The sequence below is a fragment of the Staurois parvus genome, unplaced genomic scaffold, assembly GCF_062004578.1.
Source record: "Staurois parvus isolate SC_StPar_1 unplaced genomic scaffold, SC_StPar_1.0 ptg000997l, whole genome shotgun sequence".
In the NCBI taxonomy this organism is placed as follows: domain Eukaryota; kingdom Metazoa; phylum Chordata; class Amphibia; order Anura; family Ranidae; genus Staurois; species Staurois parvus.
Genome location: NW_028318793.1, coordinates 224,024 through 296,112, shown reverse-complemented (window position 1 = coordinate 296,112; position 72,089 = coordinate 224,024).

Sequence of the window (72,089 nt, the reverse complement as noted above, 5' to 3'; positions counted from 1 at the left end):
CGCAAGCCATTCCTGAACTGAGAAATCAGATAATGGAGATTAGGCAAGAACAGAAAAAGTTGGGATACAAGTTGGAGATACAAGGAAACATGCATAGGAAAAATAACCTCAGCATAAAAGGGAGTTACGGAGCTTACACAAGAAGAAGATTTAAGAGAGACAATACAAAAAATTCTAAACTCCATAATGGGTAGACCTAGAACTGAGACATTTGTATTGGACAATATATATAGGCTAGGAAGGTTTCAACAAAAAAAAACAAAATCGGGTGGAAGAGAGACCAAGAGATGTAGTGGTACACTTTAATAAAAATGCAGAGAGAGAAGAAGTATGGAAGAAGATAAAAGGAAGAGCTAGTATTGAGTATGAAGGAAAACATTTACAAATTTTTGCAGACTTGACACCTGAAACATTATGTAGAAAAAGATCATTGAGACCATTAATAAAACAGATGAAAAAACAAAATGTACAATATAGATGGAGTAGCTCGATGTGTCTAATCGGATGGAAGAATGGAGTTACTGCATATCTGAGATTTCCTGAGGAATTAAGAGACTTTTTTGATAAACTTAATATTCAAAGAATAGAGATTCCAGGTTGGGAGGAAGAGGAAGAAGGAGGGATATATGCTGAGGGAAAAGAGGAATGGCAGCAAGTTAGAAGAAGGAATAAAGAATGAATAGTTAGGGGAACACTGGGGGAAAAATGAGGGTGGGTGAACCGTACAGGGTTAGAGTTCTACCTCAAGGTCAAGATCCAAAAGTGACACTAGGCTCACAAAAGGATTAGATGGCAAAGAATAGGCCTAATGGGGGAAGGGGGAGGGAAAGTGGAGAGGAGGTTGTGAGGGAGGGTGAGGGGGGGGTGGAGGTGGGGGATACTGGAGGGGGGGGGGAGGGAGGGGAGGGGAACGGTGGGGGAGGGGGAGGAGGATGGTATAGGGGGAACGAAACAGAGGATGTGTCAATAGCCACAGTTTGGGAGTCCCACAAGGCATATATTAGAGGTATACTGATTGCATTAGGGGCAAAAAAGAAAAGGGAAAGGAGTAAGAAACTAACGGAGCTCTTAAAAGAAATATATGACTTGGAACAGATCCATAAAAATAGAACAACAAGTGAAATAAGACAGAAGGTAATAAAAAAGAAGAAAGAACTGGAGTTATTAATGGAAGAAGAGAGGAGGAGAGTACTTAATAAAGTAGCAGGAGAGAGATATAGATGGGGAGACCGACCAGGAATATATTTAATGAAAGCCCTAAGGAAAAAGACAAATAGAAATTATATAGAAAAAATAAGAAACCCCAAGGGAGAAATGGCCCACTCTACTAAAGAGATTGTAAAGGTGTTCAAGGAATATTATAGTAAGTTGTATAATATTAACCCCCAAGATGGTGTGAATGAAGGTGAAAATGAAAGTAGAGATAAGAGAAGATTATACTTAAAAAATGCAGGACTACCAAGGGTAGATGAAGACCTATTGAAATCCCTGGAAGTAGAAATCACGCAGGAGGAAATAAAAATAGCATTAAAAAATACTAAGGTAGGGAAAAGTCCTGGTCCAGACGGATATACCGTGAGAGATTATAAAAAATATAGTGACTTACTAATACCTAAATTGAAAGAATATATGAACGCCTTGGGTGGAGAAATGGAGATTAGACAGGAATCCCTACAAGCCCATGTAACACTTATACATAAGAAAGGGAAGGACGCTACTCAATGTTCCAGCTATAGACCAATTGCACTGCTAAATATAGATACGAAGCTATATGCAAAGGTCCTAGCAAATAGAATGAAAGATCTAATGCCAGAATGGATCCACGGAGATCAAGTGGGCTTTGTATCGGGGAGAGAGGGTAGAGATAACGGAATTAGAACTATGCTTTTGATACAGAAATCTAAGAAGGGAAAAACCCCAGTAGCGGTGCTCTCGATTGATGCTGAAAAGGCCTTCGATAGAGTAAACTGGAGCTTCATGATGGATACCCTAGAGATCATGGGAGTAGGTGGTAGAATGAGGGAGTGGATAGGAAAGCTATATAGAGCACCCTCTGCGGTTATCTTGGTTAATGGTGAAAAATCTGACCCCATAGAGATGTCGAATGGGACAAGACAGGGATGTCCATTGTCCCCACTGTTATATGTGTTATCATTGGAACCCTTGCTGGAAACAATTAGGAAGAACGTAGATATAAAGGGAATACAGATAGGGGGAAACTGAACATAAAGTGGCAGCCTTTGCAGACGACTTGTTGTTTTATGTGGGAAATCCTAGGATGACATTACCGAACTTAATAAAAAGCCTAAAGGAATACGGGAAATTATCAAATCTAAAAATCAACCCAACAAAAACTGAGATCTTAAATGTAAACCTTCCGAATAGTGAGAAAGCTAAGATACAAAAAGAATTCCCTTTTATATGGAGAAATAAAGAGATAAAGTATTTAGGGATTAAACTTACTGCTTCATATACAAAACTATATAAATTAAACTATATTCCTCTTCTAAATGAGATCAAAGAAGAACTGAAGAAATTGGGAGGAGGAAATCCCTCTTGGTTAGGACGTATAAATCTGATAAAAATGATAATTGTACCCAAAGTCCTGTATAAATTTCAGATGATCCCAATTAGACTCCCAGAGGACTTCTTTAAAGTAATTAAAAAGATGATAACAAGATTTATATGGAAAAATAAAAAATCCAGAATATTGTATGACCTGATGACTAGGGGTAAAGAGAGAGGGGGATTGAGAGTGCCAGACCTCAAGAGATATTATAATGCAGTAGTTCTAACAAGAATTTATGATTGGACTCACAATGTAGAGGGGAAAAGATGGGTTAATATAGAGGAAGATTTGAGTGGAGTGGACTTGAGTAGAAGTATATGGGCACCTACACAATATAGAGGTTTAAGAGACACCACGAGTGTATATACACTGATTGTTTTAAAGGTTTGGGATAATTTACATAAATATATGAAATGGGATTTCAATTCACAATTAATGTCACTAAGGAATATGGAGTATTTTCCACCAGGTATAGAAGGGAGTGTGGGAAAATGGTTTAAAAAGGAAGATATACAACTGAGGGATATTATGGATGGACAGAAATTGAAAACACTGAAGGATTTAAAGAAAGGTGGAGGGGAACTTTTTATTAAGATTGATGAGTGGAAATATCACCAATTAAAACACTTTGTAGAAGGGCTCCCGAAACCTATGAGAGGAAAAAAGGAGTGGAATATGTTTGAGAGGTTGTTGGAATCACGGGGAGATGGGAAACAGGGTACGGCAAAAATTTATAAGATTCTCACTGAGTTAGGCACGGAAGTAAAACCAAATTATATAGATAAATGGGAAAAAGATTTGGGGATAGAAATAGATGAGGATAAACAGAGGAAAATATATAGACTTACACATGAAAATGTCAGTATGAGAGAGGTGGAGGTGAATTATAAATCTTTAGTAAGATGGCACATTACACCGAGTGTTGAACATAAAATAGATGTAGAAAGAACACAAGAGTGCTGGCGGGGGTGTGGAGGGATTGGTACGTGGTTTCACATATGGTGGGAGTGTCCAAAGATCCAAAGGTACTGGGAGACAATGGTCAACTTAATAAGGAAAATCTCAGGGATAAAGATAGGACTAGATCCAGAAGTGTGCCTATTACACAGTACAGAGATACCAGTGAGTAAATACAAAGACTTGGGTATATGGTACTATGTGAATGCTGCAAAGGGATTAATACCTAAAGTCTGGCATAATTTAGAGGTGCCGACAGAAAGGGATTGGGTTGAGAGAGTAAATCAGATTAGTAAAATGGAGAAATTGTATTATATCCAAGAAGACAAGATGGAGATTTATAATAGGAGATGGAGGCAATGGGAAGATTTTGTAGATAAAATGAATATATGTGAAGCAGTGGGATGTGATAAGTGAAGTTTCTTTTTGAATTTTTAGGAAAGGACTTAAGAGAGAAAGGCAGAGTGAAAGGGGGGCGGGAAGAAGGAGGGAATTGAGGTAGAGGGAAGGGAAACAAAAGGGGGGAAAAAGAAGGAGATAAGAATTTTATATGATATATGAGATTGTTGAAGAAATGTTATGTTCTTCTTTTCTTTCTCTCTTTTTTTATATGTATTTATAAATATGAAAAATCAATAAATATTTGAATTATAAAAAAAGAAAAAGGTCAGAAAAGCAGCCACCCATGCGACCCACCTCACAGAACCTCAACAGAGCATCCATCAACATTAAGTCTAGGTTCACATCTGTGCGGGTGGTGCCACTGCGGATCGGCACGAAAATCCATGCAGCCGCACCGACCACACAGAGAAATGCGGACCCACAGGTGCGTGCCATTAGTTCTAATGGCATGCAGTCCGCACTGGAAAACGCAACCGTACTGGGAACCGAGGTTCCCGCGTGGGCTGCGTTTTCGGAAGAAGTGCAGGGACTTCTTCCCTGCGTGTCACGGGGCATGAGAGTCCATTCAAATGAATGGGCTCTCGTGCCCGCGCAAAACGCGGCCAGCACGGCTGCATATATGTGAACCGGGGCTAAAACCCAGTTTGCAGGTAATCAATCCATGTGCTCCAGACCAGTTCAAACCTAGCAGAAGTATCCCGCAGGATGCTGACCAATTTCTCATTGACCATAATCCAAGAATGTTTACGTTTCATCAACGCCAAATCTACCACCGGACCCTTCCATGCTGTAGCAATCGCAATTTTAGCTGCTAAAAACATAAAATATAGTAAGCTCTGAACAGACCTGGAGACACCTAGAATAGGTTCATTAAGCAGAACAACTAATCATGGTAGCCAATCAGCTTCTAACATTAGCTTCTTTAATTAAGCTTTGATAACAAAATCTGGAAGCCGATTGGTTTCTTTACAGAGCTGCGCTAGATTTCGCACTCTCCGGTTTGAAGCAAAAAGCACTAAAAAACACTTTGGTGTGAACCAGCCCCAATGCGTCTAGTGCGCTTTGCAGAAACACACTACAGTCCATTTGGTTTCATTCGGCGGTGGTGGCGAGTTGTGCCGCTGTGGGTTCCTGCTGCGACCGGAGATTTGCCCATTCAGTTTATATGTGTGTGAGTACATGAGATGATCACCGCTGCTTGAATGAGACAGTCTAAGATGTAACTTTTGATATTGGGGGAGGCTGGGTTGTCATTGTTGGACAATTCTTATACCTTGTTTATTAAATGCTACTGATGGATAGGTTTTTCGAGCTCTACTTTTTTTTTCTTTTCCAGCTAGCTATTTGAACAGTCCCATGAAGTCCCTGATGAAGCAGCTGTGAACTGCGAAACACATCGGCATTCATTAACCACTGGCCTACCGGGCACTTTTACCCTCTTCCTGACCAGGCCAATTTTCAGCTTTCAGTTTCGTCGCACTTTGAATGACAATTGCGCAGTCATGCAACATTGTACCCATATGACATTTTTGGCAGTTTTTTCACACACATAGAGCTTTCTTTTGGTGGAGTTTAATCAACACTGGGGGTTTTATTTTTTGCACTATAAACAAACAAAAAAAAGAGCAAAAAATTTGAAAAACAAACTTTTTCTATGATTTGAATAAAAAAGTTATGCAAACAGGTAATTTTTCTCCTTCACTGATGTGCTGTCACGTACCTGATTGGAGACTGAAATGACGAGGTCGGCCTCACTTGTGTCACTAGCCCTGACCCCACTGGAAGTGGAACAGAGTGTGTCCAGGGACCAGGGGGCCAAGAGGGCCAGTAGATGTTTGCAGCTCTCGCAGTAGGAGACTTTGGAAGACTGATGAACCTCCGATTCAGGCACCGTAGTAATATGCAGAGCTGGTATGGTAGATCGCCAGGTGTGCACCAGAGCAAGGCAGGAAGCAGGGATGGGAGACAGGAGCAGTGTCAAAGGAATAGCCAGGGTCATCAATGGGCGGACAGCGAGGTACAAAATCATAAACAAGCCAAAGTCAGGAGCAGAGCCGAAGTCAGGAACCAGTATCAAGCAGGAGAGGAATCAGAGGCAGGTCAGGAACAAGCTGGGTCAGCAAAAGGAAATCACACAGAAACGAGCAGGAAACAGGGATCAGCTGAAGACCAGTCAGCACTCAGCACAGGTAGAAGCACCTTTTAAATAGTCCGTCTGGCGCCAATCTTCACCGTGCGTGTGCATGTGCGTGATCGTGCATTTCTGTGCACATGCGCACATCTATTCACCAGCCGTCTCATGGGAATTCCCTTACATGTGCGTTGATGAGGCTGCACTGATGGGCAGCACTGATGGGCACTGACAGGCAGCACTGATGGGAACTGAGGAGGTGGCATGGATAGGCAGCACTGATGGGCACCGATAGGCTGCACTGATGAGGCAGCACTGGTGGGCATTGATAAGGAGGCACTGATGATGTGGCACTGAAATACAGCAATGATGGGCTGCACTGATGGGCACTGGTGGGTGGCACTTCTGGGCACAGATCATCAGGGCACTGATCGTCAGTGCCCTGATGATCAGTGCACATATCCTCTGTTTCATTTGCCGGTTATCGGCAGTACTTTCCTTATGCTGTGATAGCGTGAGGAAAGTGCTGCCGATAACGGTCAATTGTATTTACATTGTGATCTGCTCATTGGACACAGCTGATCATGTGGTAAAAGGCCGCTGCGATTGGCCTTTTACCTCATCATGAGATCAGCTGTGTCCGTAGGACACAGCGATCACGGAGAGCGCTGGGTGTGTGCCACTGGGGAGGGGGGGGGGGGTGCACGGGGCCACGTTCTGGGAGGATGTCATATGATGCCCTCCCAGAAGTGGACAACCACGCTGTAGCTGTCATTCGGCTATAGCGCAGATGGCAAGTGGTTAAAAGGGATATAGCATCAGTCATTATTTTGCATGGTTTTATGATGGTTTATGTCCAAATTAAAATGTAGGCGTTTTATATGGTGGTTATGGAGTTTTTCATCATTTTTATGTGAACCAAGAAACATTACTGTTTTATCTAGTTATGATGTGTATTAGTACGATGCCTTTCACATTGAGGGTATTCCCTCTGTTGTTCTTCTTTGGTCTCATAATACAGGGATCTGGCAACATACGTTCACTTCCTGAGACGAGGGAATTTTGAATGGTATCCCCCGCTAGGTTTTAAAATGGGGGATTTGGCCGATGCATCTGTGACATGTTACACCCTGAATATGGGTGTAACACGTAACATGACAAAGGTGAACATATCCTTTATAAGCTGAAAAAATTCTGAAGTAATTTATCTTGGTCTTCTTTACATCTCAGAAACCTGGCATTTTTCCAGGAGTGTGTAGACTTGTTATATCCACTGTAGGTCTACTGAGAAAAGCTGAAAAATTAGCTTTTTATATCAAATAACTGTCATGAGAGGTTTTTACAGCAAATAACTGTCATGGGAGGTTTTAAGGCATGATAAAATAAAACTTGAATAATAATTTAAGACAAAATATTGCCTTCACCAGTTCAATATGCCCATGACATGCTGAATATTAATTACAATATTTATGTTTGCCAGTTGATAATTTAAGTGAAAATTAATCATGGGATAAAAACTCACCCATCAATGAATTGAGTATCTAGTTATGAATATAATGAAAAGTTCTTTTAATTATCTAATGTCTGAGTTTTAGTTACAACAGTCCTCTATGTTTCTATATCCATCACATAACATTATTGGACCTATCCAATGAATATTACAAAAATCAAAGTGATTCATACAAAATACAGTAAACCGTAGCAACTAATAAGAATTCTCTTTCCCAAGTCAGACCAGTAATCAATACATTTCAGTTGTTTCCCTTAACTAATACAATTTTGGTGCTTTACAAGGTTTTCTTAAATAAACCAGTATATATCATTTTAAATTAACAGCCATCAGCAGCAATATTACAAGACTTAATACAATACCCAATTGGTAGGTAACCTAGTATTTCCCTTGTGTCCAGCAAAAGATATAAGAATACAAATTTCTTGAAAGTATCAAGAAGCCAGCACCGAGTCTCTTGATAACACATTACACATATTTACGGTTCTCACTTTCAAATAAACTTTTCTTGGGCTGCTAATGGAACAGCATTTCTTCCAGTCCCCGAGGAAGCTCAGGTGCAATCACAGTTCACATCGAAAATGGACACAGGCACAGCGTGCAGAAATTGTGAACACTTTGTTTTTTTACCAGTTCATGGGCTAAAGGAGGACAGTATAATATAAGAAGTCGGATGGCACAATGAACTTTGCCATGACAATAACATTCAGAAGAGTGGGTTTATCCTATACGGGGTGGTGATGTGTCGGTAGGTTGAGGCTACCATCTGGTATCTTTAGGAGGAGAAATTTCCTTGGTATACCAGAGTGCTATGTACATAGGCTTAGGAGAATTTTTTCAGACTAGAGGAGGCTCCCCAGTTAAGGGGAATGGAAGGCACATCCACACGTGTGTCAGTTGACATAAAAAGAAAAGGAGAAAAATTGAGAAAGAGAGAGGAGAAAGAGAGAGAGAACAAAAAGGAGAAAAAAGAGAAAAAGAGAGAGAAAGAAAAAAGAAAGATCGCGAGAGAGAGAGAGAGAGAGAGAGAGAGAGAAGAAAGATCGCGCGAGAGAGAGACAGACAGGCAGGCAGACAGACAGACAAAGTGAGTGAGAGAGAGAGAAAGGGAGTGAGAGAGAGAGAAAGGGAGTGAGAGAGAGAGAAAGGGAGTGAGAGAGAGAGAGAAAGGGAGTGAGAGAGGAAAAAGAGAGGATAAAAAAGGAGGTAAAAAGGAGAGAGGAGAAAGAAAGAGAACAAAGAGGAGAAAAAAAAGAAAAAAAAAAAGAGGAAAAAAGAAAAAAAAAAAAGAGAAATTGAAAGAGAAAACGAAAGAAAAAAGAGAGACAGAGGAAAAAAAGGAGGAGAGAGAAAGAAAAAAGAGCGCTTGAGAGAGAGAGAGCGAAAGAGAGGGAGAGAGAGAGAGAAAGAGAGAGAGAAAGAGAGTAAGAGAGAGAAGGAAAAAAAAGGGAGAAAAAAAAATAGAGAGAAAGAGAAAAAGAGAGAAATAAATACTCCTATGGTAAGATTTGTTTCCTGAGGACGGTCAGTTAGGCCCCATTCAAATCTGTTTAGCGTGTCAGCGCAAGTACATTAATACGCATCATGCTTTGCGTTTATGTGCGTTAGATGAGGTTCCCCAGAATACGTTTGTTTCCTTCTACAATACAAAAAAAACAAAAACACATCAAACATACTAGTAGGTTCAATGACATGCACCTAAAATTAGCCCTATTGTATGGATTAATGCGGTATTGTAAACCTCTATAGGGACAGGGACTAATGTAAATAGTTTAAGGTTCTCTGTGGAGCACCACACAGAGAGTGATTTAAAAATAATACAAATGAATCCATTTAAAACCTAGGTGGTTGCGAAGAAATATTTTTCAATACCAATATAGAAGTCCCATAAAAGACATCTACCACCTATCACAGTTGTAACATGTATGTGGATTGAGTCTAACTGTGCCCGTGCACGTGGGGTACATTTGCTCGAGAGCACATCCACCAAAAGCCTGGGAACGGCAAAGACTCTGGTCATATGAAAAGTCTAAAGCAGGGACCTAATGCATGCTCACTGTTTACTCCTTTTCTCCCCATACCTTGAGGCCAGGTCATGGGTTTATAGAACGTTGGCCGGCTCCTGGGAGATGCTATGGAAGACAGACCACTCGGGAAGGAGCCAAGTAGCAACCCCCTCCCTACCGGAGGACCTGCCACCTTACCAAGTGCCATGCCTGACGACTGGTTGCTTTGTGTCTGAAACTTGTACTGGTTAGTCGTAGAAACAGCCCAACACTTCCTTGACTTGCTAAGTTAAACCCTTTCTTACTATGATGTAACTTCATACCCCATTGTGCTTCATAGACCCTGGTTCTTTGGATACACCAGAACCAACATGCACCCTAAGATCAGACCAGGAACAGTTATTGTAACTTTACTAAAGGAATTTCAGCATTACAGTTCAATATGAACAAATTCACTTCCCTGACACTATATTTTTCTGGCTCCCCAGGCATACCTCTGAAAGGTGATAGTCCAGGAAAAGTCCATAGCTGGTGTTCCTCTGGAACTCTCAGTGACTGTAGCAGACTGCAAGATGCAGCAGTCCCTCCTCCAATTCGAGTCTAGGTGGGAAGAAGCTCTCTGGACCTCAGCTCTCCCCCTTTTTATATCACAGGTGGGCTGGCTGAAACCCAAGAGCCCTGGAACAAACAGCTTAACCACCTTCCCCACCCAGCCTGGGCCAGCCAATAACTTCACTAAAGCAGTGCTTCAACCTGCTTACATGTAACAGTATGCACAAAGTGGAGTTAGCCTTTAAAGGGGATGTATTGCTTATGAAGAGTATGTATTTGCTAGCCCATATCCTGGTCATAGGTTCACTTTAAGGTACAGTCTGTTAATTGCTACAGGTGAGTTTAATCACAAATTACAGGAGCATCACAAACTTGGAACGCAATTATTTCTTACAATTTTGAGGTGCCAATAATTTTGTCCACTCCACGTTGGGGGTTTTGCGTGGAATGTGTCAGATTTGGGTTTTTGTTTCTCCACCTTTTTGTGTCATGCCAATACAAACAAATAAAATAAACACAAGGATGCCTAAATATTTGTAATTGCAACAATTTTCTGGGCTAAGTGGTGCATTTATCTGACAAAAATGCAGGGGTGCCAATATTTTTGGCCATGACTGTATCTGTTGCAATAATAACTGAAAATACACTGATCAGCCATGACATGACTACTGGCTGATAAATTGAATAACATTGATTATGTTACAATGGCATCCGAAAGTGGGTGGAATTTATTAGGCAGCAAGTGAACATGTTGCCCCTGAAGTTTTGTTTAAAGCAGAAAAAAATGAGCAAGTATAACGATTTGAATGACCTTGACAAGGGCCAAATTGCAATGTCTAGATGTCTGGGTCAGAGAAACTCCAAAACTGCAGCCCTTGTGAGATGTTCTCATTCTGCAGTGGTCAGGAACTACCAAAAGTAAACCAAGGAAGGAAAACCAGCAAACTGGTGACAAGCGCATGGGCTGCCAAAGCTCATGTAGTCCAATCCAATAGAAGAGCTACTGTAGCTGAAATTTCTGAAAGAGTTAATGCTGGTTCCAGTGTCAGAACACACAGTGCATGGCAGTTTGTATGGGGCTGCGTGTGAAGATAGAGGAAGACAAATAACTGCACATCGCTTGACAATTAAAAATTCAACTTCTTCATTAAAGCAATTAAAACCACCATTATTACAGATCATCAAGGAGACCCGTTGATGCATTTCATGACATAGGGCACCTTATGGTGCCTTTAGATGACAATTGGTGTGCGGTTATGCCTGCACCCATCTATGGATTTAGGACCGTACAAAGTTGGACTAACCTGGAGAAGTGTTTTTTCTTGGTTGTATGGGGCTGTGTAGCCACGGACAGTTTAGGGAGCCCATGCTGACCCATGTCCATAGCCAAAATGATGGACATGTGAGCATCAGAACTGGACCATAAAACAATGGAAGAAGGTGGCTTGGTCTGATTAATCAGGTTTTCTTTTACAGCATGTGGATGGCCAGGTGTGTGTGCATTGTTTACCTGGGAAAGAGATGGCACCAGGCTGCACTATGGGAAGAAGGCAAGCCAGAGGAGGCAGTGTGATGCGTTGAGCAATGTTCTGCTGGGAAACTTTGGGTCCCGCCTCTCATGTGGATGTTACTTTGGAGTCCATGCCTTGATGGGTCAGGGCTGTTTTGGCAGCAAAAAAAGGGGGACCTATTCAATATTAGGCAGATGTCATAATGTTATGTTGGGTGGTCATAATGTTATGGCTGATCAGTGTATATGCTCACCAAAAAACACTGGGGGGGGGGGAATTCAATAAAGTCCCAACGACACTTTTCTGGTGGTAAGTCCCTTTAAAATGGTATGGCCCAGATTCAAAAATCTCTGCCACCCACTTCTGTAGAGATAACAAAACTGGAGGTAATTAAAGGCAAAGTTTACCGTTAAGTAAAAAATTATAAATGCACAGATTTTTGCACATAATAAAATGTGCATTTTTTTTTTTTTTTTTTTTTTTTTTTTTTTTTACACAGGAGCCTGCAAAGTTTTGCAGCCATGATCAGTGCAATTTCTGGCTCATCACACACTCCCTCCAGCTTTCTGCCCACATCTCCATATGGGCTTTCACTTAGAATGCTGGAGGAAAATTCACTAATCAACGCACTTGTATTCTGATGCAGCTGTGCAGGCAGACACATGGCCATGCTGATTTTAGATGTGAAAGTGGCTGTGAGGCAGAGGGACCTAAGTACAAGTGTAACATGTTGCTAAAAGTGAACCTATCCTTTAAAACCAACTGTATACAGAGACAGGCAGAGTGCCTATCTCTGTATGCTGTGTAGCAAAGCGGCATGTTTTCCACCTCTGCTCCCTCCTTTCCCCACCTGCCCCTGGTTGTTAAGAATTGTCAGGGATCCCGGTCTTCGCCACGGTGCGTGAATTCACGCATGCGCGGATCGCCCAGGTACATCAGCGGGCGGGCAGTAGGACCTGGTCGTCCGCGGCAGCAATTGCGGCCACGCACGTGCACTCGCGAACATGGGCGCGCACCTGGCACCAATAATGGTGCAGGGCGCGCTATTTAAACCGGCCAGGCAATGTTCTCATTGCCGCAAGGTCTTGTTCCTGTTCCTCTGTTCCTGTAAAGTACGTTTCCTTGTTGCCAAACTCTGCCTGTCCTGACTTATGCTGACCCTCTCCTGCTCTGACCCCCGGCTCGTCCCTGACCATTCCTCTGCCTGTAGTTACTGCTACAGTTGTGTCCAAAATTATTCAACCCCCAATGCTGTAAAGGGGTTTAGGGACTATAGTGTACATTTGGAATTGTATTCAGAATCAAATCCTACAAGGACGTTGTAACTACCCAAATGCAACTAAAATGACATCAATTGTTTATGTAATACAGTAGTAAATGGTTCTTATGTGGTTTCTTCATTGCCACAATTATTCAACCCCTTAAAGACTACCACTCTGAAGAACAGAGGTTCATACAGGTGCTTTCCATCAGGTATTGAAAACACCTGTGGATGTCACCGAGCAGCAATCAAGCATAATAAGCACCAATTAGGCAGCTTTAAAATGACTGTGATACTCAGCTCCTTCTAGACATTTACTGGTGTGGTTACAAACATGGTGAAGGCAAGAGAATGGTCCAGGAAGACAAGAGAAGAGGTGATTTCTCTTCACAGGAAGGGCAATGGCTATAAGAAGATTGCAAAGATGTTAAACATACCAAGAGACACCTTAGGAAGCATCATTCGCAAATTCAAGGCAAAGGGCACTGTTGAAACGCTACCTGGTCGTGGCAGAAAGAAGATGCTGACTTCGACTGCTGTGCGCTACCTGAAGCGTAGAGTGGAGAGAAGTCCCCGTGTGACTGCTGAGGAACTGAGAAAAGATTTGTCAGATGTGGGTACAGAAGTTTCAGCCCAGACAATAAGACGCACACTGCGTAATGAAGGCCTCCGTGCCAGAACTCCCAGGCGTACCCCCTTGCTGTCTCCAAAGAATAAGAAGAGTCGACTGCAGTATGCCAAAAGCCATGTGGACAAACCACAAAAGTTGTGGGATAGTGTTCTGTGGACTGATGAAACAAAATTAGAACTGTTTGGGCCCATGGATCAACGCTATGTTTGGAGGAGGAAGAACAAGGCCTATGATGAAAAGAACACCTTGCCTACTGTGAAGCATGGTGGAGGGTCAATCATGCTTTGGGGCTGTTTTGCTTCTGCAGGTACAGGGAAGCTTCAGCGTGTGCAAGGTACCATGAATTCTCTTCAGTACCAGGAGATATTGGATGGAAACGTGATGCAGTCCGTCACACACCTGAGGCTTGGGAGACGTTGGACCTTTCAACAGGACAATGATCCCAAGCATACCTCCAAGTCCACTAGAGCATGGTTGCAGAGGAAAGGCTGGAACATTTTGGAGTGGCCATCGCAGTCACCAGACTTAAATCCGATTGAGAACCTCTGGTGGGACTTAAAGAAAGCAGTTGCAGTGCGCAAGCCTAAGAATGTGACTGAACTGGAGGCCTTTGCCCATGAAGAATGGGCGAAGATACCCGTAGATCGCTGCAAGACACTTGTGTCAAGCTATGCTTCACGTTTAAAAGCTGTTATAACTGTAAAAGGATGCTGTACTAAGTACTAAGATTGAATGTCACTTGGGGGTTGAATAAAACTGATAATGCTGTGAGCACAGAAAAGACATTTGTGGTTATTTCATTATAACTGTTATGTTATATTTGTCTGACCTACAAGTGCCTCTTTAATGTAAATGTAAGCAAGATGACTGAATGATCAAAAGCAATGTCAAACTGGCCAAAACACTCAATTTCAGTGGGGGTTGAATAATTTTGGACACAACTGTATTTGGACCCTCTGTTACTGAACCTGGCGTGTGACCTGACTACTCTTTGCCTACTGCTTGGTACCGCACCTGTTCCCACTGTTACCGACCTGGCTAGTCTGACCACGCTCACACCCAGCGGTCATCCATCCATCCCGCTCGGACCTGGACCCGTCAGCCCCTTCACAGCAGGCTCATCCCGGGCACATACTCTCAGCGGGACCCCTCTACCATAGCTGGGTGTGCCCAGGGGCACGACCTGGTTCCAGTCTTGCACCAAGTCCATCCCCACCATCAGGGGCTCTGGTGAAAAGGCAGACTGGGACTTAGACTCCGCTTCCTGGGGAATCCCGTGCTGTGCACTAGAGATCCCGTTGGGCGGGGCCTGACAAGAATGCTGTCAGCGTCATATCTGAAAAGCTTCTAGCAACTATTTATGCTGACAGAGGGTGAATGTTCTATGGGAAGTTGAGACACTAGCCATCTTCCTATCATGAATGCTGCTGCCAGACTCATCCACCTTACTAACCGTTCTGTATCAGCCACCCCTCTCTGCCAATCCCTTCACTGGCTTCCCATTGCCCAACGGATAAAATTCAAAACATTAACAATAACGTATAAAGCCATTTATAACTCCGCCCCAAATTACATCACCGATCTGTCTCTAAATATCACCCAAACTGTCCTCTCCGCTCCTCGCACGACCTCCTGCTCTCTAGCTCCCTTGTCTCCTCCTCCCATGCTCGTCTCCAGGACTTTTCCAGAGCTTCCCCCATCCTCTGGAATTCTCTATCCCAATTTATCAGACTATCGCCTACTCTGCTCCCTTTTAAGCGATCTCTGAAAACCTCTCTCTTCAGGGAAGCCTATCCTGCCCTCAGCTAATAATGGAATCTTCTACTCTTCCTACCAGTCCATCCCCTACAGTTACTACCTTTTGTACCACTAGCCCCTCCCTCTTAGATTGTAAGCTCCGAGGAGCAGGGCCCTCCTATCTCTCTTGTATTGAACTGTATTGTCTCCCGTTATATTGTAAAGCGCTGAACAAACTGTTAGCGCTATATAAATTCTGTATTATAATAATAATAATCTTCCCATCAGGTTCATTCTCTCCTTATGAATGATCGCAGGCAATGGGCAGATTCTTTAGCTAATATTCAGTGGATCTGTCCACTGCCTGCTGTTAATCCGAGTGTCAGGAATGGACTCAGCACTGGTGGTGGGACTCACCTGCCGTGTGGGCTGCAGTACCAGAGCTGACCAGCAGGTGCTCTCAGCAGCCAGAAGCTCACTTCTGCAATCAGCCAAACCTGGGGCTGATTGCAGAAGGTGTATTTAAGGCATGACCAGGCCTGTGATCTGGGCCTTGGTGTATGTTTTCCCATGAGCCCCTGTACCTGGTATCTTGTGTTCCTGCTTATCTGCCTAGTTGCTGACCCTGCTTTGATCCTGACCTCTGCTGACTATCTCCTGTTGAACCCCTGGCTTGCCTGACCATCCTTCTGCCTGATCCCCTGTACCACGCTGCCCGTGAGTTACTGAACCCGGCTTGTGACCCTGACCATTCTCTGCCTGCTCCTTTGGTACCTTGCTGCCCGCACATTGCTGACCTGGCTCGTCTGACCACGCTACTACTCTGCCATCCATCCATCCTGCACGGATCCAGCCGTCCCTGCTCACACCTTCTGCTTCTTCACATCAGGCTTTCTACCTGCACATACCTCCGGCGGATCCCTCTACCACTAGCAGGTGTACTCAGGGGCCGTGACCTGGTTCCTGTCTGCTCCAAGTCCATCCCCACCATCAGGGGCCTTGGTGAATAAGCAGACTGGGACTTAGACTCCGCGCCCTGGGGAATCCTGTCCTGAGGACCGCTAGAGGTACCACCAAACGGTCATTACAGAACCCTACGGCCGGCCTGACCGTTCCACCTCTCCAGCCCTGACTACGCCTGTATTTCTGCACCTCCTAAGATTAGTGGAAGGTTGGTTTGCTCACTGCGTTTATATATATATATATATATATATTCTGGGTGGCTAATAATAAACTGTATTATACTGTACCTGAGACCTGCGTTTCCCTGTGTCAGTCCACACCTTTCTGGTCATTCCTAGATTCCTGACACCGAGGGGGAGCAGACCCAATGGGGAACCGAGGTCTCTGAATTCCCATCAGGCTATGCCCACCCAACTTCAAAATCCCTTGGCCGCTGCATTGTCTGTATGACAGCTGCAGCGGCAGGTGGGAGTTCAGCTGCACTGAGGACAGAGTCCATTTCCAATGGTACATAAATCTGTCACCCACACAAACATCTGTCCTGTGGAGGCACAATGGGATTCTACAGAGTGTTGTAGATCTCTCCTGACTATTCTCTTGAAATGCTCTCTCATGCATCAATAAACACTGCTAATAGCCTGCATTTCTTTTTTCTTTCCCATTATTTTGTACATATGAAAGAAAATCAAAGTCATTATTCCATGTCATGCCCTTTATTATACAGATAAACAGAAACAAAATGAATCCTCACCTTTTTCTAATCCAGTTCTATCAATGCATTTAATAGCTTACTAGCCATGTCTTACTTCCGTCGAGCAGCTGGATACCGCTAATAGTGAGCTGCTGAAGCAACCTTGCACTTAGCCCAGACGTCCCGGAGTTCTATACAAAATGCTGCATTTCATCCGAAGGGAAGTTTCCAACCAAATAATCAAAAGTGAAACACCGTCCTTATGATTACTGATGGAACAAAGCTCTGTGGAATAATGGTTAGCTAGTGGCCAACAAGCTCTTAATAAAAAGCAATAGAGAGATGCTTGGAAGAGCAATCCAGCTGTGAAATCACTAATAACATTAATACTCTATCCTGTCTGCTGTAGAAGAGAACTATTGTTTTCAGTGGCATGGACAACAGATCTTTTGATCTACAAGCTGAAAGTAATGAATATAAAACATCACAGAATGAACTCTTTAAGCTGCGGGATACCGAGAAGTATAAATAGGCAATATAGCTAAACACGTCAGTCTTCTGGTGCGTGGAGCTGAATGTTCACCGTCCGAGAAGTATTTATAGTGTTGGGCAAATCATGTAGACAGGTGTCAGTGTAAGGGTGGCAATGCTGAGACTAGATATCTAAACAACCGGTAACCTTAGAACTAACGCACTATGTGTAAATCCCTAGACCAAAGATATCACTTTCCACCCAGAAAGTCCAAAACAAAGCAAAAGTCTCTCTCAGCATCCGTACAATGAAATGTCCCTACTATCATGTGAAAAAATATTCTCCCTCTTCTTATTCAGTGTTCAACCACACGTGGTTCTTATTCTATCTTCTACTTGGTACCCTCTGTGTATATATACAGCTGTGTTCAAAATAATAGCAGTCAGACATCACTAACCTGATCAATCACTGTTTTTGGTAGAAATGATATTTCTACATGGCAAATAATTTACTAGCAGGTGTAGTAGAGTAATAGAAATCCAACAGACCCAACAGTCATGACATGCATGCTGCTGATTCTGTGTAATTGAATCACTAATTGAAAGGGGCATGTTCAAAATAATAGCAGTGTGGAGTTCTATTAGTGAGGTCATTCATTCTTTGAAAAACAGGTGGCAATTATTGCCCTTATTTAAGGAAGGAAGGCAGCAAATGTTGTACATGCTGGTTACAGCGCATTTCTATCTGAAATTCTGAGGAAAATGGGTCGTTCCAGACATTGTTCAGAAGAACAGCGTACCTTGATTAAAAAGTTAATTGGAGAGGGGAAAACATATAAAGAAGTGCAGAAAATGATAGGCTGCTCAGCTAAAATGATCGCAAATGCTTTAAAATGGCAACCAAAACCTGAAAGACGTGGAAGAAAGCAAAAAACTACCATTCGAATGGATAGAAGAATAGCCAAACTGGCAAGGACTCAGCCAACAATCAGCTCCAGGAAGATCAAAGAAGGTTTAAAGTTCCCTGTGAGGACTGTTACAATTAGAAGACGCCTATGTGAAGCCAAGCTATCTGCAAGAAGCCCCCGCAAAGTCCCACTGTTGAAAAAAAAAAGACGTGCTGAAGAGGTTACAATTTGCCAAAGAGCACATTGACTGGCCTAAAGAGAAATGGCGCAACATTTTGTGGACTGATGAAAGTAAGATTGTTCTTTTTGGGTCTAGTGGCCGGAGACAGTTTGTCAGACGACCCCCAAACACTGAATTCAAGCCACAGTACATTGTGAAGACAGTGAAGCATGGTTGCGCAAGCATCATGATATGGGGATGTTTCTCATATTACGGTGTTGGGCCTATTTTTTGCATACCAGGGATCATGGATCAGTTTAAATACATCAGAATACTTGATGAAGAGGAAATGCCCTTGAAATGGGTGTTCCAACAAGACAACGACCCCAAACACACCAGTAAACGTGCAACATCTTGGTTCCAGACCAACAAGATTGACGTTATGGAGTGGCCAGCCCAATCCCCGGATCTTAATCCAATAGAAAACTTGTGGGGTGACATCAAAAATGCCGTTTCTGAGGCAAAACCAAGAAATAGAGAAGAACTGTGGAATGTAGTCCAATCATCCTGGGCTGGAATACCTGTTCACAGGTGCCAGAAGTTGGGTGACTCCATTAAAACACAGATGTACAGCAGTTCTCAGAAACAGTGCTTATACAACTAAATATTCATTAAGTGATTCAAAAGGAAAGCAAAATCTTCAAACATTTTTCAGTTTATATAGTGAATGTTTGAGTTTGTAAAGAATACAAACACTGCTATTTTTTTGAGCAGTCTAATATTCACTTTTCTTCAATTTTTTTTTAGAGGAAAAACACAAATTTGATATATTTTTCTTCATGTTTTGATTTGGAATAGAATGTGTAGTGTTTCCAATGCATTTGTGTGTATGGAAATAAAAGCTATTAGAAGGATTTTGAGCTTTATTCACTTTTTTCAACACACTGCTATTATTTTGAACACAACTGTATATTAGCGCCTTATAGCAGATACCAACAGTAGAGCTCTTCCAATCACACCTTCTTTTCCGTGCTCCCTTCCATGGAAGATATACCCTCCGGAAAAAATGTTTATATAATACCATCAATGACTCAACGGTGTTCTTGCATGCTCCACTCTAAATCAATAGTGACCACCAGTGACACGTGATAAACCACTCCACACCTTGCAGACCATGCACCTTACTGGACTATGTAAGACAAAAAGTGTATAGAAGAAACTGCACATCCCGATCCACAGTATTCCCAGTCTTCCAATACACTTATCCAAGATAGCCGCTACGCAACTTCCGGTGTACATCTGACATCACTTCCTGATGCGTTTTGTCAAAGGATCTCTTTTGACAAAGTCGGATATGACGTCACACGTACACTGGAAGTTGCGTAGCGGCCATCTTGGATAAGTCTATTGAAAGACTGGTCCAACCCTAAGCTTAGACAGCCTTCCTGCAACATTAGCCCCATGCTGCCTGCCACTGCGAGAGAGTGCTTACCTGGTTGGCTGTCTCTTGTTCTGGCTTGGAGGAACAGCAGTCTTCTCCCCTGGCCATTTTTCTCCCCTGGGTCAGAGAAATTGGGCGGGCCAGCAACAGGAGCAGGCAGGGAGTGCTACAGTGAAGCATGGTTGTGAAAGAATGCAGGGGGCGAAGCATCTATATCAACAAATGAGTCATCCGCACTGAGAAAGAGGTGTGTTCTCAGTGGGTACCCTTCTCTTTTGCACCTACAGTAAGCAGTTATTGGAGGGTTGGAGGGAGGGAAGAGCAGAACCCCCCCCCCCTCCAGTAGCACAGCTATCGAGGCAACAGGGACAGTGGTCTTCTCTGACAGGAGTGACACTGCTCATCACTCCAGTTGGTGAGACAGCTGGTGAATGGAGCAGCTGTAATCTCCCATCGACCTCCCCCCCCCCTGCATAACAGCATTGCGCCCAGGGCACTTTCCCCATTTACCCCTTACACCCAATCACAGCCTTGAGGGGCGGCACTGCTGCTCTGTCAGATTAGCAGGGCTAGAAATTGATGCAGCCATTGCAGAATCACTTCCTACTTCTTTGATAAACAAAGTGGTCACACGACCACTGTTGTTCACTACTTGCTGCCAGAGGACAGCCTGGTAAAGGTCTAATGTGTCCTTTGCCTTGGACTCTGAGTGCCATCTTGGGAGAGCCTTAAGCGATTCTAAAGGTTAATTTTTTTTTTAATTATCAAACATGTCAATACTTACCTGCTCTGTGCAGTGGTTTTGCACAGAGCAGCCTGGATCCTCCTGTTCTCGGGTCCCCCGCAGGCTCTCCTGGCCCCTCCCTCCTGTCGGTGCCCCCACAGCAAGCAGCTTGCTATGGGCACACCCGCTGCTCCATGTGTCCATTGGCAATGTGTCCATTGGCTGACTGGCTGTGATTGACAGTAGAGGGAGCCAATGGTTCCCGCTTGCTGTCTCAGCCAATGAGGAGACAGAGACCCGGGACAGTCGAGGTTGTCATTCACATCACTGGATTGCGATGGGGCTCAGGTCAGTATTGAAGGGGCTGGGGGCACTGCTGCACACAGAAGGTTTTTTACCTTCATGTATAGAATGAACCTTCAGCCTTTAAAATCACTTTGAGCCTGCCTGAAAACAGAATTCTCTTGAGGTTTGGGAGGCCACCTTGGATTTAAAAGGGCTATATAAAGTCCCTGCTGGGTCACTTAAGGAAAGTCACAGTGTGGGAAGTTTCAGAGACCCAGGTAGGCCTAGCATCAGAGACAGGTTCCTGGTAAGTAGGGATAGCATGGAAACACTCGAATACCTCTGGATAAGCAGTCACAGCTTTCTTATCTGATGCAACCTTGTGCACCACACTGGTTAGTATAGTGCCCTATAAAAGGAAGCCACCTCCGAGAAGCCTCATGGGTACATGTGGAAAAAAAAAAAAAGAGAACACACCCCTTTTTTTTGTATAGAGTTCAACTTTGAAGTAAGAATTGCGTATTGTTATAGCCACTGGTTATTCTTAGCATAAAAGAAACCCTTAAAGGAGAGGTTGTGCCACCTTTTCCCATTGCCACCTGGCTAGCCTTGCCCCACATATAAGTCCACATTTTTAGAACAACAGAAACCCTGTGTGTGAAAAAACAAAACAAAGTTTATGTACAGTAGGTATCATGGCTCTTAGGCCTATGTCATGCTAACAAATCTGTCACTGGGAAAAATTTCCAAGCAATAGAACTGCTAAAACTAGGATTTATCTTCCTTCTGTGGTGTTGCTCCTTCCCTGCCAGAACAAACAAAGTGTCATCACTGGTGGCACCCATCATACCAGTCCTGGGTCCTCTGATGGGCACACCAGAAATGCATGGAACAACTGTCAAATCACTTTCATCTGATAGTGACCTTCGGCCTCAGATTTACACGCATTCCTGGCAACTGCCAACATTCTCTGTCCAAAGTAATAAATGACAACACTGGGACATGTTCCCCAAACATCTGAGAAGTTGTGTTAAGTCTTTGAGCCCCCCTGAAGGTAGAAGGTACTACATATGACTGCAACAACTAAATTAATATGTTACTGACATGCTTCTTGTATAAGCACACCCAATTTAAAGGAATGCCCCACCCCTAAAGTACATGCTCCACCTATAATGCCTTGCTGGACACATGGCAAAAAAAAGACGTCCCAAAACAATTTTTTGGAATGTTGGCCACTATGTATTATTAGCCATGATCAATGTATTAGTGTCACTGGTTCCCACAAAGTGTCAGTTAGTGTCAGATTGCTTGTTGTACTATTACATACCCTCTATAAGCTGCTGATCACTGCCATTACTAGTAGAATATATATATATATATATATATATATATAAATAAAATTCCAGTATATATCCCATAGGTTGTGGACACTGTAACTGCTGCACAAACCAATCAATATACACTTATTGGGATTTATTTTTACCAAAAATATGTAGCTGATTATATTTTGGCCTAAATTTATGAAGAAATTAGATTTTTTTTAATTGGATATGTCTTACAGCAGAAAGTAGAAAACATTGCTTTTTGGGTTTTTTTGTCAAAATTGTCTGACTTTATAGTTTATAGTGCAAAAAATAAAAAAACTTTGGTGGCAATCAAATACAATCAAAAGAAAGCTCTATTTGTGTAAAAATAAAATTATATCAATTGTCAGTAAGGCCTGTTTCACACCAGTGCAGTTTGCTTTTGATCCGTTTTTGCAATGCTTTTTGCATTTTGCTTTGTGTTTTTAAACACGCGTTTTTTCCAGCTTTTTTTGTTAAACGGGAAATGTTTTTGTTGCTGGGCAGAATAAAAATGCAAAACACAGCAAACCCGCACTAAATGCATTTCAGCAGTGTCTCTATTGAACTCTGTTGTAGCAAAAAAAACTCCTTTTTTGGGGTTAAAAATGTCCCTGACCCCTTCCAAAATCACAGCTGCTCAAAAAAGCATAGCTGCAAACGTGTCCCATAGGAAGCCATGTTAATGGACTGTAGTGCGTTTCTACAAAAACGCAGCCGCATGTAAACACACGTAATCGCAGATAAACGCAATGTACAAATGCAAGTGATCTCTGTGCCAGAAGTGTTGGAATTTCTAAATAAAAAGAACATGCATTTACAACCGCCTGTGTCAAATAGGCCTTAACCCTTTGATCGCCCCAGATGTTAACCCCTTCCTGCCCAGTCTTATTACTACAGTGTCAATGTTTATTAGCACTGATCACTGTATTGGTGTCACTGGGAATGTCAGTGGCAGTTAGTCAGTTCCCCCCAGTGTCAGAATGCCCGCCGCAGTCCCACTATAAGTTGCTGATTGCCACCATTACTAGTATTAAAAAAAAAAAAAAAAAAGAAATTCTAGCTTATATAATGTCATTTGTAAATGCTGTAACTTTCACGTAAACCAATTAACCACTTGCCCTCCAGAGGATTTACCTCCCTTCCTGACCAGGCCCTTTTTTGCGATACGGCGCTGTGTTACTTAAACTGACAATTGCGTGATCAAATTTGCACCCAAATGAATTTTATGTCCTTTTTTTCCCCATTAATTGAGCTTTTGGTGGGGTTTGATCGCCTGTGAGTTTTTTATTTTTTAATCTATAAACAGAAAAAGACCAACAATTTTGAGAAAAAAAAAAAAAAAATATTTTGGACTTTTTGCCATTAAAACATTTCCAGTAAAATGTAAACAAATCAAATTTCGTCATAAATTTAGGTCAAAATGTATTCTGCTCCATGTACTGTGCACAGCCACCTCAAGCAGTGTGCCAGAGCTGACAGTGAATCCCTGTCGGTGATTTTCGGAAATCACTGGGCACCAGCGGGTAATCAACAGCCGGGACCTGGTGATTGACATCCGCGGATGCGAATGGCAGTGCAGGTAAGGCGTGCACATGGCTCGCGTGTGCCCCCTAGCCGGAAATGCCAAATCATGTATATATACACGTGATTTAGCGCACCCGTGTAGCAGTATATCTGCTAAACGGAGGTGAGTAAGCGGTTAATTTACACATTTTGAGATTTTTTTTTTAGCAAAGACATGTAGCAGAATACATTTTGGCCTAAATTTATTTCAATTTTTCAAAAAAAATTTGTTTAAATTTTTTTTACTGGACATGTTCTATAGCAAAAAGTCAAAAATATTGTTTTTTTTTCAAAATTGTTGGTCTTTTTTTGTTTATAGTTTAAAGGACTTACATTTAATTTATGTACAACATTGCATGACCGCGCAATTGTCAGTTAAAGTAACGCAGCGCCGTATCGCAAAAAAATGGCCTGGTCAGGAAGGGGTGGTAAATCCTCTGCAGGACAATACAGTACAGTATAGCAAAAAAATTGTCTGGGTCATGGTCTGGGGGTAAAAAATTCCAGAAGGCAAGTGGTTATACAAGTTAACTTCTGTCTGCATTCCAGCATGTTCTGAGTTCTCTGTAGCTGCCTGCTGGCACACTCACTTTTACTTCATCTTTTTTGCTCTCCAACCCTTTACGCCAGCTTTATGTGAATTATTAAAACTGCAGCAAACCAGCCATTGTCCATTGCTGCCAGTATCCTCATATCATTGAAATCCAGAAGCTCACTGCTTGCTATAGTCCAACAACAGCAAAGTACAGCCCAGACTGTGAGCTAGATTTATAACACATACAATATAGTTGATAAAAAAAATCAATGCTGCAATAACCCATACATAGAGGAAGGTGTGTAATGTAGCTGAAATCACTCCTTACCAGTCTGATCCCTTGCTATGGAGAAGATCCGATTCATAATGTGGTTTGTACTGAGCAGAGGAACACAGGTGTGGGCTAATTACTGTCAGCTGGTCACTAAAATGAATCTTTTTTTTTTTTATTATCATGGGGTATCCTGTGGTAGTGTTTATGCTACTGTGTTTTAAGGGCTGGTTCACACTATAGAAACACAGTCCAGAATGCTTTCCCACATGTGCGTTTTTGATGCGTTCCAGTGCAGTTTTTAAATACATTTTTACGGTGGTTTTTTTATGCATTCCAGTTCATTTTTTCCCCTCTCTTTTTCTTCAATTTAAACAGGGACATGTGCATTCCAGTGGTGTGTTTTAGTACAGTTCTGTGCAGAAAAAATGCAGCATGTTCTACTTTTTTTTTTCTGCAACCAGAACGCACTGGAACCGCAAGCACTGATGTGAACTGTGACATTGACAACCATACAACCTACTTTCTGTGCGTTTTGGATGCCGGAAAAAAGCAACTGAAATACATGCAGTGTGAACTGGCCCTTACACCCATCGTAATCAATTAAAACAAATGTGGTGCTGAAAACATTCAAGTCAACGCTTATTTCCTTCATACCATGAAAAAAAAATAAATAAATAAATAACGAGCCTAAAAATGAAGAAGTATGAATACAAGTCACACTTTTGTGATGCAAATATTACTTCAAATGCCGTTAACACATTAGGCGTGTTACAATGTTGCAGTTCCATTCATATCGAATGGCCCCTTGATGCGCCAAGGCAGGGATGCTCAACCTTTTGAAGAGCGAGGGTCACTTAAGTGATTTGGTAGCCAGTCGTGGGCCACAATGAAATGACATGGTTTAAAATTGAGATTTCTAAAATTTTGAATAGCATAATGAACATTTTCCTCCTGCAGCCACTGAATGCTGTTGGGAAAGAGAGGAGGAGAAGCCGACTTTCACCGATCACAGGAGGAAAATGGAAAGGATAGGTTCCAGTATATGCCGCTCCTCCTGTCCAAGTGCAAAACAGAATGTTACAAACTGGCCGCATGGGTCCCCTGGAGCATGGGCTAGGGTTGGCTTTGTGACCCCTGAGGCTACACCAGTGGTTGGCGGGGGTTTTGCCACCCTTCTAACCACAAATGTAAATAAGCGCTTACTATTTTGAGCCTATTTGGAGTTGTTCCTTTACGATGTGCCTTTGACTGTATTGTAATTTTGTGAGTACAATACCTACTTTTATCATTTAATAAATACACTGTTTAAGGTAATGCACTAGGCCGGTGCGCCCTCTGTGCCCTCTGTTTGTTTTTCTCTAATTAGTATATTTGGACTTCCCCGGTCATTTGAGGGCAGCAAGGCGTGCATATCCCAAGAAATTAGTGATGCGGTCCTATCCATACAGAGTCATCCCTAAGCGCAGGAGTATTTGGGTTTGCCATTTCTTCACTTGGTATCATTCTGCATGGGACAGGAGCCGGCGCCCCAGAGGAAGCATTGACTTATGCGTCTCCTCCGCCCTCAGCGGCTGCCTGTTTGCTCCACTGCTGAAGCCAGGCTCAACGCACTCAGATGCTCTGGAACTGCAGGTTGGCCAGGTTGTGATCAACAGTTTGCTGACCCTGTGCATGCACTTCCCTGGTGTGAGGTTGAGGGCCACATCAGTGGGCTCCACAGGCCACAGATTGAGCATCCCTGTGCCAAGGCAATGCACCACAATGCACAGTAACACACTACCATGTGCAGTGCAGTGCAGCATGCACATTTTTTTTTCTTCTTGTGTGTTGGTTGCCCATTCAAAGTACATTAACATGAGGAATGTAGAAGTGTGAATGGACCCTAAGCCCCGGTTCACACTGATGCAAATTATCAGGGGCAGAACTCCCTAGCATAAGGGTCCCTTCCAGGAAACTGGACCCTGGACTCTGCTCCCACATGGCCAGGCTCAAGAATATGTATGGGCTGTCTCTCCACCTTCTGGGCCATCCCCATGCAGGGATTGGATGAAACTCCATAAATATCCAGTCCTCATCTCTACCCCTCCAACCTCTAAGTTCTAGAATCCTCCAGCAGTTCCATCATTCAGGGGAAGGTAACAGAAACGCAGCCCTTGGAGTTCTGCCAACTAACCCTGGCCCCTCTGCCTACAAAGGAGCCCAACTAAATTTTCCTACACTGTGTACAGAGGGTGCTATAGCTACTTTCAGAAGCTAGTATTTTGAAATCTAGTGTTTTTATGTAATCTCTGTATTTGCAGTCTTGCCTTAACTTTCTGCTGATGTTTTTGCAGTTCATTTTCATGCTGAAGGAGAAATGATTCTGTTAGAAACTAATGGGCCTTGTCAGAATTATCTCAGTTAGGGAAATACTGTCTCAGTCAGTTTCCGTTTAGCAGACCATGACCATCTTCATTTCATTGTATAACATGAGCTAGGAAAATATCTGCAAAAATAAGTGGTTGCCAGGGGCAACACACGTACTTTCACTTTGCAAATGATTAAAAAAAATTCCCACAGCAATAAATCTGCTTCTTCTTTTCTTTTTCATTTTATAAACCTGCCCTAAAACACTGAAGAAAAAATGATTGGTTGCTATGACCAGCACAAAACTTTCAAAATTGGTAGGATTTTTTCTTGCATAGCTGCATTAATCCAATGAGTTCAAGGTTTTCTCTAATTTGATGAGGTGGAGAGGTGAGATGGTGATGTCACCATCTCCACCGTGTCCAATCCCACCAGTCTGTTTTGTTGCAATAAGTCTAACACATGGGAGTTGAAGGAATTAGCCTTTCAGCGTTACCATACCGCCATTTTGTCTCTTAGTCTAAGATCTGCCATTTTAAGATAAGAATCCATTTTAAGACTTATGTCAGTACTTAAAGATGAATTTGTGTTTTAAGACTGTTTCTTACTTTCGATAAGAGTCTGAGGTTCCTCTTTTCCCTTCAGATGTAACTTCCTTTTTTCCTCTACCTAGCATAAGACTGAAAGTACAGGAAGGAACGAGAGGAGCCAATTCCTTTCAATTGGGGGCTCGTGTCCGGGATGAGATAATCATCCTTTTCGGTAAGTAAGATTTTTTGTCATTCTGTCAATTAGTCTGTCTTGCCGGAAAGGCTCTGATTAAAATCTCATGCCCTTAGGTAGCACTGGGCTTTGCGTCTTAAGACGCCAGTGGCCAGGCGCAAAGTGCTGTGGGAAGCACAAGGTCTTTTGGAAAAGACTAGAGGCAGTTTTGGGAACTGCACAGTCTCTTATGAGAAGAGACTGGGAAAGAGTTTCTCTGAGAAGAAACCAGGAAAAGTCCGGGGTTGATCAATTCTGTCCTGCAACTCTTTGCTTTTCTTCCTATCGCATAGAAGTATAAGATAATTTGTTTGTGTGACACAAGTGCCCAGTTGGTAAGTGTATGGGCCAGCGGTTACTGAAGGTATTGTCAACTTCCGTTGTAAGACGCACCACCCCTTTAGCTAGGCCTTATTGGCTGATGACCTAGAGAAGGTGATAGCATGGTGACACGGAGTTGGGTGCCTATGTGAATGTCTTGTTCAAATTGTGTTGTAGGCTTATTGTTAGAAAAGTGGGAGTTAGTCAGAGTCAGGATATTATCAGAAGTATTGTATATCCAGGTTATAATCTCCACTTTTGGTCAACCACTAGAGAAAGACCCAATAAATATCTTAAGTCCAGACATTTTTATAAAGTAAATTGTCATTTGGAAGTTGACCCCTGTTTTTTGGGACAGCCTATAGGACAGATTTGTAACACAGAGTAAGTGTAAAAATGGGAAGTGGTCAAAGTAAGGATAAACTCCCTCCCCCAAATGTTGGTGAGACATGTAAAGATTATGTAGCCCGTATCTGTGGGACAGATTACTATCTAGTTAACCCCTGGGTGGATAAATTAGCAGACTGGAGTGAATTCATGGGAAGTTTTGACCCGTTCCCCCGTGATGGGAGTAATGATACTTTTCATATGGATATGATTAGGGGTCTCTGTCTGGGGGATAAACAGGCTTTCCCATGGTATAAGGGAGATCCTGTGTGGGATCAGAAATACATGACCAAAGGTGGACAAAATTGGTTAGAATTTGCCCCTCTCTGGTTTCATAGACAAACTGGGAAACAAAATAAAGCCAAAGCTAGAAATGTAGATGCCACTAAAATACATGCATTAGAGTCAGAAATAGACAGACCCACACACCCTCTCATGCCATTCCCTCCCCCATATGTCCCACCTGTCCCACAGCCCACAAAACTTTATCCATCTCTTACTGAAGAAGATATTGATTTTTTAGCCATTATGCAGTCCAACACCCCACTGCACCTCCAGCACCACCAGCACCAACACTTCCACAGACCCCTCAAATACCTAGTGCTGTTCACATTTCTACCACACAGCCTAGTACAGTTCAAACTCCCGCGCACTCCCAGGGTGTGGTTCAAAGTCCTACCACACAGGGAGCGACAGGGGGAATAGCTGTTTCTTCAACTACTGAAGCAGATGACTCACTTGTTGATGAATCCGCTAGTTCAGGCTCTCTGCTGTTCAGAGCAGCTAATAGTCTAGGTATAGTGGACATGCTAAGTCCATCACACACACGCCATAATACCCAATATGGTATTGATTCCAATACACAACAGATGCCCTTCATGACAATAGGAGACAATCTATTAAAGAAACCCATTGAGATAGAAGACATAAATAGGATTGTCAAACATTGTCCAAGACCCACTGTTTCTTCAACGGCTACTGTGAGCTATTTGAAGAAAGCATGTAAAGGTAGAAATTACACACAAGAGGATATGTGCCTTATCCTCGATGGAATATTGGGACAAACTTCCCCTTGGAATTGGGGTAATGTTGGGACCATATCCATCCTAGAAGCAGGCAACATTACTGCCACAAATTAGAAATTAAACACAGAAGATGGTAGGGACAATATGTGGAGAGAGGTCTCAGAAGAAATGGAACGAGCTTTCCAATCTAGATCCTCCCTCCCTACCGCAGTAGCCTGCAAGCAAAAGTCAGGAGAAACTGTGTTAGATTTTTGGAAAAGATTTAATGAGACATGGACACAAGAGGCAGGACTGACATTGCAAGACACCATGCATAGTCTACTGATTCAGACTTTCCTGTCCAATCTAAAACCCAGTGTCATGTTAACTGTAAAACAGATGATTTCTGAATGGCCCACTTGTACCAGAGAACAATTTCAATTGAAATTGACTGAGAAAGATGCTGCCGGATGTCTAGAGATACCCAAGGCGGTGGCCACTCATTTTCAGGAAGATCCCTTTCTTCACACAAACCCACCGTACAAGAGAAGGGGGGGTTTCAATAACCGAGGCAGAGGCCGGTTTAGGGGAAGAGGGAGGAATAATAGGGGACGGGACACGGGTTGTTTTAACTGTGGGGCTGAGGATCATTGGAGAAATCAATGTCCATATGAAACTCATGACCACGCCCAGCATAGCCCCTCCCCAGGCCAACCACAAAGGGACCTCCCACAGCAGAATGTGAGGTTTCCTATCTCTTGGCAGACACAATCACAAAATAAATGAAGGTGCCCAGAAGGTGGTATCCCAGCATTCCCGCTTGTCTCTCACTCTTATAAGGAACAACCCCTTGTATCCTTGCATATACAGGGCAAATTAACCCCATTCTTGTTGGACTCCGGGGCAACTCGTTCGAGTCTGAGTGAGGATTATTATAAGGGAGAGGTAATGAATGCTGAACCTTCTATGGGAATAAATGGGATACTGACCAAGACTTATAAAACACCGCCTCTTCCAATTTTTGACCCCATACAGGGAATCACTCTGCTAGATCACTCATTCAGAATCATACCCAATTGTCCAGTTAATTTGTTAGGGAGAGACCTCCTGGGAGAGTTGAACATCAACTTGAAATCCACAAAGAGAGGTGGTATTGTGGCTCACTCTGCCAAAATGCCAATCATCCCTGCCATGACAATGATTACTAAAGAAGACCCCTCATTTCCTGCTGGAACAATTAATGACAAAGTTTGGGCAAAAAGTGCCTTGGATGTGGGATCCATTTCCTGCACTCCATATAAGGCCACACTGAAGCCATGGGCTCAACCTGTGTTTCACAAACAATACCCTTTGTCAAAAGAAAAGGAGGAAGGAATAGCGCCCATGGTGGAACACTTTCTCAAGGAAGGAGTCCTTGAAGAGGTGATTTCACCATACAACAGCCCAATAAATCCAGTTAAGAAGCCGGACGGCTCTTACAGATTTGTGCAGGACCTGAGGGCCATTAATGATCTTGTGATTCCCATTGCCCCAATAGTGCCTGATGTACCAACACTCATTTCCTCCATCCCATGTGATGCTGAGTTTTTCACAGTGATTGATCTGACAAATGCATTTTTTTCAATCCCTGTTGCCAAGGAGACACGCCCAATTTTTGCGTTTCATTACAGGAGAAAGACCCTTACTTGGTGTAAATTACCGCAAGGGTATGTAGATTCGCCTGTGGTCTACTCTGTTGTCCTCCAGGCTACCTTAAAGCCATGGACTCCTCGCCATGGTTCAGTTTTGGTTCAATACGCAGATGATTTGCTTCTCTGTAGTGTTAATCGGGCAGCCAGCCAAGGGGATAGTGTAGATCTCATGAACTGGTTATGTGAATGTGGTCATAAAGTGTCTAAGAAAAAGCTACAATGGTGTCAGAAAACTGTTGAATACCTTGGTTTTGTTCTCACAAAAGGTGAAAGGAAAGTCAGCCACAAAAGAGCTGCGGCTCTTATGGGTCTGCCCCGCCCATTGACCAAGAAAGACATGCTCACCTTTCTTGGTATGATTGGTTACTGCCGCCAATGGATACCTGACTGTTCCTACTATGACAACATTTTGAGACAAGCCACAGGTTCAGAAATGTCAGATCTTGTGAAATGGTCAGATGATATGTGCAATGCTTTTGTGTATCTGAAAAATGCTATGGTAATAGCCCCTGGTCTTGGTCTGCCCGCATATAATCAAATGTTTCATCTGTATGCTAGGGAAAATTGTAAAACTATGGCAGGGGTCCTGGCCCAGGAGCATGGAGGAAAACTCCGCCCTGTTGCTTTTTTCTCAAAAATGGTTCCAGTACAGGTCCAAGGCATGCCTGCGTGTCTCAGGGCACTAGCATCATGCGCTATGGTGGTCCAAATGGCTACGTCACTCACTCTGGGACATGAGACCACCTTACATACCACCCACAATGTGTCTATTCTACTCAAGAATATACATACCCAACACATGTCAGCCCAGAGACTTAGTGGATATGAGGTTATACTGTTGTCAGACCCTAAGTTGAGAATAAAATATACCTCTCCCACTTCAGGTCCAGCTCCAATTTTGAATGCCTTATTAGGCTTAAAGGGAGAGCAGGATGAAGTTGTTCCACAGCATGATTGCCTGGAATTGATTCATCAGGACACCTCCCCAAGACAGGATATGTCTTCTGTGGCTCTTCCAGAGGCACAGAATGTTTTTGTAGATGGCTCTTGCTCGAGACCCACTGACACTGTTTACCATGCAGGATATGCGGTGGTGCAGTTGCCAGATAAAGTACTTGAAGCAAAACCCATCCCATACCAGTCAGCTCAGGCCGCTGAGCTGATAGCCCTTACAAGAGCATGTCAGCTTTTTGAGGGTCAGGATGTAAATATTTACACAGATTCCAGATATGCGTTTGGCGTGTGCCACGATTTTGGAATAATTTGGGAAAAGAGAGGATTTATTGCAGCAGATGGAAAATCCATCTCACATTCATCTCTGGTGAAGGCTTTACTCAAAGCCATACAACTGCCAAGATCCCTTGCTATCGTACACTGTAGGGCACACACAAATGAACAAACTGATATTGCACAGGGAAATGCTCTAGCTGATAAAGTAGCAAAAGAGGCGGCCCTTACCCAGCCTGCCATGATCCAGATGCCAATGCTCACCCCTGAAATGCCACTGTTGGATCAAACATTGCAGGATTTACAGACATATGCTACCTCAGAAGATATTAAGCAGTGGAATGCAGCTGGTGTGACAAAAAATCCACAAACTGGACTTTGTGTCACAGAGGGGAGACCATGCATTCCAAAGGCCAGTGCACCTCTGTTCATCTCACAGTATCATGGAGTAGGTCACAGGGGATGGCAGGTTACATGTGAACTGCTGGATAATGATTTTTTCATTCCTGGCCTTCCCTCTTTGGTAAAATCATATGTGTCTAGATGCATTACATGCATAAGGAATAACCCAAACAATCCTCACAAGGCAAGACATGAACACCTGACATACCCATCAACACCTTTTACTCACCTACAGGTAGATTTTACACACATGCCAAAGGAAGGAAAAAGACAAGAATATCTTTTGGTAATTGTGGACATGTTTAGCCGCTGGGTAGAAAGCTTTGTAACCACAAAAGAAGATGCCCAAACTGTAGTGAGGATCCTTACACGGGAAATTATTCCCAGGTGGGGATGTCCACTCCAGATTAATTCTGACAACGGTCCAGCATTTGTGGCCAAGGTATGTCAGGATTTGGTGAAAACACTCAAAATTGAGTGGAAGTTTCACATTCCTTACCACCCTCAGAGCTCAGGTATAGTGGAAAGGATGAATAGGACCCTCAAGGATAAAATTAGGAAAGCTACTGGAGGTACCTTTGCAAACTGGAAGAAAGTACTGCCTGCAGTTTTGGCAGAGGTAAGGATGACTCCTTCTAAAAAGACAGGTTACTCCCCCTTTGAGGTTCTAATGGGTAGGCCCTTTCCCACTCCCTGGGCCAGACAGCCACTCATGGTAGAAAGAGGGGATTTGGAATTGATTCAGGAGGAATATGTGAGAAAACTTATTGAAACTTTGGACAAGGTTGAAAGAAATGTTGCTCGCACCTTTCCTCTTTCTTCACAGGAACCAACTCACTCTTTCCAAGTCGGGGACCGTGTGGTGATACAAGCCCTCCATAGGAATCGGAAGCAAGAGTATCCCTTTGGGCCCCCCACTTCTGTGATCGCTGTCACCAGGACCGCTGTCCTGACTGAGGATTCCAAGGCCTGGATCCATGCCAGCCGTGCAAAAAGGGTGAACCAAGCCCCTAAGAAGCAAGACAAAGGCAAAGACACAGATACAGAAGAAGAAAAAGGAAGTGAAGCCGGTGTAAAAGTCTTTGAAGAAGATGACCTTTCTGATGCTCTCACAGAACTCTGGGCAGACATTTTGCCTCCTCATACTAGCAGCCCTGACTGTGTTCCTCCCAGTATGGACAATAACTAACTGTATTTATCACCCAGATGATTATGGAGTGATTAAGAGTATATGTAATACCTCCATCCAAGCTAGTGACCCAGATAATGCAGAACCAGTGCACACACAAAACCATAGTACACCACATTCTAGTGTCAGAAAGAAACGAGGTCTAACGCGCACTAAGAGAAGGTTGAGAAGAGTGTCCTTTGTACCAGATAAGGGATGGGGGGTACAGGAAACACCAGTCTTGACTACTGAGGATTCAAACCAGACCATAGTGTTTACTCTGACTAAGAACCAGGTGTTTGACCCGACTAAAGTTACTTATGATCTTGGACCTCATAATGTATATATGTGTGGGAAGGATAAGTCATGTGGTGACTGGGAGAATGTATGGTGGACAACAGACCCCCATAAATGGGAGACCAAATCAGCTAGAATTTCCCCAGATGACGTAGGCACCTATCAAAGAATCTCTATAGCAAAAGGCCAAGGGAATATTATTTTCACAATAAGGAACCCACAGGTCAGAGATAGTGGGGAATATAGGTTGGGAATAACTGTGTCAGGAACAGACCCCTGGGCCAACCTCATATTACAGGTAAAACCCTCCCCAAGAGTCCATGTCAATACCATAGACAATTCATTCCCCAAAGTTAGGAATCGACTGGATAATGAGGTGACAGGAGTAGTGATGCAATCAGAAGACAGATTAAGCATTGAAACTGGTTACTCTGACAAAAATGAATGGATTGAATGGGTGAGATGGACCACTAAAAGTAAGGGACAGGGAGACTGTGTTTCATGTGCCAATCCCCGCCCCCTACTTGCCACAGTTCCTTTGTTAGAAGAAGAAACTAATATGTCCTGCCTAATTAGAATGTATAAAGATAACATCACTGAGAAGGAATGTTCTGATTTTGTTAAGAAGTTCCCTGTTACCGGATTACGAAATTTACCTTTGGCCTCTAAACCGGTACCAGGAAATTTCACCTGCTTTGAACATGATGATGCTAAGGGTAAAGATTTAGGTACATTCCCACCTAATTACTGTGTTAAGACCATCCGCACCTCCGCAGAAGGCTACCGGAAGGAATGGTTTCAGGACCACCGGCAGCAACTGTCAGATGTGTGGTGGCTGTGTGGAGATATGAGACTCAGAGCCAGACTCCCCAACAGATGGAAGGGAAGCTGTGCTCTGACCCATCTTCTCATGCCTTTCTTTATGATCAAGGTAGAAGATGGGATAAGAAGCTTGCCCATCTTGGAAAAATCCAGATCTAGAAGGTATAAAAGAAATGCACCCCGTGGTTCCTTTGATAATAGAGTTTACATAGATGCTATAGGTGTACCAAGAGGAGTCCCTGATGAGTTTAAAGCTCAGGACCAGATTGCTGCAGGGTTTGCCTCTATTGCTATATGGGTACAGCCTAACAAAAATGTGGATTGGATTAATTACATTTATTATAATCAACAAAGGTTTGTTAACTATACTAGAGATGCTCTAAAGGGGGTCTCTGCCCAACTTGATGCAACATCCCTTACTACTTGGCAAAACCGCATTGCTCTTGATATGTTATTAGCTGAGAAAGGAGGAGTATGTAAAATGTTTGGTTCCTACTGCTGTACTTTTATCCCCAATAACACCGCTCCTGATGGAAGCATTACTAGAGCCCTTCAAGGCCTCCAAATGTTGTCTGAAGAATTGGCTGAAAACTCAGGAGTAGAAAATCCACTAGCTGGTTTTTTTGAAAATTGGTTTGGTAGATGGGGAACTCTGATGAAAACTATGCTGATTTCTATAGTAATGGCTGCTGCAGTATTAACTCTGTGTGGTTGCTGTTGTATCCCCTGCATCCGAGGTTTAATGCAGAAACTTATTGATGCCACCATTACTAGAACCATGTGGAATCAGTATCTTGATAAAGGACCTACTAAGGGCCCCAGGTACCAACCTGTAAAAAAGGTGTAAGGTCACGTGCGTGACCTAAGAGGGGGTTTGAAGGAATTAGCCTTTCAGCGTTACCATACCGCCATTTTGTCTCTTAGTCTAAGATCTGCCATTTTAAGATAAGAATCCATTTTAAGACTTATGTCAGTACTTAAAGATGAATTTGTGTTTTAAGACTGTTTCTTACTTTCGATAAGAGTCTGAGGTTCCTCTTTTCCCTTCAGATGTAACTTCCTTTTTTCCTCTACCTAGCATAAGACTGAAAGTCTGCGGTGGGCTTTTTCCTGTTGCAAGAGTATTAATAAACTATAGCCAGCGCTCAAAGGGAAGTTGTCTACTTTCTATATTGATCAAAAGTTCATGCTTGACGCATATAATAATAATTAACATAAATGCTAAATGATTGGGCATTACTGACGTATATAATATTCTGATTGGTCAATGCATACCTGTCAATTGATTGGTTCTTATATTTCTATGTATTGTTTTAAGTTTCATATATAAGTTTAAACACGGAAGAATAAATTCAGTTCCTTCTGAGATATCACCTTGTGTCTGTGTGCAATTTCCTGTATCTCAAAGGGAACTCCGGGCCTGTGGACAGACATTGGTCAGGGCCAGGGGACTGACGGGAGTCGGTAGCTACAGGAAGGAACGAGAGGAGCCAATTCCTTTCAGGAGTTATGTCGCATGTTAACGTGTGTTTAGAGGTGTAGCCCTCCTGCTCCATCACTGCTGCTGGTCTCATTCCAGCATCCTGGCTTTAGCTATTATGCACTTGTAGCAGGCTCCTTGTACAAGAGGATTCAGAAGGAATCACATGTTCAGCAGTCAGTCCTTCCTCTCTCTCTCCCCTATTTGTAAAACCTGGGCATTCTGCCAAGTTCATGACTCATCCACTACACAGCAAAGAACGCTGGGAAGGGGAGGAAGCAGGAAGTGAAGGGGAGAACAGAGAGACATGAGGCTGGAGAAAAGACAGGGACACGTGGAGCCCGTCCAAGCAGAGGAGGAGGCACTACAGCACTCAGCGCGGATAGAGGGACCCTGCTGTGTGTTCAGAGTCTGGTGAGCTGTCCCACTGGAGAGAGTAAGACGCACCATTTACACTTTGCATATAGACTGGGACATCCGCACCCCACTGCTGGGATCTCACCCATCCGGGGCCCTGTGCAAGCCACAGATCCCTGTGCCTGCTTTGCCCCTCACCTCCAGTGTAATTGAGACTGTCTGCCCCGGGGACTGACACATACTGGGAGATTGCATCCTGCGACTGCCCCTGGTCTTGGGGTGCTTTGTGTTGCGTTTAGACACTGAGGTTGGACCCTCTCAGCCCAGAGACCTAGTGAAATCGCATGTAACCCACACCAGCTGAAACTCCAAAGAAGCCTTCAGCTGCTATTTACTTCATTGTAAGGACTAAACGTGCACCAACTAGAGCTCCACCGTTACAAGGACTAGAGTGGGGGAATCTGGCTTAGTAGCCTTATTAGAGGTACCTCTTTTATTGCATTCTGTTCTGACTCTGAGGTGATTTTTGGCTAACGCCCCTCAGAATCAGAATCATACACCGGTGTGGGTAATACATTTCATTGATAGAGCATAAGTAAGTTTATTTGTTTGATATTAGTTGTATTCTGTTTAAAGTGCAACTCTGCCATCAGGAGACGCTTGGCTGTGAAGCCCTCTAGTGGCAGACCAAATTTACTGCATTGCATAAAAGAAGAAAAGTAAGTTTGGAAGTTGAAAGGGGAACCCACCCCTCTACACTGCATTTTATTCTCCATAAAATTGTTCTTGTTTCATTTAACCCTGTGTCAGCAAATTTCTTGGCGGGGTATTTGCTATTCATTACCAGTTGTGCCAGAGGGATTGGGTTTGCTTAGGGTTGGATCTATTGAGCGCAGGACCCATAATATATTCCAGCTTGTCCCAAGGGGCAGTGCTACACACTCTCACTGTCTGTCTGTCCACCTGCAAGGTGATTGATATGGCCAGTCTCTGGGTGGAGACCTAATTTTGATTGCTCCAACATTATATTTGGGCACTGGTCAGTAGGGGATGGTTTTACAAAGACTGCCAGACCATTGTCCTAGCATCACTCCTTAGACAGGACATCCCATACCATAGGGATAAGGGGTCAGTCACTGGTCTGCTTGTTTATTACCAATTGTACATATATGTTATTTTGATTATCAAATGTACAGATGTAATGCCCTCAAGTGTAATATAGGTTTTTTTGTGCATAGTTAGAGGCTTGCTAGAAGCCTGAGTATGAGTCAGCCTGGGAGTGAGTCAGCGAGGTTACTTGATGTTAAGGCTGAATGGCTCTGCCCCAAAAAGGGGTAGTTCCGCTTTAAGGACTGCTCCCCATTAAGGATTGGCACCTTTGGGGGGCGGGGGGGAGCGGGTACCCGAATTTGACGGGGAACTTGCTCCCACTTCCAGTCCGAACGTCTAGGTGATCAGAAATGGAAGGTGTCCTCCCTCCCTGTAGTCTTTTGGGACACGTGACAGTTCCCAGAAGACTACAGGACCATTCATGAAGTGCAGCGCTACTCATGCCTGCGCAGTGGGTACTCAGCTGTGAAGCCGCAAGCTGTCACATCCGGGTGCCCACACTGAAGATGCCGGCCTCCTAGAATACAGGAAGGCTGGTGAATCGGGCTGCGGGGGACACACAGCGGGACCAAGGGACAGGTAATTGGCTGTTTTTTAAAAGTCAGCAGGTACAGTTTTTATAGCTGCTGACTTTTATTTTTTGACAGCGTGAGTGGAACTCCACTTTAAATATGAGAAAGCCTGGTCAGGAGGAGATTCGGGTGGAAGATAGAGTGAGGAGGTGCTTCTGGTGTGAAGCTTGGGATGGGGCCCCAGAGAAGAGGGTCTGCCTACAGGCTGGAAGCTGAACTGAAGGACCTCCAATAACCCACAGTCTTTTGTGGAAAGACAGCCTGTCAGCAGGAAAGGAGCCAGATCAGTGTATGTCCTGGAAGCAGCTTCAAATTTTAAAGCTACAAGAACAGGACAGTGTGAGAACTTCTACACCCCCTAAGCCAAAGAAGGGAGAGGGCAGTCAAGTGCAATACCCAACTAGTTCTTCCTGGGACTGCATTACGTGAGTGTCTCAGAATCTCTTGCCCTGGGATACTTTCAAGGGGACCAAGTGCTTCTTGCAGGTGACTGATTTTTGCCTTTTTTGTGCTTAAGAAGTTGTCCTCCAAGTAGTTTCATTTCCATTGGGCACCCCATATACCCATAGAACCCATCCAAGGTGTAAACCCCTAAGAAAAAAACAAAAACCAAACTCATGAACTGTTTACTGACTGTGGATGAAAGTGTGAAAAATGCATGTTGCCTGACTGTGCAGAGCTGAGGGGGACCCAAAAACTCAGTGGCCCTTAAGAGAGTAGGGCTATACGTATGTTATTTTGCAACTGTTTCACATACTTATTAAAGTGTTTGTTGCCAATTTCCATTCTTTAATTGCTGAATTATTGTGCATTGTTCCAATAGATATCTACCCTTCAGTCCTGGTGTGTCAGAGAGTGTGGTTCTGCTTGAAGAGTCATGGGCAGGGGACCCAAGAAAACAGTGGCTCCTTCAGGGGGTTAGCACTACCCATGTGTTCTGTTAAACAGGAACTGAAGTAAAAAAAAGAAATAACTGGATGCAGGTAGGCTCTCTATGGCAATGAACTTTTCTTCAACTCCACTGGTAATTAGTGAATTGAACAAACGCTTCTAAAACCAAAACTTTTACACAAAATTCTACTAGTGTATAGACAGATTTAGAGGAGTTCTCTTTTAAATCTTCCACAAAGTATGTTTGGTAAAGCAAATTGACTTCTGTGCTCCCTTTAGAAAGTGCCCGGGGCAGGGTAAATCAACTACCTTTCAAATACTGTCTGCTGCATTTAATCACAGAGCTAACCTTCACTTGTAACACCATGAAACAAGGTGGAAAAAGGGAAAGAATCGAAATCCCAAGACTAACTTATAAATCCGTTTATGACCTTGGTTAAACACCTGAAAGCAGAGATAGCGTCCGTCCGCGGCACGGCTTTTCCACTGGGCCCACTGGGACACGGAAGCAACCATACCAGATGAACATCTAAATCCATTAACAAAAAAACTCAAATCCCCGAGTGGTAACATCTATTATGCTATCCTGTCTACTGTACGGCAAAGTATTTTACGAGCAGTCAGGTTAGCGAAAAGCATTACAATTTTCAGGTCAATTAAGCCTCTAGTGCTTCTATTAATTATCTTGCTTGAGTCACCCCGATTCAACATTCTCAGGCCTACAGGGTACATATAGGTCAGTGAGCATGTTGTGCTGCAGTTTTACACCTTAAACAGCTTCCTCTGTGCTGCTGAAGGTGGTTACAATATACAGTAGGTTAAAGACATGCTGAAAGTGGAGTCCCAGCCATTTTTGTGTTTATTAAAAGTCAGCAGCTACAAAAACTGTAGTTGCTGACTTTTAATAAACACACTTACCTGTCCAGCGATGTACTCACCTGCGCAGTTCCTTCTCTCCTTCTGTCCTCCACGGTGCTGGAATCTCTACTGTGGGCACCAGGCTGTGACAGCTTGCGGCTTCACATCCGGGGGCCCACTGCGCATGAGTGAATTGCGCCGTGCCTCCTGATTGGTCTAGCAGTCTCCTGGGACTGTGAAGGTTCCCAGGAGACTGCGGGATCAAGGAGGGGGTCGAACTTCCGTGTCACTTTGCCGCAGCAAACTGAGCTGGAAGTGGGAGCAGGTACCTGTCAAAATCAGGTATCCTCTCCCCCCCCAAAAGGTACCAAATATGGCAGTGGAGGGGGAAAATAAGCAGAGCTTCCACTTTTGAGTGGAACTCCGCTTTATGTCAAGTTATTTCTCTCTTCTAAAGAGAACCAGTCACGATTGAGTTAATGCGGGAGCCTAAGTATATGGTGAGGTTGTAATTATTAAATATTTATATCCTTCCAAATTGGGCAATAACTGGTGTGTCAGAGGGTCAGATGTTGTCTAAAATTCAATCTTTGGCCCTCTCTAATACTTCTGTCCAGACAGATTTCTATTAACCCCTTGCCACTGCTAACCCTAGCCCTTTAAGAGGATCTGAATGCTGGGAGGTGGATGCAGACATTCTCAATCATTTAACCACTGTGATTGGCTGTCACAGCAGTCACATGATCAGAAGCTCCCATTGGCAAGTTGTGAGTATGTGCACTCATTGCCCCTTCCCATAAATGCATATGTGCGGCAGCTTTGTGTTAAAGCCCACCCAGCCCACCTTTTAATAGTTAAAAACAATGCCCATAGTGCACTCACTTTTTCAAAATTAATACCAAGCCTTTAATCATATAACCTTTTTAGGCAGGTAACAATTCCACCAATTACTTCATGGATGGAAATTAGCAGATCATATAAGCTTTAGGGAAAATGATCTGGCAGCAGTCTATGGATATGTGCTCTCCTCTCCAAACAAAATGGCAACGGAAGACCGCATCAGAGTGCATTTCACTCACCAGACGTGACATCACGAACCCTCCATGGGAACCTGAAACTGCGTCAACGCGTTTCACCCCTCTTCCAGGGCGTCATGACAGACAAAGATCTCCAGTTCCTGGTTCAAAATATACCTCCCCATTACTCCTCCCACTATCATGATTCGCTAACTCCTAATGGGTAGGACTCTCTGCGACACCCCCACTCCAAATCCACTATTTAATCGGAATCCTATGGACATACTGCAAGCTCACTTTCCGATCGGGATCCTATGGTCACCATTAACAATGCAATATCATTAACACTAAAATCGACAAAATATATAACAATCAATGATAAAAATCAATATAAGTGACAATATTAGTTAATCAGCCATCACTAAGCATGAGTGACACAAATTAATACACTAAAAAATTGGACATAAAATATATATAAATTTAAAAAATATAAATAAAGAATAAAAAATTATATATATAAAAAATAAACAAAAAAATCCATAAAAAATCTTCTGAATTAAATATAAGCCTACAATTACTTTATAAAAATTACCAATTGGATAAGAAAACATTTAAGTCTATATCTACATTTAACCCCCTAGGGGCCAGAGTGCCTAATTTAAGAATCCACTTTGTCTCATTCTGTGAGACTGACTTTCTCATATCACCACCATGCCAATGGTGTTCAATTCTGTCAATCCCACAGAACTTGAGCAAAGATGTATCTTAGTTGTGAAATTTTCTAAAATGATAAGACAAGCTGTGATGTTTGAAACCTTTCTTAATATTCCTAATATGCTCACTAAGCCTTATGGCAAGTTTCCTAGTTGTCCTCCCTACATATTGTAAATGACAAGGGCATTCCAGAAGGTACGTTACATGGTTGCTATTACATTAAATAAATTTCCAAATTTTGTAAACAGTATGTCCCCTCTAACTTGAAACTGAAATTGCAATACTCTCTTATTATTGTTACCCCCTTATCCCCACGCAATGGGGAAAGAGCAGGAGGGGTTATACAGGGGGGAAGAGAAAAAAGAAAGAGAGAAGCCTAAATCAAGGAATTTTCAACCTTAGTGATATTGAGGAAGAACTAAAAGTTCTTAAATTAGGACTTACATTTGCCCCAGATAAACAATTGGATAAAATAGATACTTATGTAGATCTTCAGAAATTCATTATAAAACTTAACATTAAGAAATTTTGGGATAAGAAAAGATATAGTGAAAGACAAGATGAGGGAGGAGGGGTGGATATTTTGAATAAAAAGGATTATTAGGAGGAACTGGATAGGTTGGTAAATGATCAAGAGACCTATGAAGTTCTGTAAGGGAACCCGACTAATAAATATAAAGTGAAATTAAAAAAATTAATGACTTCCAGTTAGAAGGAAGGGTTTTTGAATAAAAGAGAGCAGATACCCTGTCCCTGAAGCCTCTATCACCCCTGTAATATATCAATTGCCAAAAATACATAAGGATTTAAAGAAACTCCCGGGGAGACCCATAGTGAGTGGGGTTGACTCCCTGTTTGCTAGGATAGGAGAATACTTGGATCAATTTCTCCAGCCACTTGTTCAGGAATCTCCAGCTCATCTTATGGATAGTGGAGATCTCTAATATTTTGAAGGAGGTGCGGATTGATAAGCCATGTGTTATGGCAAGTGTTGATGTCAACTCCTTATATACAAATTTTAGGCATAATGATGCTTTGGGAGCTGTCAAATGGTCTTTACAGAATAATACTCAAATGAAAAGTAAACAGAATTCCTACTGCAAAGCTTAGATCTAGCTATGAGCCACAATTTCTTTTGGCATAATGGCAAATTTTTTAGGCAAAAGACAGGAGTCGCGATGTATGCACCCTTGGTGCCTAATCTCTTTATGAGTAGGTGGGAACATGAATCCATATATTTTAATAAAAGACCGGAATTAAAGCTCTATACGAGGTTTATTGATGATATTTGTATCATTTGCGAAGGGATGGAGGAATCTTTGGAAAAGTTAATTAAAGAAATGGGAATGAATAAATATACTATATCATTCACTGAGAGTATTAGTACTGATTCAATCAATTTCCTGGATCTCACCATATTTAGGAAGGGGGATAGATTATATACACATACCCACTTCAAAGAAGTTGAGAAGAACAGGTATATCCCCACACATAGTTGTCATTATCATGGATGGCTAAAAAACATTCCGAAAAGTCAGTTCATGCGGATCAAACGTAATTGTGATGAAGAATTTGACTACAGGGAACACACAGACATTTTAATTAAAAGATTTGAGGAGAAGAGTTATAAAGAAAAAGAGGTGAAGGACACCAGAGACAAGGTTGGTACAATGAATAGAGATGATCTGTTAAAGAAAAAAGGGGAGACAATTTTGACCTGGCTTTCATCACGGCTTTCTCGAAACAACATGAACTGGTTGAGAATGTATTTAGGAAATACTAGCCAATCTTATTGCATGATGAGGTGTTGGGAAAGCTTTTGCCCGAGAAACCCAAATTTATTTATAGACCACCCACTCTTAGAACCAAGCTTGTGAAAAATGTCCCAGACCCACCTTCTAAGAGGGTTACCTTCTTGGACCAAGTGTTTTTTTTTAAATGCGGGAGATGTATAGCATGTAAAATAATGAGGGGTAACAATAATAAGAAAGTGTTGCAATTTCAGTCTCAAGTTAGAGTGAACATATGCAAAATTCGGAAATGTATTTAATGTGATAGCAACCATGTAACTTACCTTCTGGAATGCCCTTGTCATTTACAATATGTAGGGAGGACAACTAGGAAACTTGCCATGAGGCTTAGTGAGCATATTAGGAATATTAAAAAAGGTTTCAAACATCACAGCTTGTCTTATCATGTTAGAAAATTTCACAACTGAGATCCATCTTTGCTCAAGTTCTGTGGAATTGACAGAATTGAACACCATTGGCGTGGTGATATGAGAAAGTCAGTCTCACAGAATGAGACAAAGTGGATTCTTAAATTAGGCACTCTGGCCCCTAGGGGGTTAAATGTAGATATAGATTTGAATTGTTTCTTATCCAATTGGTAATTTTTATAAAGTAATTGTAGGCTTATATTTAATTCAGAATATTTTTTATGGATTGCTTTTGTTTTATATATATATATATATATATATATATATATATATATATATATATATATATATATATACACTGTATATATATATATAATTTTTTATTCTTTATTTATATTTTGTTATATTTTTTATATTTATATATTTTTTTTGTCCAATTTTTTAGTGTATTAATTTGTGTCAATCATGCTTAGTGATGGCTGATTAACTAATATTGTCATTTATATTGATTCTTATCATTGATTGTTATATATTTTGTCGATTTTAGTGTTAACAATATTGCATTGTTAGTGGTGACCATAGGATCCCGATCAGGAAGTGAACTTGCAGTAGGAGTATCGTATGTCCATAGCATTCCGATTAAAAAATGGATTTGGAGTGAGAGTGACACAGGGAGTCACCATTAGGTGTTAGCGAATCATAATGGTGGGAGGAGTAATGGGGAGGTATATTTTGAACCAGGAACCGGAGATCTTTGTCTATCATGACGCCCTGGAAGAGGGGCGAAACGCGTTGATGCAATTTTCGGTTCTGATGGAGGGTTCGTGACGTCACGTTCAATGAGTGGAATGCACGCTGATGAAGCGTTCAGCTGTCATTTTGTTTGGAGAGGAGAGCACATCACCATAGACTGCTGCCAGATCATTTTCCCCAATGCTTATGTAATCTGCTAATTTTCATGAAGTAATTGGTGGAATTGTTATCTGCCTAAGAAGGTTATATGTTTAAAGACTTGATATTAATTTTGAAAATGTGAGTGCACTATGGGCATCGTTTGTAACTATTACAAGGTTTATAGAGTATGACGCTATTGGTTTCCCTGTCATCTCTTTGCATTGCTATCCATCCATGGGCGAGGGCTTGGAGGTTGTCAAGGAAGGATTTCTGGAGTAGGGATATATCTGTCACCTGCCTGAGAAGTCTAGATGTCCATAGGGCTTGTCATATATTTTCTAAATGTGAGTGCAATTATGGGCATTATTTTGAATTATTGAAAAGTTTATACAGTATCACACTATTGTTGTCTCTGTTATTTCTTTGCATTGCGACCCATCTATGGGTGATCGTTTCGAGGTTGTTTAACTAGCTGCCGACTAACATAGCCGAATGACGGCTGCACTGCGGCCGGCCAGTTCTGAGTGGACGTCATATGACGTCCTCCCAGAACGCGCTCTCCGCGCGCACCCGGCGATCTCCGTGATCGCTGTGTCCTACAGACACAGCTGATCACGTGATGTGGTAAAAGGCCAATCACAGCGGCCTTTTACCACCTGATCAGCGGTGTCCAATGACACACTGATCAGAGGGAAATGCAAGTGCCGGTTCTCGGCTGCACTTTCCTCACGCTGTCAGATCGTGAGGAAAGTACTGCCGAGAACCGGCAGTTGTCAGAGCGGGGATCGGCACCGATCATCAGGTTACTGATGATCAGTGCCCTGATGATCAGTGCCCAGCAGTGCCACCCGCAAGTTCCGCCCAGCAGTGCGCCCACTAGCTCCGCCCACCTGTGCCCAGCAGATCACCCACCTGTGCCCAGCAGTGCACCCACCTGTGCCCAGCAGTGCACCCACCTGTGCCACTCTGCAGTGTCACACACCTGTGCCCAGAAGTGCCACCTACCTGTGCCCAGCAGTGCCACCCACCTGTGCCCACCCACCTGTGCCCACCAGTGCCACCCACCTGTGCCCACCCACTAGTGCCGTCCACCAGTGCCACCCACCAATGCAGCCCAGCAGTGCTGCCAGTCAGTGCCACCAGTCAGTGCCCAGGGGTTGTGCCAGTCAGTGCCGCCAGTCAGTGCCCAGCAGTGATGCCAGTCAGTGCCATCTATCAGTACCCATCATCAGTGTCACCTATCGGTGCCGCCTATCAGTGCTGCATATTAGTGCCGCCTATCCATGACACCTCATTAGTGCTGTCTATCAGTGCCGCCTATCCGTGACACCTCATTAAAACTGCCTATCAGTGCCCTTTAGTGCTGCCTATCAGTGCCCATCAGTGCCGCCTATCAGTGCCCATCAGTGCTGCCTCATCAACGCACATCAGTGAAAAAGAAAAAATACCTGTTTGAAAAATTTTATAATAGAAACAAAGAAACTTTTTTTTTTTTTCAAATTTTTTGCAATTTTTTTATTTATAGCGCAAAAAGTAAAGTGCCCAGTGGCGATTAAATACCACCAAAAGAAATCTCTATTTGTGAGAAAAAAATCATCAAAATTTCATATGGGTACAATGTTGCATGACCGCGCAATTGTCAATCAAAGTGCAGCAGCGCTGAAAGCTGAAAATTGGCCTGGTAAATAAGGGGGTATAAGTGCCTGGTAGGCAAGTGGTTAAGTGAGATTTCCAGAGTGGGACGCATCTGTGGAGGCTACACCCCACCCATTAAGCCTGTTTGACTCTTAAGCCTTATCAGCTAAGAGTCCACTTCATCTGGTGAGTGCTGGTTGGATTGGAAATCACAGATGGTTTGGGCACGTTGGAAAATATTCTTTCAAGCATTTTTTCCTGATTGGAGCAGATTACTTATTTTTATTTGGGACTTTTGGACTTTTATAATAATTTAAAAAAAAAAAATTGTATAACATAGATTTTGGTATCATTTATTTTTATATGTTTATTTTATGGTTGCAATTTTTTGCGCTGCGGTTTGGTCACATTTATAGAAGAAAACCACTAAAAGCAGCCCAGGCTGATGTTTGATGTGGGAACACAGCACAATACATCCCTATGACCAGGAAAAAGCAACCTAACAGGATATTGCCGCTTCTGCATCCGATACCTCGGCCTCGCTCTACACAAGCCATTCTATTTATCCACAGGTACAAATGTGGGTTAATGGGAGCAAATGGCCTTTTATGTGCACAATGCAATTTTTTCCCGGTTTGTAAGCCTGCTTTGTCAACGGATTCAAAGTGCACGATTAAACGCAGAAGCAACTCTATGCAATTACCAGGTTTGCTGTTAGCTTCCTCCATCTAAACTGATCTACGCAAACCACATCTGTATTAAAGCCATGGCTTTGAATGTACTTTCACATAATGTCTTTCATCTGTAATTTGAAAAGCCTCTGCACTGCTCTGCCATTTGAAAAAGAGAAAAAAAAGAAAACACAGCACCATTTTGCAATAAAACATCAGTGTCTGCGGCATGTAATTAATATTGCAAATAGCATGGCTCTGATTTCTGCAGGGGAACAAATCGTAGAATAACAAAACTTGGATCTGGAAGGAGAAAGAAATGTAACTGAATAATGTGATAATTCCCCCAACCAGTACTCATGCCTTAAAGTAGTATTATTCCCTTTGAGTATTTTGTGTTTAACACATTGAGCACAATAAAGTAAACATTCCTCATCAAATTGATGTTTACAATTCTAACCCTAGCACTTGCAGTTTACAACTTTCAATGCTGTTGGCTCCTGCTCTCTTGCTCAACAGTGCTGCTTCTCTGAACATCTGGTCTGCCCAGGAAAGAGTTAACAGAGGACAGCACAGTCTCAAACCAGTCTGTTAGCTTGGGGATGAGAAGGAAGAGAGTGTCTTGCCATCCTGGGCTATGGGGCTGTGTGTTTCTATTGTTGTACAGAATGTAGAGACACAGCTCTAGCTGCTGCCTGCAAAGGTGACTCCATAGGATGCTGCAAGAGAAAGGAGACACCATGAAACAGGAAACCTGGGGCAGTGATTAAGGAATCAGCTTAAACAGGAATAAAGGCAAGGGTTAAAGTGTAAACTCACCTTCTGGACAAAATGAAAATGTGAACTAACACCCTACACCCTCCTGACCCCCCCTACCCCCCCAACCCTGCCACCGCACCTACCTCCACAGTTTGTGAGCTGTCAGTTCCCACAAAGCTAGCATCGTGGTTTGAAATTCCAAGTCTTCTCCCCCTTCTTTCTGCAGCACTTTTATAGTGGATCAAAGCATTTCTGATTGGTCATCTTAGGCACAGGGCATCAGTCTGATCCATCCCAGAAGCCAGAAAGAATGGGGAGAAGAGTGGGAAGTTCAAATCCCAAAAGCACTGCACCGGTTGTGTAGGCACTGACAGTTCATCACTCACGGAGGAGAGTACAGTACGGAATTGGTGGGGGAGGAGGCTCTATTATTATTATACAGGATTTATATAGCGCCAACAGTTTGCTCAGCGCTGTACATAATAATTGGAGACAGTACATGAAACAGCACAGTAACAATACAATAAAATACACGAGGGGTTTGAAGGCCCTGCTCCTTGGAGCTTACAATCTAGGAGGGAGGGGATAGTGGTACAGGAGGAAATAGCTGTGGGGGATGGAGTGGTAGGAAGAGTGGAGTAGTTCAGTAATTAGCTGAGGGCGGGGTAGGCTTCCCTGAAGAGACGGTTTTCAGAGTGCTCCTAAAGGTGAGGAGAGTAGGTGATAGTCTGATGGATTGGGGTAGGGAGTTCCAGAGGATGGGGGAAGCCCTGGAGAAGTCCTGGAGACGGGCATGGGAGGAGACCAGGGAACTCGAGAGTAGGAGGTCTTGTGTGGAGCACAGAGTACGTTTTGGGTGGTATTTGGATACCAGATTGGTGATGTAGTTAGGGGCAGTATTATGAACAGCTTTATACGTCAATGTTAGCATTTTGAATTTTATCCGTTGGGCAATCGGAAGCCAGTGGAGCGATTGGCAGAGAGGGGTGGCGAATACGGAGAAGTTAGTTAGTGGATGAGTCTGGCCACAGCATTCAAGATAGACTGAAGTGGGGATAGCCTGCGGTGAGGTAAGCCGATGAGGAGGGAGTTACAGTAGTCAAGGCGTGATATACTGAGGGAGTGAATGAGTTGCTTAGTGGTTTCCGGGGTTAGGAACGGACGTATTTTGGAGATGTTGCGGAGGTGAAGTCTACATGAGTTTGTCAGCAAATGGACCTGGGGCTGGAAGGACAGATTGAAGTCTAGGATGACACCTAGTACTCTAGCTTGAGGGGAGGGACTGATGGTGGTGTTGTTGGTCTTGACAGAGAAGTTCGGGGGGGCGCGGGCTGGGCGGAAAACTAGGAGCTCAGATTTGGAAATATTTAGTTTGAGGAAGCGGAGTGACATCCAATCCGATGGAGTAACATCCGATCCTAACTCAGCCTTTCTCAACCTTTTCAACACAAAGGAACCCTTGAAATAACTTTTTGGTCTCTTTCTGTATGTGACTTGCTGCCTCAAAGTTTTTTTTGGTACCAGAAATAACTTTCTGGTCTCAAGGAACTCCTGCTAAAAATGACTATATCTATCTGAGAAGAATGCTACTTACTCTTGTGGTCATTGGGAAGAATTACCCCCTTATAGATAGCTAAATCAGTGGAGTCAGTGGGAACTTATCTGAGAGGCAGAAATTGCTCATTGCTCAAGGAACCCCTAGCAACCTCTGGAGGAACCCTAGCGTTCCACAGAAAGGTAGTTGAGAAACTCTGCCGTAGAGGGTTAGTTTTTTCTGCAAGTGTGAACTTATAATACTTTAAGGATACAAGAAGCTGCATACTCAGTAGGTGATTAAATCAGCTGCTGAAGGTGTTTAAAAAACTGAGGGTTTAATATCCAAGTAGATATAATCACAGTGCACAGGGGAAGTCCCAATTCAAGGGCACTCTGATGGGCAGGCTTACATTTAATACAGTTAATTGCAAAGTCCATGGTTGGCGGCATGTTTGCGTCCAGTCAGAGGCCCCTTCCCTCTCCACTGTATAGTGAATTGCTGGCTAGAGGAGCAGGGGGAGATGTCGGATCTTGCCCCCCCCCCCATGGTGGTGGAACGCCGGGGCCCAGTCGCAAGTGCAACCTTTGTTGCCCTGGCAGTTCCACCACTGACTAATAGACAGTCAGGAGGCCACACTGCTGTCTCCTGAATGCCTTTTTTTCAAAAGCCAAACAGCATTTTTCAGTGGTAATATCACACCTCAACCACAACTCTGGTGTTTGACTTGACTGGTTTTCACTTCAATAGGTCACATTTGGCGGCGATATTGTCCTCCGAACTTAATGTTGGAAGGGGGGATAATTTTTACCATGCATTATGCCCACGGAATGTTTATACCCCTATCTGGCTGCCTTTGCAGCTTAAAGTGGTGGCAAAGCCTAACTCTATCTATTCTTAAAAACATTTCTTCCTCCTGCTTATCCTGCATACCTTGTATAATAAAAGATCTGTGCGCTTACCTTTTTTTTTAGTCTTGTCCAGTGCATTAACATGATTGAGCAGTTCTGGCTCCCCTGTTCTCAACAATGGCTGTGAATTCAAGGAGCTGTTATGTCACCCCATATGCTGCTGTGGCCCAGCCATTGTAGGCACTCCCTGCTCTTTGCTGCAGGAACCACTCACTGATGCAAGGGAGTCAAAGCTGTTGGATCAGGTGACTGGACTGGATTAATATTCAGTAAGTACACAGATCTTTTTTATACAGGGTATGCAGACTAGGTAGGATAGGTATTAGGAAGGAGAAGGAGAAGGAGAACATTTCTAAGGATATTTAGAGTTAGATTTTTCTTTCACTTTAAGGGGGTAGGGGAGTGGCTGAGGGCTGGAACAACTTGGCTCAACCACCTATTTTTACTGAACCCCAATCGCAAGTATAAACTAAGTTTTCGTGTGGTTTTAACTCTCTAGCACAGAGTTTCTCAACCAGGGTTCCTTCAAAAGTTGCTAGGGGTTCCTTGAGCTACAAACAATTTCTGCCTCTCAGATAAATTCCCATTGACACCATTGAACTTTTTAGCTATCTGTCAGGGGGTAATTCTTGCCAATGACCTTCACACTAATGCAGGGGTGCTTAACATTTTGAAGAAGGAGGGCCACTTAAGTGATTAGGTAACCTGTCCAGGGCCACAATGAAATGAAAGGGTTCAGAATTTTGGATTTTTCATTTTGAATAGCATAATGAACATTTTCTTCCTGCAGCTGCTGAATGCCAGCCTAAGGGAGAGGAGAAGAATTGGCATTCATATAATAGAAGTCTATGGCTCAATGCAGCTATCCTGCAGGAAAGCTGCAGATTCACCTGCGGATCGGTGTGTAAGCAGCCTAATAGCTGTTAACCCCATTATAGGTGCTAATATGCCCAAAAATGCAGTGTATGTGATTTTTTAATACACTGACCTTATTTTCCTCTTCCAGCTTCTGGCAGCATCACTCTCCGTCTTCAGGCTGCTAGAAAGGTCCCAGGAGAAGTGCACTTGGTATCAGGAACCCGGCGCTACAGAGAAAGCATCCGCTTATGCGGCTCCTGCTACTCTGCTGACAGTGTCGACTCGATGCACTCTGATGCTCTTTGATGTTGGGTTGGCAAACCCAGATCACAATCAACAGGTTGCCGACACCAGGCATGTGCTTCCCTGTTTGGAGATTGAGGGTCACATCAGAGGGCTCCAAGGGCCACATGTGGCCTGCAGGCCACAAGTTGAGCACCCTGCACTGATGTATCATGAGTTGTAGATATAGTCAGTTTTAGCAGGGGTTCCCTGAGGCTGGAAAGTTATTTCAAGGGTTCCTCTGTTTTGAAACTAAATATCAGTTTTTGGCGGACCAACTCTCTCATCACCCCATCATATGTACATAGAATTTATGCAGATTTTCACACTGCCAGTTTTGATGATGACAGTCTTTTAAGTAGGCACTGGGGGGTATTTGGTAACCTTGTTTGTTGTCACTCTTTGATCTCTGGCATATATAATAGCTGAACTATTTTAAGCATTTTAATTGCAAAGTCCATGGTTGACGGCAAGGTTGTGTCCATTTGAACAGGCACCACAGCGATCGTTTTTCTTGTTACGCGTTGGACGCTTTTCATGTCATATTTGATTTGGGATTTGGGTGGACATCTTCATTCGCAGGTGATGGATTTGAAGAGACTGCAAACATGACACAGAAATTTTAATAACACTTTAAAGAAATAACAAACCATCAGCCTAGCTAGCTGGGAAATCTGAAAAGGTCAAATAAATTAATGTCTTATTGCTTTTTACATCCTGCCAATTAGAATATAAATAAGAGATTACTCTGTAATTCTGTTTGTAGAGCGGGTGAGACGCCTCAGGACAGATTAGATACAGACAGGAGGTATATGAAAATCAGCAGAAGCCGACACAGGAGATGCACACATCTGCATATTAAAACAATACGCAAATGCGAGCTTATTTCAAGAGCGGTTATAGACAACAAGTGCAATCAGCGAACTGCTTATGTTAACTGGCAAATACTGCGGATGCATTACAGTCAGAAAGTCTATCTATGACTTCCCTGTGACCTACTAAAGCCAAATTTTACAGTGACATGCAGGGGCGGACTGACAACACATGGGGCCCTCGGGCAATAGGGGATCATGGGGCCCCTGTGTCCTTGCCCAAACTCAAAAAAGCCTATGAAAAATGTACCAGGGGCATCTCATGGGGCCCCCTTGTCAGGGAGCGAGGAGCCAGACACTCAAGGAGGTGCAATTAAAGGTAGGTTTCTTATACAAAAACAAGACAGAGTCTATACAAGTTCAACAGCAACAGAGGCTGACTTGGTAGAACAGTAGCCAGGAAGGATGGTCGCCCCTGTGTCCTTGCCCAAACTCAAAAAAGCCTATGAAAAATGTACCAGGGGCATCTCATGGGGCCCCCTTGTCAGGGAGCGAGGAGCCAGACACACAAGGAGGTGCAATTAAAGGTAGGTTTCTTATACAAAAACAAGACAGAGTCTATACAAGTCCAACAGCAACAGCGGCTGACTTGGTAGAACAGTAGCCAGGAAGGATGGTCGCCAGAGCCGGGGTCAGAAGCCAGGAAGGATGATCGCCAGAGCCGGGGTCAGAAGCCAGGAAGGATGATCGCCAGAGCCGGGGTCAGAAGCCAGGAAGGATGGTCGCCAGAGCCGGGGTCAGAAGCCAGGAAGGATGATCGCCAGAGCCAGGGTCAGAAGCCAGATAGGATGATCGCCAGGGTCAGAAGCCAGGAAGGATGGTCGCCAGAGCCAGGGTCAGAAGCCAGGAAGGAGTCTTGCCGAAGCCGAGTCGGTATCCAGGAGAGCAATGAGAAACTAAACAGGAGCTTGCTGCTGTGCAACAGACAGGACACGAATGCAATGGACAGCTACAAACAGCAGACTTATATGTGATAAGCCGCCACCTCCTGGGGGAGGAGCCGCAGAGGGCTGAAAGCATAAAGGATCCCACAATGCTTTGCGGACACCTAAGATGGATGCCAGCACATGGAGCAGCACAAGCCCTGAGGAAAGGTATGACCTTGACACCCCTACTGACCCCAGGCCCTCAGGCAATGCCCAAGTTTCCAAATGGTCAGTCTGCCCCTGGTGACGTGCATTTCACATTTACAGTATGTTTCACACCTTAAAGGGTAAGTTCACCTTTTCATAAAAAATAGAAAAGGTGAACTAACTCTAAATATCCTAGCCACCCATATGGGCCCCACTGCACATAGTGGTCATTTATTTATTTATTATTTATTTCAGGTACTTATATAGCGCTGCCAATTTACGCAGCACTTTACATATATATTGTACATTCACATCAGTCTCTAACCCTCAAGGGGCGTACAATCTAAGGTCCCTAACTTACATTCATACATATACATACTAGGGTCAATTTAGACAGGATTCAATGAACCTACCAGCATGTCTTTGGAGCGTGGGAGGAAATCGGAGTACCCGGAGGAAACCCACACAGGCACAGGGAGAACATTCAAATGCCAGGCAGGTGGTGCCGTGGCTGGGATTCGAACCAATGACCCTAGTACTGCCAGGCTGAAGTGCTAACCATTTAGCCACTGTGCTGCCCATGATGCCCTGTGCTGCCGATGTAGCAGTCCATACACTGTACACTGCAATACACAGCCCTGGAGTGAGTATCTATTATAGTGATTGAATAGGAAAGCATTTATTGGTTAGCAGAGTCACAGGGTCAGGGTGTCAAGGTCCTACCTTTTCCCTGAGGTTATGTTACTCCATGTGCTGGCGTCCATCTTGGATTCTGCTGTGCATGATGGGAATCCTTTTTATGCCTTCAGGTCTCTGAGGTCCACCCCCCAGAGGGGCGTGGCTTATGACATATGAGCCTGTGGCCCGCAAATGCTCTTTGCACTTGTGTCTTGTGTCTTTGTGTTACTATTACTCTGTTCTGACTCTTGTGACTCTCCTGGTATTCTGATTCGGCTTGTGACTTGACTATTCTTTGTATTCTCCTTTGATCTGACCCTCTGTTGCTGAACCCGGCTTGTGACCTGTGATTCTCATCTGCTGTCCTGTACTGTTTTGTCCTGTTGTTGTTGACCCCGGCTTGTCTGACTACTCTTTTGTTTCTTCCACCAGCTACACGCCATTGGCGGCGGCCATTACCGCAGCTGAGGTGTCTCGGGGGCCGTGACCTGGTTCCTGGCTGCGTCAAGTCCATCCCCACCATCAGGGGCCCTGGTGAAGGGCAGCCTGGGACTTAGACTCCGCGCCCTGAGGGACTTCGGTCTGTGGGTGGTGGTTGTCGTCAGCCAGTGCGTTACATTGTTAGGCCTGCCTGTCCGTTCCTCGGCTCCTGCCCTGACACAGGGGCATAGATGAGGGGGGGATAAGGGGGTCCAAATCCCCAGAGCATCAGTAGTGCAGCTGCTGCTTTCAGTTAGTGCTGAGAGTCGTTGCACACTACAGCCACTGCCTCTGCTACCTCTGCTACCTGTTGAGTTTGACACCGGCAGCTGCAGCTCAGAGCAAGGGAAGATTTCCTTATTTCTTTCTTTGCTTGGTCACAAGACACAGCTGAAAGAAGACTTTCCCCTCACTCTGGACTGTCTGTTTTCCCTGGTGAGTTTGGGGAAAATCTGTTCTAAGTGGGAAAGATCTGTACTGAAGGTGCTGTACTGGGAGGAGCTGTACTGGAAGGGTGGATCTGTACTGGAGGGAGCTGTACTGGGGGAGCTGTACTAAGGGGAGGAAGATCTGTACTGGAAGGAGCTGTACTGGGGGGAGTTGTACCGGGGGGAGAGATTGATACTGGAGGAGTTGTACTAAGAGGAATTTGTACTGGGGGAGCTGTACTAAAGAGGGATCTGTGATGGACAGAACTGTGCAAGGGGCAGTGGGGAGATCTTTACTGGGGGAGTTGTACTGAGGTGGGGAGATCTGTACTGTGGGGATCTGTATAGTAGGAAAGATCAGGACAAAGGGGTATCTGTACTGGTGGAGTTGTGCTAAGGGGAAGAAACTATACTGGGGGTGGGAGTGTTCTGGGAGGATGGAAGCTGTACTAAGTGATGGGATCTGCACTGGAGGAGTTGTACTAAAGGGGGCGATTTGTACTGTAGGAAGATCTGTACTTGGGAGGAGCTGTACTGGGGGGTGATCTGTACTGCTTCATCATTCCTGACCCTGGCACTCCCAATCCTGTACTCTGTGCATTAAGCATGCCCGACCCCAGTACCCTGTGCGTTACACACCCCTGCCTCCTGCACATTATACCATTTTGACCCCTGTGCTCAATATCATCTTCACTCCTGCCCCCTGCTCTCTGTGCATTACGCACTGCTGACCCCTGCATTTTGTGCATTACACATCCCTGTCACCTGTGCCTGGTGCAACAATGACACGCATGGCTCTACCGTGCATATTGGTAAATCTGCCTCTGAAGGGACACATAAGCTATAAAAGGTATAAAGAATTTTACAAGTGTCATTCAAAATCTGAAGAGTTGGAGGGTTTCAAGAGGCATGTAGAAGAGTGTTGTAGAGAAGACAAGAAGCAAAAGGGAGTCTTGAACCTGAGAGTATGACAAGTTGACTGGAATAAAGGACAAAAGTCAGTCTTGTGTGGAGCGGGGTTGACACGTCTCTATGAGCTTTGTAGAGTTTCAAAATCTTAGAGATGAAAAATATATTATCAGTTAAAAGCTCTCAGAAATGAGAATGAACTATCAACCCAAAGGAGCAGAGACTGATCAGATAAAGTAAGAAGGAACATAAAAGAGAATTTATCTTTTGATCTTATTAGTGGGATCAATATAGTTTATCCTTCATTTCTGTTTAGAGAACAGATAAGTGTATGATGTGTCCCCAGAGTAGGTACTTACAGTAAAAAAGCTCTCTGTAAATACCTTCAATGAAATAGACGTTGTGCATATGTAGGTGAAAGGAATGCAAAAGGAAAATATTATTGATCCCTCTACAATAAAATAATATGGCACATCCGTCACTAAAGAATATGGATCTGTTATGCTACACAAATGTATATTGGTTATCATAACTGGGAGCTGTAAGGATATAACTTTTAAGAGATGCCGGAAAAGTCTCAGAAAATGTCATTGTGGTCCCTCTTATTTCATACAAAAATTTTATAAATGTCAGCTATTCATTTCTATTAAAGAGGAACTGAACTCTAAAAGCAGTGCCCAAAAAAGTGGCAGATGGCACAAGACTGGTCACTGGCATTACCTCTGGTTTTCTTGCAGTAGACCTTTTCACTTTACTAACTTACAATGCCTAATACTTCACAGTGTCTGTATGGAGGAGGCCCTTTTTGCAGGGCTTTTATATTTTGATGCCAAAAAAATAAAAAAAGTAAAAAAAAAGCTACATTACACCCTGGTCTTCTGGTCACTTGACGTAGACATCTATGACATCACTGAGACGTCCTCCCAGGATCCTGGGAAAGGTGAGTGTCTGGGAACCAGTATTTGTCCAGTCAATGCGCATGCACATGTGCCAGCACATAGATGGTTTCTGGCCGGTAACCGGCATACACTGACATGACAGCACATCTGTGTGCACCAGCACGCATCAACGTCACGTCAGCACGCTTTGGTATATGCCTGACCCAGAAATGGTGCCAAGCTACCTATTTAAAAGAGGCCTTGATGTGTGCTGGATGTTCTTTATCACCCTGTGATCCTTGTTCCCATGCTTTCTGATGTTCCTTATTCCTCTGACTCTTTCCTGACTGTAACCCTGGATTGTTGCTTGACTTCACTCTTGTTTGATCTCTTGTGTTTGATCGGCTCATCTCTAGATTCCGTGTCTGCTACTACTACTTACCCGTATATGACCCTGGCCTGCTTCTTGACCACGTTTCCTCTTTTAGTTGTCCAACCACGTATGACCTTGGCTCCAGTTTCCAGACTACGTCTCTCTGGCTGTTCTGTCTACTAGATCTGCCTTCTGGGTCTTATCTGGCATTTCCACACCATCAGTGCATAGACTGCTTACCACTGCTGATTGTGAGGTAATTGTACCTGCATCTACATCCATCCCTGCAGACCATCTCTATTGATCATGACCTGCCGACCAGGTTCCCAGCACCCATGCTACCCTGAGCCTCGCACTCCTGTTTCCACCTTCAGGTGTGTTTGGACCAGAGCAGCAACGGGAGCTCTCTCAACAAGGGATGTGACCGTGAGGATCTCAGGAAGGTGCTCTAGCTCTGTGCAGGAGTACATTACTATAAGATTTTGGAACCTCAGCTTTGCCAGGATCCTGGAAGAAGGCCAAGTGTCATCACCCTCACCTAGCTATGTGGGCCCCAAAGCAGTTGCACCTTCTTTAGTTATACCCAGGGGCGGACTGACCATTAAAGCACTCGGGCACTGCCCGAGGGCCCAGGGTCAGTAGGGGGCCCCATGAGATGCCCCTGGTACATTTCAGAGGCTTTTTTGGGTGTGGTTTGAGTGTGTGCAAGGACATAGGGGCCCCATGATCCCCTATTGCCTGGGGCCCCATGAGTTGTCAGTCTGCCCCTGGTTATACCATAACTTAATGCTTAGCAATTTTAAAGTTGATTGGCTCCCAGAAAGGATGGCACCAAAAAAGATTCTTGGTACTCTGAAATATATTAGTATAAGCAGAAAAACTCAGTTAATTCTTATGATGAGCAGTGTTTGGGTCAGCCATAAAATTCACTTCACTAGATACAAGAATGGATTTCTATTCAGTTTGGGCAGAAGAAGTGGGTTGCAATTTTGTATTGTGCTGTATGTACCTAAAATATGTTAACTATAAAAAAAACCTGAACAAATAATTTGATTCAATACAATGCTTAGTGCATATTTATCCCCCTATTAATGTGTGATAGATATATATATAGATAGATAGATAGATAGATAGATAGATAGATAGATAGATAGATAGATAGATAGATAGTCACCTAAAATGAGATCACTTCAAAATTATTAGCAATAATAAATGTGTGCATAAATCCCTAAAAAACTCAACAGTGTTCCAGAATGAGTTGAAACTGACATAAAGAAATGTAGCAAAGCTTCTTTCTTAATTCCTATGTGATGGTGACCAAATATCCACCCTTAAAAACTCCAATACAAACACCGTGTGCGGTCCTCCACCCACATGGATTTTTATAGGGGTTGAGAACACACCTTAACATAAGAAAAATTGTTCCTGACCCTTTGTTTAACTGCTTCCCGTCTGCCCTATAGCAGAAGTACTGCTACAAGACTGCACGGGTGCGCAAAATCACATATATATATATACGTGATCGCCCCACATGTTAACCCCTTCCTGCCCAGTGCCATTAGTACAGTGTCAGTGCCTTTTATTAGCACTGATCACTGTATTGGTGTCACTGGGGATGTTACCAAGTCAGTTCCCCCCAGTGTCAGAATGCCCGCCGCAGTCCCGCAGTTCTGCTATAAGTTGTTGATCGCCGCCATTAGTAAAAAAAAAAAAAAATCCTGGTATATATACCGCCGTTTGTAAATACTATAAATTTCATGTAAACCAATTAATTTACATGTTTTGGGAATTTTTTTTAGCAAATACATGTAGCAGAATACATTTTGGTCTAAATTTCTGATGAAATTTGATTTTTTTTAATTTTTTACTGGACATGTTTAATAGCAAATAGTCAAAAATATTGTTTTATTTTTTCAAAATTGTCGCTTTTTTTATAGTGCAAAAAATAAAAACCACACAGGTGATCAAATACCACCGAAAGAAAACTCTATTTGTGGAGAAAAAAGGACGTAAATTTCATTTGGGTGCAGCATTGCATGACCGCGCAATTGTCAGTTAAAGTAATGCAGTGCCAAAACGTAAAAAATGGCCTGGTTAGGAAGGGGGGTAAATCCTCTGGAGGGCAAGTGGATATATTGTTAGCATTATCCATAGATTCCAGGGACAAGTGTTATATATGGCATTTTATACTGTAGCATCTATAGTGATATTTTAATCTGGGGTGTGTATATACTGTAAGCCATGGTATTTTACTGGACAATTTATATATGTATACCACCATGTAGGGGACACTATGTTTGCTGGAAGCTTGTGTGTAGGTGGCTCGGTGTACCCCTGTATGTTCCAGTGCTCTCACTTTTGGAATTATGTATAATTCCAGGGGTGACGGTCCACTTTTGGGGGGCTACAGGCCAATGGTTACACCTGGATAACCACATGCATCTTGGGTAAGAAAGTACGATATATATATATATTGATAATTTATTATCAGTACATTTATTGTTTCATATATTGAAGTACAGATTCTGATATATATTGCTCCTGAAGAAACAGCTTGTAAGGCTGTGAAACGCATAGAGATAATCAGTGATATTTCTTTTCTCCTTCCTTTTCTTTATGAAGATTCCATCTGCCTTCGGTATTATGGCCAATATTTGGGAGAGAGCATTTGGTTACTTTGATTTGCCATGTCATAAATGTGTAGAGGGCTGGATATTTGTTTAGGGTACACAATATGAATAAAATAAAACAAACCAACATGACTGATTATCAGAATCACATTTAAAGAGATAATAGATGTTGTTTTATGTACATTTTCCAGTTTTATATATACGAAAGTAATATATATATATCCAAAACCAACTGTCCACCTGTGAGCCAATACAGTGAATTCTCTGCAAACACAACCCAAAAATATTCAATAAACATATATTAAATCAAAATTATAGGTTCGCAAACACATCACACCAACTCATACAATAGTGTCAACCAATATTTAGATAAATATCGTGCTGCGATCCTCTATTATTATCATCAAAGACACATTGATTACGTGTTAAAAATAAACTAAAATAAAATCTAATATAAATAAAGTATGAAAAAAACAAAACAAAATGTGAAAAAAACAAATGTCCACTGTGCTTATACAATCCCTTTATACTATGGAAATAAATGTATCATTGTATATCCAGAGACTGATACATAAGAGTCCTCTTTCTTTTTGAGAAATCTGTGCTAATTAGATAAATACACTCCAGGTTCCAAAAACTTTTGCAGCATAAATACAGCTCTATCATAAGCTCACCTCCGTCTCCAGCCTCAACAGGCTAAATCACGCAGTTTATCCTATAAAAGGATGAAGTATGCTTGGCTGCTTATCACCTTCAAACAATCTCTCCAAACTGCAGTTTTCATGGTTAACCTGGTGTCACTCCTCTCCTCATTATCTTGTATGGATCTATGGGTGTGTGGATGGTTGGATGAATCTTCCCTCCTTCTCCCCTCCAGGGGAACAATCCTCCAGAATTACTCCAGCAAACTCCACATATATTATTGCAAAGAAAAACAGAAGATAGTGCTTTATCCTTATAAAACTCCTTTTATTGCCAAACTCTGTCTGTCACACTCACATTTTCATTAAAATAAACAAGCCTTTAAGAAGAAAAGGTAGCAGTGTGTTAACACACACTGTGTCTGTACTCGCCAGAAAAGCCAACTGTACACGGTGACGTCAGAGCCCCTCCCCTACGCGTTACGCCACCGGTCACGTGGCTTCATCAGGGGGAAAATGTTGAGGCTGGAGACGGAGGTGAGTGCATGATAGAGCTGTATTTATGCTGCAAAAGTTTTTGGAACCTGGAGTGTATTCATCTAATTAGCACAGATTTCTCAAAAAGAAAGAGGACTCTTATGTATCAGTCTCTGGCTATACAATGATACATTTATTTCCATAGTATAAAGGGATTGTATAAGCACAGTGGACATTTGTTTTTTTCACATTTTGTTTTTTCACATTTTGTTTTTTTCATACTTTATTTATATTAGATTTTATTTTAGTTTATTTTTTACACGTAATCAATGTGTCTTTGATGATAATAATAGAGGAGCGCAGCATGATATTTATCAATATATATATATATTTCCATATGGTTGTAGTTTGTCTTATATCTGGTGCCTTTAAAACCCAAGTGCTCGGGTGTTTTGCTATTGTATGTAATAATAGGGTGTAGCATCTTTATACCACCCATTATTTGTATCTTGCTCATGAATCCTATTTCATTGATCTCAGGGTTTGGGAAATTATGCACCAAAATCTGTCACTACATTACGGGAAGGGAGATCAGCATGTAATGTGATCAAACATCTATTAATCAAATCCATAACACTTGCATGAAGGGGGCCTATTACTGTTTATATGATAGGACCATACAAGTAGCACAGCAATCCTTATAAATATAATAAATGCTTCACGTAGCTGTAAACAATTACTAGAATGCTCATTCCATCAAGTATAATAAATGCTTCACTTTCAGTCATATCTGACACAGAGAAAAATATAAAACCCAAAGGAAAAAGTAATCCCTTAACAAACATCCACACCACAACTGTATGAAAAATTTAAAATAATTGCATCATAAACTACATGACACAACAATTGTAAAACACCCCACAAAAATTATTTAAAAACTTACAATCCCTATTTAAGCTCCCTTATGGATCATAACATTATAAAGAGACTGGTGTAAGAATACTTTTTTGGGGTGAGGGGGTGTTATATTTGCGGGGTGTCCTACATCTGTATACTGTTATGAGAATTATAACAAGGTTATCTTCCATTATTTCATGCAGTTTTGTACTAAAATTATTCTTGTGGTTGTGGTGCCCTTCATATCATCATTCCTCATATCATCATTCCGGCCAAAGATAGATCCCTTGATTTATGCATTATTGCCGTACCTCCCAACTTTCCAAGACACCTTTTACCACAAAGTATGTAGGCACATAACAGACAAAGAAATAACACACATAAAAAAGTATGGGCTAAACAAGGGCAGGTGCAAGGATTTTCATCTACTCAGACGAAGGTGCATTTTGACCCCCCCCCCCCATTCTGTACTCCTACCACCTCCCTTCCACAACAGCAGTGTGTAATGGGGAGGGCTATGCATTCCCCCACTTCCACTCATTGGCTCCAGGCAGGTGCCCGGTGAGGCAAACTAAGCCTTCCATACTGTACCTTCTCTCCTACTGGGAGCACAGTAAAAGTGTTGGGGATCAAAAGACAGGCATTTTAACAACTTGAGTCCTTTTTTTTTTTTGGTTTAAAAATCATTTTAGGCCTAAAGATTACACAAACCCCCCAAAACATTATATATTTTCTCAAAAGCAGACACCCTAGAGAATAAAATTTTGGTAGTTCCGATGTTTTATGTTACATGATATTTGCACAATGGTTAATGAAACATAAAATGGCAGTAAAAGATACACTAAAGTTAATTTCTGGGCAAATAAATGCAATTTATTACCCAAGTTTTTGGTAAAATACAATAGACAAGGTTGCGCTGAGATACCTTAAAATTGCACGCGCCTATGAAACAGTGGTAAATTTCAGTACCTTATGGTTTTTTATAGGAAACATTTCAAAAGTCCGGACAGGTCTTCCGTTTAATGTTACACAGGAGCTCTGGTACTGAAATTATTGTTCTCTCCGACATGAGCAATGAAATGTAACGTGTAAGGCAATCGCTGTTTTTGTAAGTAGACGCCCCAATGCATGTGTTTTTGTGTGTGTGTGTGTATATGTGTGAAGGGGGGGGCTCAGTTTTTTTTTTATGTGTCTCTTTAAAACTTTTTAATATATATTTTTTTTACATACTGTAAATTTTATTACAATCACATAGGGCACGAACAGCCCCTTATGTGATTGCATATACAGTAGGTGACAAGAGGGACAGTGGAGCCCAGTAAGCATAGCAAGGGGGTCGCACAGGGGGAAGTTGCTGAAGTGATTGGTCACTAGTATCACTTCCACATTGAAATCTGACAGCCGGTTTCGCAAAAGTACAGTATAGCAGCAACACACATCTGCAGCATGGTAAAAATCCGAATTCCAAGCAATTTAAAATTTAATCCCACCATCCCGCCACCCTTGTACAGCCGCCTTAAGCTGGTGCCGGCCCTGGGCTAAGCCCATAATTGCTTTTATTCCACCACTACTTTCCATTTATACTGTCAGGAATGGACTTGCCAATGGTGGTGGGACTCACCTGCCTTGTGGGCTGCAGTATCAGGGCTGGCCAGCGGGTGCTCTCAGCAACCAGAAGCTCACTCCTGCAGTCAGCCATCACCTGAGGCTGATTGCAGGAGGTGTATTTAAGGAATGGCCAGACCTGCAGTCAGTGCCTTGTGTATGTTTCCCATGAGCCCCTGTACCTGCATCCTGTCTGCTTCCTGCCTGAATCCTGATTCTGCTTGATCCTGACCCTGAATGAACTCCGCCTGTCCTGACCTCGGCTATTCCTGACCACTCTCCAGCCTGCTCTTTTGGTACCTTGTCTGCCTGATTGTTCCTGACCTGGCCCGTCTGACTACGCTCTGCCTACTCCTTTGTGTCTTGTCTGCCCGATGATTCCTGACCCGGCCCGCCTGACTACTCCACCTCGCCAGCCCTGACTGCTCTTATCTGTGTACATTCCGTTATCAGTTGGAGGTTTGGTTTTGTTATATTGTGCGTTATATTTGTGTATATCCCTTAATAAATTATATTGTTACACCATACTTGAGCCTGCGTTTCCCTGTGTCAGTTCACGCATCTCTGGTCTTACCGAGAGCCCTGACACATACTGGGTTTTCAGTAGAGAGGTGCATAATGAAGTCAATCATTTTGTTTCATTATATTCGTTATGTTAGAATGACTCCTTTTTCGGAATTGTTTTCAAGTATTTGGATTTGTTTCATACATTCTTTGTTCTGAATCGATCAGTATTTTGGAAGTTATTCAGGAAGATTCGGATTCATTGGTTGTGCTGTTATTTCAGCGACTTGCTTGCAACTTCAACATAACTTGCCTGAGACTTTGATGTTTTGCTGCTTTGGCCAATCGTAAAAATAGAGTGTGATGCATATTATTGAACTTACAAAACCCTCTCAAGTTGCAAATGAATAAAACAAATTAATATGACTTAATTTTTATTTCATTATCATTTATTTTGGATTCCTTTGAAATTTGTTACTATTGTGATTCAGAGATTTGGATACATCCAAATTTCTGGCAATAATGAAAATTTCGATTTGTAACAAAACAAATTGCACATGTCAAGTTTAAAAAAAAAAACAAATGCAACAATAAAAATGCTTAATGAAAGGTTTAGTGTATCATATGAATTTTGGTAATGAAATATCACATTTTATATATAGGTCTATACAACAAACTAAGCAAGCAACGACAGAGGAAAGAGGAATTTAGGACACTTGGGAGCGTGTGGGGGTATGCAGTATAAGGGGGATGGGAGGGGGTTACCCACAACCCAGTTAGTGCTGTGATTAGTTCATTGATGTAGTAAGTTTGTTTTATGTAGGGGGGAGCTGTACTGAAAGGGCAGAGCTTTATTGGAAAAAAGGGGGGGGGGGATGTACTGAAGGGGTAGAGCTGTACGGGGGGAGGGGGGTAGGAGCTGTACTGAGGGGAAAGAGCTGTATTTTGGGAGGGGGGGGGGGTTGGAGATGTACTGAGGTGGAAGAGCTGTATTGCAGTGGGGGTTGGGGTAGGAGCTGTACTGAGGGGGAAGAGCTGTATTGCGGGAAGGGGGGGTAGGAGCTGTACTGAAGGGGAAGAGCTGTATTTCGGGAGGGGGGGGTAGGAGCTGTACTGAGGGGGAAGAGCTATAATGCAGTGGGGGGGGGGGGTTAGGAGCTGTACTGAGGGGGATGAGCTGTATTGCAGGGGGGGGGGGGGTAGGAGCTGTACTGAGGGGGAAAATCTGCATTGTGGGGAGGGGGGGTAAGAGCTGTACTGAGGGGCATGAGCTGTATTGCAGTGGGGGGGTAGGAGCTGTACTGAGGGGGAAGAGCTGTATTGCAGTGGGGGGGGGGGTAGGAGCTGTACTGAGGTGGAAGAGCTGTATTGCAGTGGAGGGGTAGGAGCTGTACTGAGGGGGAAGAGCTGTATTGCGGAAGGAGGGGGGGTAGGAGCTGTATTGAGGTGGAAGAGCTGTACTGGGAGGGAGCTGTACTAAGGGAGAGAGTTGTTCCAGGAAGGATAGCTGCAGCAAAGAGGAAGAGCTGTATTGCAGTGGGGAGGGTAGGAGCTGTACTGAGGGGGAAGAGCTGTATTGCAGTGGGGGGGGGGGGGTAGGAGCTGTACTGAGGGGGAAGAGCTGTATTGCAGTGGGGAGGTAGGAGCTGTACTGAGGGGGAAGAGCTGTATTGCAGTGGGGGGGTAGGAGCTGTACTGAGGGGGAAGAGCTGTATTGCGGGGGGGGGGGGGAGGAGCTGTACTGAGGGGGAAGAGCTGTATTGCGGGGGGGGGGGGTAGGAGCTGTACTGAGGGGGAAGAGCTGTATTGCAGTGGGGGGGTAGGAGCTGTACTGAGGGGGAAGAGCTGTACTGGGAGGGAGCTGTACTAAGGGAGAGAGTTGTACCAGGAAGGATAGCTGCAGCAAAGGGAAAGAGCTGTACTGAGGGGAAAGAGCTGTACTGGGGGGGACTGTATTGGAGGGTGGAAATCCATATGGGGGAAGAGCTGTGCTGGGGGGAGCTGTGCAGTTGGAACAAAACTGTACTAGGGGATATTGGTTTGTGGAAGTAGGTCATTTATTTTTTTGTACTTTGTCTCTGACTGACCTGTGTATTACTCTATCCTGACCCCTGCACAGTACATTACGTACATTACGCACTCCTGAACCCTGCTCTGTGTGCAATAGACACCCTTGTCTCCTGTGTTCTGAACAATATGCACTCCTGATCCCTGCACTCTGTGTAACTCACTCCTGACCCCTGTGCTCTGTGTTTTCAGCATTTCTGACCCCTGCACTCTGTGCGATATGCACCCAAGTTTGGTACCTGTTGGTACAATTTTGCCAAATGCACAATACATTGCTGTGTTCTGCACATGCCACCTAATTATTTTCCTCTGGGGCCCCAAGGCTGTACCCCCACCCCCTGGAGAAAAAAAATGTATGGCCATGCATGAGGTTATTTAGCCATCTGTACATAATCAAAATGTCCGATTTGGATCAACTATCCTTTAACATATCTATATTATATGTCACGGACAGTATACCTCTGTATACTTCTTTAAATACCTGTCTGTTGCTGAAGGACATTCTGTCCTCCTGCTTTATATTACTTATGAGCGGGAATTAATTGAAAAGCATGGACTTCCAAATAGCGCTTAACCTAGTCTAGAGATCAGTCATGCATGGACAAGAGTCTTCTGAATAGAGAATAGTCATTCAGCTGCTCACATTTCTGCTTAACATGAAATGGAAAAACAACAAAATCCAAAGAATAATTGGATGTATTTTGTTTCCGAATAACAGGAGTACCATCTGTGGGCCAGTGGTGGAAGTGCAGTCTCTCCGTTTTAATAGCATCATTCCTCTTTACTCCCAATATCCAGCTGGTTTTACAAAGGCAGAAAATAGCTACCCCCCATCGCCGCTCTTGCAGATTCATGTGTTTTGAAACAATAAGCCACTTAAAGTAACACGGCCATTGTTATCGCAGGGAAGCAGGCTTGATGGATTCTTTTTTTTTTTTCAGGAATTCCTGCTGATGGTAACAGGTTTAAAGGGAAACTATAATGCATTTTCAGTAACAATACAAATAATTCATATTATGCATAAAAAGACTTCATCAATAATGTTGGTGCTTGGTATTGCTCCTTCCTGCACCACTGTTGTTCAGTGCAGCCCATCCATCACAAGAATGGACCAAAAGCGGCAATTAGAAACAAGTCCAGTCACTGTTTGTATAATGCAGTTTTGCAGTGACTGGAATGGAGGAAAACGTAAAGTGTGCCTCAAGCCAAAACTTTTTTTAAAGTATAACTAAAGGGAATGTTTTTAGTTTTGGATAGAGTGTAGAGGGATTGGAGCCCCAGTCAGGTTTTTATTGCTGTTTGTACCCCCATTAGGGAGATTCGCCCTGTCTAATTGTCCCAATTATCATTATCACCAAGCAGGGCCAGAGCTAGCCTATCTGATCTGGGGGTGCAGTAAAAAAAGTCAGGGGCATAATGTCAACATTGTGAAAGAGATGCAAGGAACCAGTATTCACTGTTCACTTCTATACCATAAGTCACATCTGACAGGTAGTGCAGAGGTGGTGCAGGAATGAACAGGGAACACAAGTATGCATTAGGCTATCATTAGATTAGGATGATTAAGCAGAACCTATGCCTCCTTATTTGAAGTGTCCCTATCAGATTCCCCCCTTACATCAGGAGGAATCATCAGAATCCCTATTTACATCAGGTGTCCATATCGGAGTGCCCCTTACATCAAATGTCCTCATCAGAACCCCCCTTACATTAACTGTCCTCATCAGAACCCCCCTTACATCAACTGTCCTCATCAGAACCCCCCTTACATTAACTGTCCTCATCAGAGCCCCCCTTACATCAACTGTCCTCATCAGAACCCCCCTTACATTAACTGTCCTCATCAGAGCCCCCCTTACATCAACTGTCCTCATCAGAACCCCCCTTACATTAACTGTCCTCATCAGAACCCCCCTTACATTAACTGTCCTCATCAGAGCCCCCCTTACATCAACTGTCCTCATCAGAACCCCCCTTACATTAACTGTCCTCATCAGAACCCCCCTTACATTAACTGTCCTCATCAGAGCCCCCCTTACATCAACTGTCCTCATCAGAACCCCCCTTACATTAACTGTCCTCATCAGAACCCCCCTTACATTAACTGTCCTCATCAGAACCCCCCTTACATCAACTGTCCTCATCAGAACCCCCCTTACATTAACTGTCCTCATCAGAACCCCCCTTACATCAGCTGTCCTCATGAGAACCCCCCTTACATCATTTGTCACCTTCAGAGTTCCCATTGCATCAGTTCTTCCCATCAGCTTTCTCCCTTACATCAATTTTCCCCACCAAAGTGCCCCCTTACATCAACTGTCCCCACCAGAGTGCCCCCTTACATCAATTGTCCCCATCAGTGTGCTCCCTTACATTAACTGCTGCCATCAGTGTGTCCCCATCAGAGTGTGCCCTTACATCAACTCTACCTATCAGAGTGCCCCATTACATCAACTGTCCCCATCTGAGTCTCCCTCACAACAATTGCCCCCATTAGTGTGCCCCCTTACATTAACTGTCCCTGTCAGAGTGCCCCTTTATCTCAATTATTCCCATATGAGTCCCCTTTAAACCAACTATCCCCATTAGAGTGCCCCCTTATCTCAATTTCCCCCATTAGAGTTCCCCCTTACACCAACTATCCCTGTCAGAGTGCCCCATTACATCAACTGTCCCCATCTGAGTCCCCCTTACAGCAATTGCCACATTAGAGTGCCCCTTTACTCTAACTGCCCCTGTCAGAGTGCCCCCTTATCTCAATTATTCCCATCTGAGTCCCCCTTACACCAACTATCCCCATCAGAGTGCCCCCTTATCTCAATTGTCCCCATCAGAGTGCCCCCTTACACCAACTATCCCCATCAGTGTGCCGCCTTATCTCAATTGTCCCCATCAGAGTGCCCCCTTACACAAACTATCCCCATTAAAGTGCCCCCTTATATCAACTTTCCCCATCAGAGTGCCCCTTTACATCAATTGTTCCTATCAGGGTGCTCCTTACATCATCTGTCCGCATCAGACTCCCACTTACTGTACATCAATTGTTCCCATCAGAGTGCCTCACAGACCAGTGGAAGCACTGTTAAAGATCTAGAGGAGCACAAGTAAAATGAGGGGGGGGGGCAAAGTCCTCCCCATCACCCCCCTCCCCCCTAGATCCAGGCCTGTCACCTGTCAGGGTTAGGGAAAAAGTGAAAGAAAATCCCTTTTTTTTTTTTTCAAAATTATCAGTAGGCACACTAGTTGTGGAAACCCTGGTGACAACCAGGGATTTTATTGCTTTGGAGGGATTTCCTCTCATTTCCTGTTTTGGCAATGGGACAGGAAATGAAGGAAAATCCCTCCAAAGGGACACAGGTAGCAAAAAAAAACCCTCCTTTACTCTATCCAAAATAAATAAAAAAAGTTTTGCCTTTAGAGCGCATTCACACATGTGCGGTGCAGATTGAAGCTCAGGTTTCACAACTAATTGACACAGTAACTGTTCCATGGTTCATGTCAGGTTTACGTCAAGTCCAGGACAGGATTATCTCAGGATTTTATCCTGTTCACACATGTCAGGTTTAGAAAAGGTCCCCATATAAGTCATTAGCCTGTAATCAGTACCTGAACCTGAAGGCACTGCTCAGAAATCGTACATGACTCTTTTTCAATCTGCACTGAATCCGCACTGCCGCTGCAGCGGACATATGTGAACAGGCACCATAGGAAGCAATGTTGTTTCACATGTAATGTGGATTGGATGCTGTTCAAACCGCATCTAATCCACATATACAGAATGTGAACCGGCACTTAGTGCTACTTTAAGTTTAAATAGGATGCCGAAGCACTAGAACCCCTGTCTAAGATTCACTCCTTGTTTGTTGGAGCAACCACTGTTTGAGTTGTCATCATAATAGAAAGAGAAACAGAATCTTCCAATGGGGACATTTATTCCAGTGACAAGTGACTGAAAGAGAATTTCAATAACCCTGGACAGATTTCCCAGCAAGAAGACTAGAAACATACCCTCTGTGCTGCACTTACCTGAAGTAAAATGGTGTTGGATTCAGCTTCTAGAGTATATCTTATTGAAGAGTTAAGTGGCCTGCGGACTCCCGTAAGTCAGCAAGTGGCCAAACTGTCACAGACTAGGTCTAAGGAGGTATGTATTCGCATTTACAGGCATTTGAAACAGATCACATCCTCAGACTGGTCCACTGATGTCACCGGTCCTCTTCACTCATTTTCCTCCTGCAATGGGCGGATCCTAAATGCTGCATTATTTTATATCACTACTCTCTCCACAATTTTCTCCTTTGAGCCTGGGGTGGAGCCATGGCACCCTGAGCTCATAGGAAGTGGCTGGGTATCAGGCAACAGGAAGAGGAGTGGTACTAGATCACTTGAAAGGAAGTCTGAAATTACCTAATGGAATCTAATTTTTACCTTTCACTGCCAGTACTGCTATAGCTAGCTAACAATCGGAAAAGAAAATTTTCTTTGTGACCTCGTCCGTTCACATGGGAAATTATGCTGAAATCAATAATTCTGTGATGGAACCTATTCACACAGGCCCATGATGATATTATGTACACCCACTATCACTTACAAGTAATGGCCATATGATTTTTCCAGTAGATTATAATTGAGCCTAAAACTAACAGAGTTCAGGAAGAATTGTTAAGCTTTGTAGAAACACTCTATGCAAATGTTAATAAAGCTTAGTTCAGTTTATAGATCCCTGATACCCAACCTGTGGTTCTGGGAGCTGCATGCATCCTTCAGCACTTATTTTGCGACCCTTAGGGCTCCTAGGCTCCAACAACTCCTATAGCTTGGTTGCAGTCTCTGACAATCTCTTGTAGCATGTCCATGGTCTTAGATCATCTCTTGTAGCATCCTATAGTCTCTAACCATCTACTGTGTCATAGCCTTTGGCCATATCCTGTTTTGTGTCTGCTGTCCCTGACACCAAATATTTATTGGGGATTATGTGTGACTCTTTGGTGATGTCAGGGGCCGTACTTGAGGTCCTCCTATATCAAGAACGTTGACCACCACTGTTATAGAGACATGTTCTCTTGTGCAATATCTGTAAATCATCTTTATACAAATAAAACTATTTTAAGTCAGGCTCCAAGAGGGAGTATGAGCATTGGTTGATGAAACAGGAGGGAATGTGAATAAAAGGAACAAGTGATTAATTAATGGTGAAAGTGGACTAACTATACCTCCTTGTTATGCCTTGGGTGTGCTTTAATCAGTTTATCTCTGCAGGTGATGGAACAATCCCTTGCGTGAGTGTATCTTTGCTGGACTGAACCAGATACTAAAGGGATGTTCTAGCTGTCATAGTGGCATCACTCTTACTCATGAGGAGGGTTCAGAAGACCAAAGCCAGCTATAGATGGTTTGAATCTTGGCTGGTTCAGCAGGAATTGAGTGCAAGAGCCCGCCTAATTGGATACAATTGAAAGTGTTGTTAGCGTTGACCTCCTATTATACCGTTTTTGGTAAATCTAAAGTAAAATTCTCAAGAAAATTGTATAGTGTGTGGCCAGCCTTAGGCTGTCCATACATTATACAATTTTCTGCCCAATTTCCTTTAGATTTACCTTCAACTATGTAGTGCAAGGGCCTGCCTGATTGGATACAACTGAAAGTGTAATTTAGGACCTCATATTGTATAATTTTTGATAAATCTAAAACACAATTCTCCAGAAAATTGTATAGTGTATGGCCAGCCTAAGTATGGTCCTATACGATCCCATCAGGAAGATCAGAGTAAGGGTGGCCATACATTATACAATTTTCTTTAGAAAATTGCTTTAGATTTACCA